At 43.0% G+C, this 72089-nt stretch overlaps 1 protein-coding gene across 1 annotated transcript; it reads right to left on the bottom strand.

Annotated features, from left to right (window-relative positions):
* Nucleotides 1-24841: 24841 nt before the first annotated feature.
* Slc10a2 (solute carrier family 10 member 2) lies at nucleotides 24842-52532 on the bottom strand. Its single transcript, XM_004663399.2, has 6 exons — nucleotides 51970-52532; nucleotides 40267-40385; nucleotides 35292-35380; nucleotides 32969-33144; nucleotides 31526-31683; nucleotides 24842-27290 (listed from the first exon to the last, which is right to left on the bottom strand). Exons 1-6 carry the CDS (start codon nucleotides 52344-52346, stop codon nucleotides 27163-27165), a joined length of 1047 nt encoding a protein of 348 aa, XP_004663456.1. The 5' UTR covers nucleotides 52347-52532; the 3' UTR covers nucleotides 24842-27162.
* Nucleotides 52533-72089: the final 19557 nt, after the last annotated feature.

Below are 72089 nucleotides of genomic sequence, written 5' to 3'. Positions count from 1 at the left end.
CTCTGGCTCCTGATTGGCTTCTCATTCTGTATTGTATGCCATAGTGATCTTTATAATCAAATCACCTGATTGAAAAAAAAATTAGGAATGCTGCTGTGACTATTATCTCAAGATAAAGTACAGATTTCCCTCTGCGTTATATCTTTTTTTGTTTGTTTGTTTGTTTTGTTTTTCGAGGTAGGGTCTCACTCTAGCCAAGGCTGACCTGGAATTCACTCTGTAGACTCAGGATGGCCTCGAACTCACAGTGACCCTCCTACGTCTGCCTTCTGAGTGCAGTGATTAAAGGTATGTGCCACCATGCCTGGTTAGATTGCTTTATTTTTGGTATAAACATTTTTTATTACTATTTATTGATATTTTATAAAATAGTTGTATTCTTACACCCTCCTTCCCCTGTCCCAATTCTTCTGTGCATCTTCAGTGGGGCTACTGGTATGCATTGTGGGGACCAAGAGGCCTCAGCCAGTATCAGTGGGTGTGAGGGTGGGGTAGGGGAGAAGGGGCATGGTGCCCCAGGCTGCTCCCCGCCGCCCTGACAACCTTTCTGCCCCTCTTCCTTGAAGTTCGCTGAGCTTTGTCGAGCAAGACAGAGATTGGGCTCAGTGTTGAATTCTCCGTAGCCTCTGGATCTCTGTTTTGATGAGGTTTGAGAGACCACCATGTCTGTTATAAGGAGCTGTCAAATATCAACTACCCCTTCACTTTTCTAAAGTATTTCCACCTAAAATAGTTCAACAAATGAAACAGAATAGCCCCAAATTCCCAAGATAGAACACCAAATTGTCCTAAATGGTGAAGGGCTGTGGATTTCAAGTTGCTTATAGACAAATAGTCTGTTTTTCTTTTTATTCCTGGCTTATTATAATCTTATTCTCTCTCTTTTTGTTTTTCTTTTTATTCCTGGCTTATTATAAGCTTATTCTCTCTCTTTTTTTCTTCTCCTTTCTCTGATGCAGCGTCTTCCAACATAGCACCAGCCCTTGTAATGATTCACATTAATTAATTAATTTGGCTGGTGGAAGTGCTGGATTATATGTGAATACTTTCTATTTTTGACAATTTCATACACACACACACATATTTTGATCACATTCACTCCCCCTTTGCCCCTTTTTCCTCCCACTGGACCCTTCCTTCCACCTCACCAGTCCTTCTTCCACCTCAGCCTGTTTGCTCGCTTCACTATCGTCCTTGCTCCCTGAACCTCATGTGTGCCCCAGTGTCCCGTCCAGGTCAAACGAGCCCAGTTCCCTCAACTCAATGCTTTCGCTCTTATTTCTGAACCTTTAAGAATTTTTTTTTTTTTTCCTGCTTAAATGCTCTCATCTGTTTTTAGCTTGCACCTGGATAGAACTTCTTTTTTTCCTATATCACTTGAGATATTTCCTTCAAATCACAAAGTCCTACTACATGGGAGGTGCTTGTTGACTTTTTTTTGTCTCCCTCACTGGACTGTAAATAAACTCCCTGATAGTAGAGTCTCTCTTTCTCTCTCTGCCTTTTATTTATGCCTGCCCCTGAGTATCTTACTTGGAACATGCAGAGCCAAACAGTGCTGTTTAGAGTGGATGTAGATTTTGGGGCTGTAGCTCACTGGTAGAGCCCTTGCTCTGGGTTCAAGCCCCAGAACTGAAGAAAAAGTGAATGTATCTATACACACACATATACTCAATAAAGTAAAAGTGAAACATCCCATTTCTTGCTATTTTGCTACTGTGTTACTAATGTTTTCTTTGTGATAAATTTCTGTGAGAAATCATTGTGTTGTGATTCATTATAATCCCTTGTGTGTGATCAAACTCCATAGAAACAGAACAAGTGATATATGTCTATGTGTGTATGTAAATTAGATATACATAAAAACATGTATGTATGATGAGTACTGGCTTTGTCATCATGGACCTTGAGAAGTCTCATCATCTGACATCATCAGAGGGAAGAACCAGAGAGCTGGTGGTGCAACCGAGTCCAAGTTCAAAGTCACAATCTGCAGTCCTGAGAACTGGGGGTCCGACTCGTGTAAGTTTCAGTCCAAGTTTAATGCCCAAGAATCAGACTGCTGATGTGTAAGGGTGAGAAGTCAGAGTTCTCAGCTCAACCAGGGAGTCTGTTCCTCCTTTTCCACCTTTTTGTTCCATTCACAGTCATCCCATTAGACTTGGATGAACGCAACCCACCTCATTGGTAGGAGCAGACCTTCTTGACCCAGTTTGCTGATTCCAATGCTAATCTTTCCCAAAATATCCTCACAGTCACACCCAGGCTTGGGGACACATCAGCTATCTGGGTATCTCTTAGTCAGCCAAATTTATACATAAGTGTTTTCACTTCTCATCATAAAGAGAGTGGACCCTCTCTCTCTCTCCCTCTCCCTCTCTCTCTCTCTCTCTCTCCCTCCCTCTCTCTCTCTCTCTCTCTCTCTCTTTTGATGAATGACTTATCAACTAATGTAGCCCCAGCAGGCCATTGTCAGTTTCCCCCCATTGCTGTTGGAAATGGGGTGACATTATGGGGAATTTTGCCTCTGTTTCCTATTTAGTTCTTCCTGACTCTGGGAAGAGATGCAGTATTTAGAGAGCTAGGAATGGTAGGCAATGAATGTGGGTGAAGGAGAGAAACAAAAGCACAAGCTGGCAGAGGGGGCTTTGTCTAATCCAAATCTACTATATATAAACATCTGCAGTCAGGCCATCTCACAGAGGCAGTGTAGCACAGCTGAGGAGAGACAGGTGTGCCCATGATGTGCCAATCAGCTCCACTGGGCTCCAGCTGAGCATGTGTGGAGGTGGGCGTGATGTGGGGGCACAGGCAGCCTGTTGAGGAGCGAGCAGGAACCATTACCCAGCGCACACACAGCACAGGTAGTCCACGAAGGCCCAACTGTTTTCATAGGTCTTCTCAAACACAATTAGGGGGTTCTGAAACAGGATTTGCAGCATTCATAACACCTTGACATCAGAAAACCATGAATAAATAAAATTACAAAATCAAAATGCAATTGAAAGGGAAATCTGTGTGATAATAATGCCTTTTTCAATAAATGCCGGCAGAAAGAAAACTGTGTGATAAACCGTATCATTTCAATTTTCTCCTCAGGGATTTTATAGCCATATGCTTTTATGTAGAAAAATATGATTAATAAAAAGCTCTGCCCCTGAGACGCCTGTTCTCAGTGGGACCAAGCACATAGGAGCTGCAGGGTGTCCAGCCTGGCTCATTGCATTTCCTGATGATATTTTGCCGGGCAGGGAAGGCTCTGCCCGCGCCTTCCTCAGGGGACTGCCATTGTGTAAGATTCCCTGCAGGAATCACTCCCTTGGGTTCAGGTATTTTCCTAAGAAGTTCAAGCTAAATTGCAAATGCATTAACAGGGACAAACAGCATGTTAATCCAATTACAAGTATACACACCTCAATGCATGTTTTCCTAAAATACATTTTATAGACTATTATTTCTGAGATATATCATGCAAGCAAAGGGAATGGATGACCCAATAAATTCAGGAAACTGAATTAAATAGAATCAAATTCTTCCCCCCTCTGCCTCCTCTTCTCTTGTTTTTTTCTTCTTTCTCCTCCATTTCTTTTGTGACTTTCCTTTTTTTATTCCTATTAATTTTTCTCAAATATTTAGTGAGTGTTGAATGAGTTTCAAGAAAGCAAACATAATAAAAGCATTCCCAAAATTTACTCGAACCAAGTTAAGTCTTCAGATTGTGGTCTGCCTTGGTGTAACGATTAGCTCATCACACTCGGAACTTGGAAACAGGGGCAGAAGAGAACTGGGCTTTGATGTTTGAGGGGACAGGTGGCTGCTTGGCTGAAAAGCTGTGGGGTGGAGTTACTTCTTACTTGGCTGCACAGTGCTGGCAATGAGACAGCCAGGAAGACAACTCTTCCTGTGTTGGGGTGCATGCACCATCTTGGGCATCTGGCTTTCTGTGGGCACTGGGCACTGGAGGCCAAAAGTCAACACTTGATCACTCTTCACTTTTTTTTTTTTTTTTTAACTGAGGCAGCTCTGTCCCTCTGAAGCCAGCACTCACCAATTCCATTAGTCCAGCAAGTAAGGTTGTCTCAAGGAACCGGTGAAACCACCGTGCTTGCTTCACATTCATGTGGTTGCTGGGGTTCCGAACTCTGGTCCTCACACCTGTGTGACAGTCACAGTCCACCCAGCCATCTGAGGAGATGACAAGCCTCTTGCTCTCGATCATAGCTTCTGAGGACTGCCAGGCCGAGGGGGCAGCTGGAAGGAAATAGGTGCAGGTTATCTCTGGATTTTAGCTTCAGATGTGTCTCAATATCCAGTCCAGGTGTGCAGCAGAAGCCTGGCCTGAGGTGGCTTGGTTGGGATGAGCTGACCTTTGCCCCAAACTAAACGGTCCTCTTGTGGAGGGAATTGTGCCCTAAGTATCTTAGGTATTTTTCAGGCCTAGAGTAGGCTCAATTATTTCTGCTGGGAGAGCTCTGCGTTGCTAACATTGCTCCCAGAGCAATGGACAGGATAAAGTACAGAGGATCAGCATGCCATACTAAAACTGCTATGTCAGGTCTCAGGAAGGACAGGCTCTAGCTTTCAGACACATGTAATAGATATAGAGAGTTTATGAAGCAGAGTCTTAGGTAGTCTAGGTTGGCCACGAATTCATGTAGTTGAGGTTGTCATAATGATCTTGCGTCTCAACACTTTGTTAATATTAGTGAAATATCACGCTGGGATTTATAATCCTCCAGGTCCTTCTGTATTCATATTCTGATGAAATACTTTCCTTGTGAGAGAGAAATGATTATTATTTCTGTTTTACATTTAAAAAATGATGATCACTCAGTGATCTTAGAGAATTTATTTAGAGAAATTATTTACTTAGAGAAATTATTTATAAAAGCAATAACTCAAGTCATGAATGCTGCTGTGGACTATAAGACACAGTCCATGTACTCAGTCCTTCCCTCGCTTAGGAGTCTCTCATAGGCTTCTTTTTCACTTATTCTCATTTATGTCATATGTGTCTTCTACAGACTGGATTTAATTAGATTTAAAATTAGTTTTATTTATCTGAAAGGAGAGAGAGAGAGAGAGAGAGAGAGAGAGGGAGAGAGAGGATGGGCATCCCAAAAGGCTTCTTGCTACCGCAAACAAAGTCCAGATGCACACACCATATTGTGCATCTGGCTTTATGTGGGGACTGGGGAGTAAAACCTGGGCCATCAGGCTTTGTAAGCAAATGCCTTTAACTACTGAGCCATCACTCTAGCCCACAAATTTAATACTTTTGAGGAATAAGGCAGTAATAAATACAATTTATTAACATGAATATTAGAGTTAATCCTAGTTGTAGGTAATTCTGTAATCAATAGCGGTCTACCCATTTAATAAATGGGGAATCTTATAGTAATTATGATAGTTTCTTTAAGATAACATACTTACTGAATAAAGTAATATAAAAATTAAAAAAATATTTTATTTACTTGAAAGAGAGAGAGAGAGAGAGAGAGAGAGAGAGAGAGAAATGCCAGGGTACCAGTTTATGTATCTGGCTTATGTGGGTACTGGGTAATTGAACCTGAGTCTTTAGGTTTTGCAGGCAAATGCCTTAACTGCTAAGCCATCTCTTCAATCCCTAAAGTAATATAATTTTTTTCTTGGTAACTGCAACATGGAAATCTTACTCCTTAGATGCCTGATCACAGAATATTTTGGCCTCCCACACAGAAGATGAACTCTGCGGTTGTGGCCTTTATGAAGGGTGAGGGGGTATAAAATAATTTAATAGTGGAAATGCACCAACACACCTGACCCCACTTCATCTAGACATTAGTGCAAAGAAACCACTTACAAATTCTTTCAGCGTGACACCAAATCAGAAACATGTATTTTTCTCTGAAAAAAAGCCGAGGGAAGCATCAAGCCCAGACATGTAGAGGTGTGATATCTACAACTTAAGCCAAGTTCGAAAAGAGTTAGCTCTTTAAATGGCCAAATTAAACAAGACACAATTGAGGCTAACTCATCCCTCTAGGCACTTATAAACCTCCTTGTGGGGACTTTTTGAAAATGAACTTAGCACCAGTTCTGTCTTATTTTGCTTGGCTATTTAATGGGCTAACCTTTTAGGAATTTGGCTCTGACTGGAGATATCACACTTCCATGTGTCTGACCTTCTCCTTTAATTTTTCATTTTTGAGTATACATAGAAGGGAAAAAAATCAGATATGGTGTTACATCATTAAGCTTAATAAGAATGAAAGACAAAAACAAACTATTACAAAGAACAGAATGTGCTGACACAACAATGTAATTAGACTGCCAGGGGAAACTTGTTTTCTTTCTGGTCTAGGAGTTGAGTTGGATAGCCGTAATGTGGGTCAACATGAAGATATTGGAGGGGCCCCAAGCCAGGCTCCCTTCACTCTTTTGCAGCGTACACATAATTAAATACACTCACAAGGACACAGCAATGCATGTAGGCACAATTCACACAGTGGAGAACAATGACCACTTCTGGGCAGCCTCCTAGGGTGGAGGCTCACAGGTTGCACACCCTTTCCCAAGGGACAGACAATTCCACAAATGTGCACGGTGGGGAGAGAGGAGGAAGCGGACAAGAGAGGTGACCTTCTAGATGTTTCTACCTGTCAGCACCTTCCCCTTGCTTTGAAGCTGTAAATGAATACATCTACTAGCCAAAGCACTTGGTGGGTTATTAAGAATAATCTTACGAAATTTGATTAACTCATAGTACTATATTGCATTTTGATGATGAAGGGTTCTCTAGTGAAATCCCTTATTCATCCAACTTTGGGCCACTATCACAAGTGACCTCTTGTTGACATGCACTTGTATAGAAAACGATACTTTATTTTTAGGCCAATAACTAAGTAATTATACTTTACCATCTCTTTCACAAGGTATTTTGTTGAAAGGGATATAAAGTTTAATAAGTTAAGATGTATGTTATATTTTTTGGACTTATGTTCATGCTATTCTTTCCTTCTAACATGTTGGCTTTTTAGCTCTTTTTAAGTAGGAAACAGACTCAACTGAATTCCATGAACTGATGTGAGGTTTGATCCCAAGGTTGACTGTGACAGAAAGCTAATAAAAGGCTGTTTCCTACTGTCGACATTAGGCATGACTCAGTGTGCTGGGCTCAGGAAAGGGCACCGTAAACGTATACATTCTAATCCTTACTTGGGTTTTTTTCTTGTCATCGTGCAGCTAAAGGTAATTCTCTTAAAATTTGTTGGCACCTTTTATTTGGCAGGTTCACGCTGAGGTAAATGTTGGCAAATGAACAAACAGCTTCTGTTCCAGCCCCTCCGTGGTCCCATTCCAGGTCAGTCCAGGATTCTGGCATTATTCAGGGAGTATCTGCTGCTTGCTCGCCACCAGTTCTGGCCCAGAAGGCCTTGGGGGCCAGCTTAGGGCTGTAACCACCCTGCTGGTCCATTTCCGTGCAACAACTCACTTGGAAATCTGCTTTCCTCTGCACAATTTCCTGGAGCTATCCACTGACTGAAATGCCTAGAGAAAAGATGCCATCTCATGATCTGACCATCCATGTTCTTTGTTTATTATGTGTAGTTTTTTTTTTTTTTTTTCTTACAATACGGGCCAAGCATCTGTTCTAGTTTTTATCCTCAGGACTTACCTATAAAAATCAAAGACTGCTTTGCAATGGCTCACCCTATTAGATGATTAACTTTTTTCTTTCTTCATAAGCCACATAATTATTAACTATAAGTAAGGTTATGTAATTGACAATCAAAATGATATACGTTTATTATCGTGGTGTTTTGAGTTATGCATACCTTGTGAAATAGCCCAACCAGTTGCTGATTTCGGAAGTTCTTTCTTTGTGTTTTCTTGAGGATCCCTGAACTCATTAAAATTTCTTTTTTAATATTTTGAGCTAGGTTCTTGCTCTAGTCCAGGCTGCCCTGGGATCCACTATGTAGTCTCAGGCTAGCCTTAAACTCACAGCAGTCCTCTTGGCCTCCTGAGAAAGAGCGGTAGGAGAGTGTGAGTGCTGGGATTAAAGACCTGACACCACCTCTGGCCCTTTAAAGCCTTTCCAATTCTTAATCAAGGGCAGTTCATTATCTCCATTGTTTGGAGCTGGATGCTGGGCGGGTTGTGTCTTCTTTCCTCCGTGTTCTGTCTCCTTGGCTCCTGTGTCTGCATGTGAAGAAGCCGACTCCCTCCAGTCTCTTCAGACTGACCATCATCACTTAATTTGTCCCCTCTTCAGAGAGGATGGGCAGGCAGGGTACCTGGCATAGTCCATGCCAGCTTGCTCCCCAGGATGGACCCGTTGATTAGGTTCACAGGCATAGAGTTGCAGTCCGTAACCTGTAGGACCAGCTTAAAGCCTGGCTCCACAGAGACTTGACTTGGTGCCGGGGTAGACTTTGAGAACGGCTTCACAGCAGCCAACCAGGTACTGTAGCCTGCATTTGTGGTGACTGGTGTGCAATCTGAGTCTACAGTGGTGGTCCTAAGCCTTAAGTATGCAAGGGTGGATACAGGGATGTTCTGCCACTGAGTCTATTGGCACGGACCTGGACCCTGGGTCTGTTGGAGTGTGGGATTTTGAGACCAAGCTGACACTGTGTAAGCCAGAAGCTTTTTCCTATAGGTGGTGACCCAGTGCTTCAGGTCCAGGGTGTTGAGCAGGGATGATGGCAAGCTGGAAGCCTGGGGCCATGGGTCCACTTGGTTCTGGGTTGGTCTCTACCCTGGTGCGGGTCTGGAGTTCGTCTTCACAGGGGCCAGCATGGGGGCAGAATCTCGGGGTGCTGGCTTGATGACAACAGCTCTGGGAGTGGCTTCGCCTTGAAGTTTGGAACTGCGGGGGCCAGCCTGTTATTGGAGACAGTCAGTAACCTAGGTCCTCCAGGGCCAGTCTCACTTGGACGCATGTGAACCTGGAGAAGCAGGCACCCAGCCGTATGAGTGCCGCTGGGGTGGACTTGACACTGGGATGGTGTGAACACTTTACACTGGGGATCCTGGGACTGCAGATTCTGCCTGTTACTGGGAGGGACTTACAAGCTCAACTGTGGAGGCTGGCCTGAAGCCTGGGGCTATAGTGCTGCTCTGGTACTGGGGCAGGGCCAGAATATCTCTGACTACTAGCCTAGGATCTGGGCCCCAAGGACCTGCCAAGCACCAGGTTTTAATTGCGGTGGGCCTAAAGGGCTCACTTCCCCATTCTCCCCAGGCCGAGGCAGAGGGCATGTCTCTCCTCGCAGTGCAGTCTGGCTTGACAGAGGACTCATGCGCATGCTTCCCTCTTCAACGCATCTTTTCCTATGTCTGTGTAGCTTTGGGGAGCTTCAATCTCTCCTCTGACTTTCCTGTTGTTCCTGCAAGGGGACAAAATTCTGCAACGTCTCACTCAACTGTGTGTTGAAGTCCCTTCACACAAGTTTTCTTCATTGTGTTAATGACTTTTATAACTTCTCCACTGTTTCTCTTTATAATGTAGACCAATTCAGAATGGCGTTTGATTGGGAAGATTCTTCATGTAGGACAGAGAAGTTCCAGAAAATGTCATGCATTCACCAGGTATTGACTAGACAGCAGCTGTGTACAAAGTGCGTAGTAAATACAAATGAACCAAGGTCATTTGTATGGTAGAGTGATCTAGATTTTGTTTGGGGTTGATTGGCATATCCTCTACTTGAGTGAGCATTGTTATTGAAACTATGTGTGTGTGTGTGGAAAATTTTCCTGGGAGAAACAAATATGTTGCTCGAATTTGAGAAAAATGGTTTTGGTTTAGTAGAGACAGAGCTGCAAGAACATTTTCTAAGGAGGAGTACAGTGGTAAAAAGCAGTGAAGTAGTTTTTAAGGGCCTAAATCAAGTTTGCTTTTATAGCACAGAGGCTTTGACCAAGCAGAGGTTCTGAAGATATTATTTTTAATGTCCTGAAAACCGTGAACCATTAGAGAATGATGTTGGGGAGCTTCTGTTGTTGATACCTTTGTTTGTTTGTTTGTTTTTTGAGGTAAGGTTTCACCCTAGCTCAGGATGACCTGGAATTTACTATGTAGTCTCAGTGTGGCCTAGAATTTACGGCGATGATCCTATCCCTGCCTCCCAAGTTCTGGGATTAAAGGCCTGTTCCACCACGCCCCGAAGTTGCTGGCATCTTTAATGATCATGGCTAAGAAGTCAATTGGACTGCATTAAATGGTTGAGCATGTGTTAATAATCTTTCTTAAGAGTAGACTACTTGTGATGGCTAAGCTTGTCAACTTGACTGGCTTAAGAATCACGATGGAAATGCACCTGTGGGTGTATATCCAGGGGTGTTTCTAGAAAGATTTAATTGGAGAGGGTGTGTATTGGAGAGTGTTTCCAGAAAGGATTGATTGAAGACTCCTTCCCTGCGAACGTAGGTGGTGCCGTCCCATGGGCTGAATATCAAGAAGAAAATGTACTGAGGACCAGCATCCACTCCTCTCTGTTTCTTGATGGAGTGTGCAGTGTGAGCAGCCACTCCATGCTCCTGCCTCCATGGCCTTCTTGCTATGACTGCCTGTTCCATTGATGTGTGGGGCCACAACAAACCATTCCTCTGGTACATTGGTTTTGCCAGGTATTTTGTCATAGAAATGAAAAATAAAATAGTAACTAGTACACCAGTTTTGGGGAGTGTCAATATTTCCTTCTTTAGTTTGCTCATCAGATTGTGTTGACAAAGGATCACAAACTAAAAACATGACTTATAGGATCCTAAAGAATGTCCAGGGATGTCCTCTCAGGGTTTACCTCAGTGCCTGGAGTACAGAGTTTAGCCATGAAGTAAGTGATGCTCAAATGAATGAGAGGCCGGAGTGAGTTACCCCCTTGCCTCCTTGGGCACTGATTACACAGCTTCACTGCTGATCATCATTGTTTTTTTTTTTTTTAATTTGAAATCTTACTCCTAAGCAATTCGTAGAAGAAACCCAGAACCTCTGCAATACAGAAGCACCTTGATCAATGCTGATCACGATATTAGAGTTTGCCTAATGGAAAACCCCACTTCTACTTCTTTAATTGTTTTAGTGTGTGCAAATTTCAGTCACCACGAGACTGGCACTTGGCTACTTAGGCCCCCTTTTGGTATGCCTGGAGGGAGAGAAAGAGGGGGGGGGGGGAGAGGGAGGGAGGGGGAGAGAGAGAGAAGAAGAGAGAAAGAGAAAGAATACAAAGAGCAAGTGAGTGTTCTGCTTGAGATAGCTGGAGGTGATTTTGACTGTCTTCACTTATGGGAGAGCTGCGGGGTTAAAGGCTTTGGTTGAGAAGGCACTGCATGATAAAATCTTCCCCCACAACAAGAACATTGCTCATAACCAAGGCTGGAGACCCATTAGAGGCTCCAAAGTGATAGTCTGCAGTAAAGACCTTTGAAGTATCATTTGTTTCTGGTTTGAAAAGTGAAGATACACATTAGAAATGTTTTGTTTCCTTTAGTTTTATTGCCTTCCCATGCCTTTTATGAGTTTGGATGAAAATCTTTGGAAAAATACAGCGTCAAGTGTCAATAAATTTTCTGAAGAGGGCTTAATAGCCCAGTTAAGATTTCTTAAATTAAAAAAATTGTCTCTTGCCACAGACATGGCTGTTCTTTTTGTGAATGATGGCAGAGGAGACCACTTGCACCACCATCCCACCACAGTCGTGTGTATAGCAGCAGATATCCACATCACAGATGCACAGCTGAGGATGGTGCAGGGTAAATAATGAAATTGCTCACACTATGACTGCTAGTAATTGGCTAATTTGTGGTTTAATTCTGACCTTTTCTAATTCTTGGGAACACTACAACATGTGCCTTAAGTAGACATTTATTGAGCTCCCAGTTCTCTCTCTCTCTCTCTCTCTCCCTCCCTCTCTCTCTCTCTCTCTCTCTCTCTCTCTCTCTCTCTCTCTCTCTCTCTATATATATATATATATATATATATATATATATATATATATATACACATACACACACACATACATATAATTTTTTTCTAGCTACAAGGCCTGGTGCTTTGGTATTCATCCCAGCTCTGAGAGGGCCTGCGTGCCCCTCAAGGTGATAAACACTGTTTAAACAGAAAATCAAGTTATAGCACCGTAACATGTGAAGACATAGCAGGAACTCACTCTAGGTAAGTGGAGGAAAGAGTTAAAGGGATAATAAGTTGTGATTTTAAATGAGGTAGATCCATGCATTGTCCCAAGTCAGTGGTATCTTGAAATATATAAAACATGAAATCATTGCACCAAACATGAAAACCTAGTTGAGGACAGAAGACATAACATTTGCAGGCAGGTTTCTACTCCATGAAGTTTCAGACTGATGGATTCAGAGCATGTCCAGTATAGGGGAAGAATAATTGTAAATTCTGCAGTCTTCTGCCTTATTGGAGAGTAGATTTTCTGGAGACGTAATAGTACATAATAAGCTAATGACCCACAGTGAATACCTGGCAGGAAACAGGTTTCAAGGCAAGGACTCGATCCACAATTCATCTTAACAGGATAGTGTGGGTTTGGTTCTCTCTGCAATCTTTCCTCTAAAGAAATAGCTAAACCATTACATTAGCTTTTTTCTTGTCTTGTAGTTTCATTCCCTGTATCATCCTGTGCACCCAATACTGGACAGCCTGTCCAGCAAATATTAGGAGTCTTCATTATGAAGTACCAAAGGTAAATGAATACTCGTGTAATTATCTACTGGGGAAATATTTCCTTAACAGCAGGGTATTTCTTGAGGCGTAAGTGAGTCATTTCTTTTATTATTTTTAGTACTTTACTAGCTGTCAGTTAGTCTTTGGAGGATTAAAAATAGAATCTTATCTTCAGCTATTCTTCTTATCTTTGAAACTTATCCAATAAGAACATTTTCAAATTTCCAGTTGCAGGAACAAGTATTCTTAATGAAGTTATATGGTTCTTTCTTTGAGATCAGATTTCTTTCTCTGATAATTGTCTTTCTTTTGACTTAACCATTACTGGATGCCTTTAAGAAGCAGGTTGTAGAGACTTCTTGTTATTCTTAAGTACATAGGAGACCTTCAAATAAAATGAATTCCTCGAGACATTTATCATATAAGAACAGGAACAAGTATTTATGTCTTCTCCCATGTTAAGTGACTGATAATATGTAGAGTTAGGCCAATTTTGGATCATTCCAGGAAGCAATTGTAAGATAGTAAAGTACTCTGTTCTAATTCTGATATCCTGCTCCCTCCCCCAGTCTCATAGCAGTGCTTGGAAGCATCTGGGAGCTCTGCCTCTAGCGGCCCTCTTGCCTATGTGATCCATGTTAATAAACTGGAAAAGGCTGTACAGTTTCTCTCCTTCCAGGAGGCTCTTACATATAGATTTTGTTCCACTTTAAAGTTGGTTCCATTTTTATCCTTTGAAGAACTGGACAAAGGTAAAATGAAGTATGTAGGCAGAGAAATACCAAGTCATTTAAATTATTGGAGTCAGCCAGGCGAAGACCTTAAGACATAGTTTCAGTCCACCAAGATTATGCAAATCTCACTGAGGCAAAAAGATCTATGTGCAAGAAATAATGAAGTGACATTGCCGATTAGGATGCCAGAATTTGTTACTACTATGTACTGAGTGTTCTAGGCATGTGAAGATGATGGGAGGCTAACAAGGGCACACGTCATTCTGGACGACTACTCAGGGAGGTGACAGGGCATATTTTGCGTGTGTGGGAAGAAAGAGGCATGCATTTTCGAGCTAGAACGCTTCAGTCTGACTTGATTAGGGGAAGCTGCCTGGGATAGTGGGACACTCTGGAAATACAGGGCAAAAGTTAGAGTCAGATAATGGTCAGATTTGAAGTCTGGGTTAAGACATATTGGGATGAGAGTGACTGGAGAACTGAGACTGTGGTACATTCTATGGCACAACGTTTGTCTCCTGACTGTCACATCCTTCATTCATTGAGAAAGTAGTCCTTGACTCCTAGTATTTGCTGGACAGGCTGTCCAGTGTTGGGTGCACAGGATGTTACAGGGAATGCAACTATGATACAAAACAAAAGATAATGTAATGGTTTAGCTATGAGAAAATGAGGGGCAGTACTGAAATATAGAGATGAGCATTTCAACCATAGGCTCTCCTAGGCTTTTATTCAGCAAATGTTGCTGAATACGTCTTATAATTGAGGCACCATTTTAAGTGTTAAGGTTATAGGCTTGAGCATAAATGTCCCTGACTTCATGGGAGTCACACATGTGTAGGGGGAATGCAAAAGCATGTGGAATATTACCATCCTACATGAAGAAACACAGACACATTTTAGTGAACTGACACGGCATGAATTATGAATATTCAGAATATGGGCGTAACCCCAAATAACATATTTTTAAGTAGAATATTTTTCCCTTAGGTTTATGATTCAGTAATCTCAGTGATGATAAACTAGCCATAAAAAGGAGATAAAATGGAGTGGGGAATGAACAGAATGTTAGGTGTACGACTGAAATACACTGCCATCATCATCAGATATAATACAGTTTCTTTACGAGACTATAAAATGCTCAAGTCCTTGAAAATGGCGGCTGTAGAAGGGGTGAGGCAGGGACAAGGCACTTAAGATGTGTTACCATAGGGGACAAAGCTGCTGAGTCAGTTTTAACGATGAGCCTTGGCCTTCTGTGGATTGTCAGAAAAGCGTGTCATAAACAAAGCAGAATGACCTTCAAGGAGTTGGGCAAGCCATGGAAAGACCTGGCTTTTGCAAATGCACCTTGCCTGTGGAAGAACAGAGCCATTCTTCATGGAAAACATGTTGCATATTACTATCAGGAGCCAGTGTGTACTAGCCCGACTCGTGAAGCACACAGGCCTTCCCCCACGTGCACGGCATGCGCTCACGCAGAGGTCCAATCACTGAAGTTGCACTTTGGTAGATCGCATCTGTTGGGTAGCAAATCCTTCCAAATTGAAAGCATTGAACAACTGCTGATGGACAGACTCGGTCAGGTGCTGTGTGAGCTATGCTTTGAGGAAAACAACTAGTTGGGAGGTTTAGGTATGAGGATCACTATGAGTTCAAGGCCAGCCTAGGACTTAGAGTGAGATTGAGGTCAGCCTGAGCTAGAGTGAGACCCTAGCTCAAAAAAAAAAAAAAAAAAATCCTGGAAAAAAGGAAGAAAAACAATGGTTGCCAGCTTTATCAAAGCAGCTGGGAGGGAGCACTCATTCTTGAGATTAGGTCTATTGGCATTTCCTCATAGGAGGAAGGGCATGGGAAAGTCTCCAGACACCTAGTTCTCAAGTGCCCCCGTGCCTGCCGAATGCAATGATGCATGAGGTCTGGTGGCCTCAGGGACAGATGAAGTATCTAGAGGGCAAAAGGTCAAGGGGCAGTGGGCATGCTGGAATGAGACTTCTTGGTGGTAAAGCTGCTTTGGGGTTTCCCTGCTCCTGTAAGTGACCCATCACCTTGCTCTGTGTGAACCACTGTAAACTCACTGGTTTGCCAAAATTGGATTTGGGGCAATCATGCTTTGATCTGTTGTCCATTCTCTGTCTGAGATGTGTTCATATTTCCCCAGAGAAATCATTTTCACAAAACAGCCTCATCACTTGACAGTCTTTGAAAGGATTTTCTGATAATTCAGTTATGTCCTCAGTGTGAACCCCAGGCACACGCTTGTTTATCCAGGAAACGTTTGAATAAACTGCAAAGTATAACCCCAACTGGGCTCTGATACATATGGGTGAAACCTCTAGTTTGTGTTATATAATAACGTAGCATAGGGCTGATGATCATTTGAAAGACAGGGATAAGATTTTTTTTTTTTTTTTTTTGCTAAGCAGCATGAAAAAATAAAGATATTTCTATCTCTAAAGACCTGTGATACTTTGAAATGTCCACTTTTCTGGGATTATTCATCTGTCTGTATTTACAATGCTTGGAGACAGAGAGGAAAAGTAATAAAGCTGCAGGAAGTACCACACGATTGTACCGATAATAGACCTATGGGGGCTTAAGCGGGTAGAGAGTCATCCGTGTGTTAGTTTTCCCAGGAGCGGTCATGAACATCTGTTCACCACAGAGAAGGCACCGGTGATAAACAAATGTGGCATTTCCGCCCAAGGGTAGCTTGTGAGCCAATGAGTTTCTTGGACTAAATGATAGGAGCATGAGTGAGTGAGGTTTATTTATAGGGGTATGGGTAGCCCCCAAATAGCTGCTGCATCCCTGAGAAATTCTACCCTAGCATGGGGGATGACTACCCCAATGGTACCTAGATGAGAGTCTTCCCTTCAGCTAACCTTCCACTTCTATAGACTCCAGCCCCTCGCAAGGCCATATGCAGGTGGTTAGGATTAGGTTAGGTGCAGCTGGGAGGGAAGGACAGGAGAGAGTATCTAGAATTTCAGGGGAAGGTCTAATGACTCTCCTTCCATCCCCTCCCCATGAGGAATGTCAGTAGGCCCTACTAGAGATGTCTAATGATGAAGATATAAACACATTCCCAAGGACCTAGTCTGGGTACACGGAGTACATCAGGTGGGCTTGTTCTGGTCAATTAGGTTAGTGATATCACTTCAATAACCTGCCCCATGCACATTACTCAGTGTGCTTAGAAAACTCTGAATAATAATTCCTGAGATGGAAACTCAGGATACTAAGTGAATATTTGAAAGCTTTAGAAGTTACTACTAAACATTAGAATCACATAATTTTTATTTTTGTGTTCTGTCTTTCTACTTAATTACTCTATGGTAGGACTTCATTTTCATTATATCAAATAAATTGTGAACTTATCTCTCCATGAAATTTGTATGGTTTGGGGAAGAGCTAATCAACATTATTTTGTGCTATATATAAAGTGAAATATTTCCACCACAGAGCTTGGCAGTAACTACTCAGCAATACAAATTAATTCCTCTCCTCTATATCTGCACCTTCTGTGTTAATTACTTTTATATGTAAGTCTGTGGGGAAGGTTGTTTTGCCTTGAAAATGAACAACACTTCATAATCTGATTCAAGACCAATATACTCAGTTTCACAAGTCCATGTTAAGCTTCTTTTGTGATAATGAGAGAGATGGCAAATTAAATGTCATAGTCGTTGCCTTCCTGGAATTTCCCAACCTGTTTCCCTTTGGGGAAAATGCTTTATGGAGATTCTTAACGGTGCTATACCCTCCTCCACTCATTAAGTTTTCTCTTGTTCACTCACTGATTCCTCAGGCATTTGTGAAGGTATCTTTGTTATTTATTTATTTTTTTTATTTTGTGGGTATGACATGTGTGTGTTCTCATGTATGTGAGTGTGGGTGTGTGTTTTCACAGCATGCATGTGAAAGTCGGAGGACAGCACCTCATGTTGGGCCTCGCCTCTTGCTTTGCTGGAGGCAGGGCATCTGACTGTTGGCTGCTGGCTTTCATATGCTGCGCTGGTGGCCCGCACGCCTCTGGGTTTCTGCTGCTCTGCTGCCGTCTTGCCGTAGGAGGGGCGGAAGGGCAGACGTGAGACACCGCGCAAGGCTCTGTGGTTGTGGCCCTTGAACTCAGGTACTCATGCAAGCACTGAAGCGCTTTACCCACCAAACCAGCTCCCCTGACCAGCGAGAGGTCGCGAACTTAATATGGTCATAAGGGGCCATCAGATTTTTCAGTAGACAATGCTTCCGATTGTGAGGGACGATGGCTGTGTGCAGCAGCAGCAGCTGAGGTGCACAGTACTAATTTTGCTCACTAACCGCTGGTGTCACCCTTCCCGCCTAGTCGCTAAGGCAGCAGCAGGCAGCATTTTATCTTAAAAGCCAGACGAAGGTGGAGAAGGAGCCACACGGCGTCTCTTACCTGTAAGCAATACAAAAAGTCACTGAGGCTCTACTAGCACCCTCAGGGGACTTCTATTTCTGCGGCCTTGTCTGGGATTGGTGTCCCGTGGCCACCTGGCTGTGAGTAAAAGTGAGAACATTAATTTTTGTTGTTGTTGTTGAGGTGGGAATGAGAGAAGGAAACTGGGTTTTAATGTTGGCTTAATCAGACAACAGTGCTTGCCATAGCTAGGAAACCTTCACCTCACCTCACTGGTGCCAAGGGGAGAAGGACGTTGCCCTAGACAGGAGCTGCGGAACCCAGCAACAGCCTTGTTTCCCTGCACCCGTCTGTGCTCGTCAGGACCTGTGTGTGGCTCCAGGGCACCCACGCTCCACTGAAGGCGGTCCTTAGGGCTGTTCTTAGTGTTCCTTTTCACCCCTTTGATTTTTATTTAATTTTCACGTATCAAGTGAGACCCTACCTTGAAAAACCAAAAAAAAAAAAAAAAAAAGAAATAATAATTTTCACATATCATTTAGTAGAAAATTATTGAAAAAGCAACCCACAAACTCACTTCCTTAAAAATATTCTTGCATTTCCATTCTGTTTGATCCTTATTTACATATCAAGATGCAATGATAATTCATAGAGATTTATGTTCTCACTTAACATTTTTTATGACCCTTTCTCCTTCCTGCCATTCTCTTCTTTTCTGACTCCTTTAAATGACCACAACTCTTATATACTTCAGCAGTTTGCCATGATCCTTCCTGCCACAAGACATCAAAAGCCATTATGTCCACAGTGGCAAAAGGGCACAGTCATATTTTTATTTGTAAAGCTGTTCTTTTCAAACTCCTGGTTTGAGTGGCATGCAACTCACAATGTCTTAAGAACCCATGCTTGTTGTGGGGTCGGTCGTTCAATTGAAAATACTGCTGGTTCAAACTGCAAGCCATTTTTGTATTTAGAATCTTAAATTACGTGTGTGTGTGTGTGCGTGCGTGCGTGTGTGTGTGTGTGTGTGTGTGTGTGTGTTGTGCGTACCTGTGTCCACATGTATCCCTTGCACATGTGTGTTGAGGCCAGAGCACATCAGATGTCGTCCTTCATCTCTCTTCCCCTCTCATTCCTTCACACTGTTTCCTTGAGACAGAGTCTTTTGCTAAACCCAGAGTGGCTGGCTAGCAAATTGCAATCAATCCCTGGTCTCTGCTTCCTACAGGACTGGTGTTACCATCACGCATGACCAAAACCAGTTGTTTACATGGGGCTGGAGAACCAAAGCAGGCCCCTTCATGCTTGTGTAGCAAGTGCTCTTACCTATGGAGCCATCGACCCAGCTCCCCAAATTAATACTTTTTTTTGTTTTTTGTTTTGAAGTAGGGTCTTACTCTAGTAGTCTCGTGGTGGCCTTGAATTCACAGCAATCCACCTACCTCTGCTTCCCAAGCACTGGGATTAAAGACATATGCTACCACACCCAGCTAAATTACTACTTCTAATCTGAAATGATTATACTACCTCTCAACGTTACATACACAAATATACAAAATATTGATTTGTATGCATTTTATCTACAGAAATGATAATGGTTATCCCTTGGAACTAGCTTTCCTTCCTATGTTTATAAAACTGGCTAAGCTTTTATGAATAATACCTAACAAGTCAGTAAGAAGGCTAGACCTAGAGGGAGGGGTGAAGGGAAGAAGAGATAGAGAAACAAATATCAGCGTTGGGTTTAAAAAATATTTATTTATTTGTTTGAAGGGGTGGGAGGGGAATGGGCATGGAAGGGCCTCCAGCTGCTGCAAACAAACTCCAGATGCATGCTCTCTTGTGGAATCTTCTGGCTTATGTTGGTACTGGGGAATCAAACCTGGGTCCTTAGACGTACAGGCAAGTGCCTTAAGTGCTCATCTGTCTCTCCAGACTGATGATGTTTTCAAACACCCTCGAGAGGATGTCTGAGACCTGTATTACAACTGGCGAAATAAGCAAGGGTGATGTTTTCCTGTGAACCGGATACCAGCACAAAGGGGAAGGAGATCAACACAGAGAAAAATCAACTCCTACCAAAGCAGAGAGCCAGAGCCTCAGAGGCCCCCAACACCTCAGCACTGAAGCAGACCAAAAATGAACCCAACATGGCTCAGGGAAATTTTGTGGAAGAGGGGGCGGAAAGAATGTCAGAGTCACATGTTGGGTCATGATTTGCAGAGACATTTATCATACCAATAACTGGGGGCTAACTCCACAATGCACGACCCATTTTCATTAACAAGGAGGGTCTAATGGGAAGGGGTAGATCACAGATGAGCCTAAATAATGGTACCAAACTGCCTGTATTTACTGAAAAGAAAACTAATAAATTAAATTAAAAAAAATATATCTTATACACTTTAGTTGGTACTTACCAGTTGTCTCCATAAGACTTAATGCAAACACCACTGCTGATAAAAGTTGAAAATATCATTTTGTAAATTCTGAAAATTTTCAATTAGATTTTTATCATATTTTGAAATAAATCCAAAGTATCTGTGTAGCTTATGAACACTATAACCATTGTCTACTTAAAAAAGTATGGAAAGATTTACTTTCATGATTGGGAAATTAACAAAGTTTTTCTTTCTACTTGTATCCAAATTTTAGCTAATTTACCACTACAGTTACAGGATTTTATTTTAGGAGTTTTATTTAGGAGGGGGACCAGGAATAAACAAAAACAAATTGTATTTGAAAATGCCAGAATGAATGGCACCTAAATATCTGTATGCTAAGTAAATGAATACATATATCTTTACTGGTTTTTCGAGGTAGGGTCTCACTCTGGTCCAGGCTGACCTGGAATTCACTATGTCGTCTCAGGCTGGCCATGAACTCACAGTGATCCTCCTACCTCTGTCTCCCAAGGGCTGGGATTAAAGACATGCACCATCACGCCAGGCTTAAAAGAATTTTTTTTTTTTTTTTTAATGAGGGTTGAGTGAACAGAGATCTTGAGTTCACAGAGAAAGTAACACGAAATCAGATCTCTATCTTGCCCACCAAGACTTAGGGAACATTGTGGAAGAGGGGTCAGCAAGATGGTAAGAGCCTCAGGGCGGATGGGAGCAGCCTGAGACACCATGTCTCCCCATCCCTGCAGAGACTGACTGAGGCCTCTTGGTCCCCACAATGAAGACCAATCCCCCCAAAGAAGACCCTCAGCAGAATTGGGTCAGGGTAAAGGGGTCTATGTGTGCAACCTTTTTATAAAAAAATGAATTAAAAATTAAAAAGAATCTTTTGAAAGTTGGAAATATTTTATTAGAATGTTTTAGGGCTTAAGAGAAGGAAAGAAGACAGAGCTCCTGTAGAATGGGGGTGGAGGGGGAGTAGGTTCACAGAAGGCAACCTACTTGGTGACCCTGATCCAGGGTTTTAAAAACTATTTTTATTTATTTATTTATTTGAGGGAAAAAGAGATAAGGGGAGAGGGAGAGGGAGACAGAGAGACAGATATGGAGAGAGAGAGAGAGAGAGAGAGGCAGATAGAGAGTCCTGAAGCCATTGAAAATGAACTCCAGATGCATGCACCACCTTGTGCATCTAGCTTACATTGGTACTAAGAAATTGAACCTGGGTCCTTTGGCTTCGCAGACAAATACCTTAACCACTAAGCAATCTCTCCAGCCCTGATCCAGGTCTTTTTTCTTATTTTTATTTTTATAGGAGGGGAAACTCCTTGAGGCAGGAAGAGATAAGGAAAAGACAGATTAGCCCTTACAGGCTCTAGGACATTGATTGTCTTTGGCCACTAAAGCAACCCCACCCCAAAAAAGCAAGAAAGAAACCCAGAATTTTATTTTAATGTCAGGCACACCCCCAAAACTACAACATTCATATATGCATGGATAGATATTCTCCAGCTAAGCATTGTTGTCAACCTATGGATGTAGAGCCAGACTTCTTTTTTTTTTTTTAATTTTTTTGTCTATTTTTTATTTATTTATTTGAGAGTGACAGACACAGAGAGAAAGACAGGTCGAGGGAGAGAGAGAATGGGCGCGCCAGGGCTTCCAGCCACTGCAAACGAACTCCAGACACATGCGCCCCCTTGTGCATCTGGCTAACGTGGGACCTGGGGAACCGAGCCTCGAACCGGGGTCCTTAGGCTTCACAGGCAAGCACTTAACCACTAAGCCATCTCTCCAGCCCAGAGCCAGACTTCTTGAACTCATGTTTTGCCACCTGTCAGCTGAGTGACCTTAGGAAGATGACTATCCTGCCTGGGTCTAAGTCCCCTCACTTGTGAAAGAGATAATGTCATATTGAGTTATTGTGGGGACCAAATGAGTTTTAATATGTAAATAACGAAGACACTCAGGGACGCTATAAACGTTATGTAGAACTTTTCTGTCACTGTTAGATGGAGACAGGGGTTCATGTTAGCCCAGGCTGGTCTCAGACTTGATATATGGCAGAGGATTCCCTTGAACTATCCTCTTGCCTCTACTTCCTAGTGCTTGGATTAGGCCTTTGCCACCATGCCTGGGTTATGCAGTGCTGGAAACTCAACCTAGGACATGTGCCTGTCAGGTAAGCGCTCAGCCAACCACATCCCCAGCACTTCTACTTTAAAATACATTTAATTGCTAGTAAACTTTTTAATTTTCTTATTTATTGGAGAGGGAGAGAGAGTGAGTGCACAGGGTCGCCTCAAGGCCTCTTACCTGTGCAAATGAATTCCAGATCCAAGCACCACTTTGTGCATCTGGAATTTGTGCTTTATGTGGGTACTGGGCAGTCAGACCCTAGCTGGAAGGCTTTGAAAGTAAGCACCTTTAACCTCTGGGCCATCTCCCGAGCCTGCTAGTAAACTTTAGTTACATAAGGACTTAGATAGCACAGGAACTTTGGGCATATACCACCCCTTAAGTTTGAACTCTCCCCTTGTGATGTACAAAAAGAATGTCTTAAGGATTTATCATGAGGACAAGTTATTGTGTAATTTTGCTTTTGAGACAGAATCTCATTATGTAGCCCAGGCTGGCCTGGAACTCTCCATCTTCCTGCCTCAGCTTCCCAAAGTGCCGGAATTAGAGATATCTGCCATCATACCTGGTATTTTTCAAATAATTTTTTAAAATGTAAGTTCTGATGACTTGATAGCACCCCTTTTTCACTTTCCTTAAAACAAAAACTTGGACATACTGACCCTTCAAACTATTTCTGTCACTGAAGCCATTCTGCATTTCAGTTTCTGGGAAGCTGGCTGTTGAAGGACTTACTAGACTTATCACATCACACTTAGAGTCCTCTGCTCTTAACTTACAAGATACAAATTTAGTTTAGTGTTGTCTGAAGGGGCTGGGAAAATAAAACTACTGAGTTCCTATGGTGTGTTGACTGATAGAGCTTTCACTTAACTGCATCATGGCAAAATTTGTATAGAGCAAGAATCACCAATTCTGCAGTATAGTTCTGTACATTTTAAATGTATATTCTTTGTATAAAATAGTTGGATTCATTGTAACATCTTTATCATGTGTCTCATGTACTTTGATCATATTTCTTCCCCACAATTGCCTTATCTTATCCTCCCTCACCCCTTATGTTGACCCCTTCCTTTTTCCAAATAATATTTCTTTTTCTTTCATGTCTTGTTTTTTTAAAAAAAATCTAGATCCTGCATATGAGAGAAATATGCAAGCTTTATCTTTCTGGGCTGGAGAGATGGCTTAGTGGTTAAGGTGCTTGCCTACAAAGCCAAAGGACGTAAGTTTGATTCTCCAGGATCCACGTAAACCAGATACATAAGGTGGTGCACGCATCTGGAATTCGTTTGCAGTAGCTGGAGGCTCTGGCACTCCCTTTCTCTCTCTCTCATAAGTAAATAAAAATATATAAAAATAATTTTTAAAAGATTTATATATTTTAGTCTGGCTTATTTTGCTTAACATGATGATCTCCAGGTCTGTCCATTTTCCTGTGAATGATGTGATATCATGCTTATCTATGGCATGGGTTTTGGCATTATATATGGATACTGCATGAGTTCTGACAAATGCCCAGTATTCTGACTATCCCAAGTCATCAGGTAGCATGTCTTCATGACCCTAACCTGCTCCTTCATGTGTCTTCTACGAAGATGGTTGATCTGACTGGATTTTTTTGTTACTATTATTTTCTTTCAGGTGATGTAGCTTTAAAAAACCCAGGGATGATGTCTCTTGTGAGTGTGCGTATGTATGTCTTTGAGGAGTTGAATAAGATTGCCTCCCTACATTTCTTCCACTGGCATTGATGATTGATGGGAGGTTTTAGTAGTGAACTAATTGAGCTCTCTCTCCTTACTTTCTCCTTCCTTCCTACACACACGCACACACACACATGCACACACGAACCCATGTATCGTCTTTCAACATTTCTTTTTTTTAAAGTTTTTTTTGTTGTTGTTCATTTTCATTTATTTATTTGAGATTGACAGAGAGAGAAAGAGGCAGAGAGAGAGAAAGAGGCAGATAGAGATAGATAGATAGATAGATAGATAGATAGAGAGAGAGAGAGAGAGAGAGAGAGAGAATGGGTGTACCAGGCTTCCAGCCATTGCAAACGAACTCCAGACATGTGTACCCCTTTATGCATCTGGCTAACGTGGGTCCTGGAGAATCAAGCCTTGAGCCAGTGTCCTTAGGCTTCACAGGCAAGCGCTTAACCACTAAGCCATCTCTCCACAACATTTCTTATTTCATGGTAGGCAGTAGCTTTATTTATAATTACATGAAGTACTTGTATTATTATTTCAAATTAGCTATCATTGTCAAATCACTTTCAGAACCTTTGATTAGTGTTTCTCCAGCATGATTTTCTTGGGAAAAACCTCAATTTGTATCAGTGGGAGGCTCAATTATAAGAGTATTTAATTAAGAGTTTCTCTTAGGTACTTTTTGAGGAACAATTTAAGATCTCTAAAACTCTCCCTTATTTATATCTCTAGAATTGAATGGTGAGGACATTGTGACAATATTCACAAAGACTCAACTAGACCAGACATTAAAAAAAATTATTTTCATTTATTTAAGTCTTTAAAATAAAATATTCATTTAATATGATACTCGCAGAGGCAATAAAATACATAATTTAATCAGCTATTCAAACTCATTTAAAAATAAGAGCTGTCATTTTATAAAGCTGAGCTATTTTTCTTCTGTCTAGCATATTAGGGAAAAAATATACAGCTCATAAGGTACCACATCATGTAAGAAAGCCAGGTTGTCTCACTCACGTATCCTAATCAACAGGGAGGAAAACCCTGCTGCTGAAGCTGCTGGCATCCGGGCCCTTGACTTCTGGTGAGTTGAAAATTTAATATGAATTCACAGGGTGTCTTTAGTGCACCTGTCTGTTTTCTCTTTTATGAGGAAAGTGTAGGAGGAACTTCATAGCTAGACTGTCTTTTGCATCCTTGGATGATGTTCTCTGACATTCCCCAAGAAGAAAATTCATCTTCTTTACTCCTAGTATCCCCTAAGAAATTTCCAGCTCATTTTAGTGTACTTGTCTAATAAAGAAGAAAAAAAAAGATATGGGGATTGTATTCAATATCTGTGAAGTTCTTATAAAAGACATAAATGCTATTGTTTTAAGAGTAGAAGCCCTCATCTTCTGCTGGAATTGCTGAGTTCTTACAATCTTTCCACAACCAGCAGGATCTAAAGCAGACCACCCAAATGCAAATGGTCTTTGGAGCAAAGCATTTGAAGGGGGTCTATGAGCCTGTGGGAGTGTCCACATGGACTGTGGAACAAAACCTCTAAAGACTGGTTTAAAAATATCCAAGCATCTGCTCCAAAGTGTTTGCATAAACGTGAGCCCTGCTGGCATCCACAAAGCTGGCTACCTTCTATCCAATCCCACTTGCTTCCTGGGTCACACCTACCTACGGAATTCACGTAGGAGTGTCCTTTCTACTTCTGTCCCTGGGAACTTCTCTTTTCCTTCTAGTGCTGTTTCATACTCACTACCGGGCCACTCTCCCCCTTGGCTCTTCTTCTAGCTCCTCCTGCTGCATACAAATATGACCCGATTTCAGCGTTTCCACTAGCTTGCTGCCATCTGTGCTCTTCAGTACGTTCTCTTCTTTCTTGCATTGTACCCATGCACCCACGAGGTTATCTCTCCCAACTCTACTCTCTCTGTACCTCCCTTTGCTACCTGCTGCGGACAATTCTCGTGAGCAGAACCGTCATGGTAACCATTCTGGACCAGCCTCTCTTGGGCAACCCTTGAGGAAGTTTCCCTTCAGAGCTTGAAGAGCGGGTAGACAAGTACAATCCAGTTTGAATTACTTTTGTTTTCCTTGAAAGACAAAGGGAGCACTAGTGGAATCTGGAGTTGGTGAACAGTTGTACCATATCCGGGATGAATTAAAAGACTGACTATAATGTGATGAGTAGATTCTAGTTGGTAACTCTCTATTTCTGTTTTTGGATTGTCACTGGAAGAAGCCTTTTTTTTTTTTTTTTTTTTTAATAGGAAGATAGAGATTTGCTCACATTATGCTATGAACATACAAATAAATAAATTGCAAAGTTTTCAAAATAATGATTAAAATGTCAGAATAATACATTCATGTCAATCTTTTTACAATCATAAATACTGGAAGAAACTCTCATTTTACAATAATAATCTGCTACATCTACTTTAACATACAAAAGTGCTCATCTCTAGGTTATGAGGTTTTTGCAACAGAATTCAGCTTAGATATGTGATATGTGGTTTTTCACCTCTATCCAGTTATGTCTACAGAGAGACTTCTGGGTAATATTTCAATGAAAAAAATATATTATATTTTATACAAACACACTTGGCCCTCCAGGAAAGCATTCCACATCAGTGGATATAAACAACTGTAGACCAAAAATATCAGGAAAAGTCATATCTGTTCTGAACATATTATAAACTTTGCTTTTTGTCAATATTCCCTAAACAATACAGTGTAATGATTATTTACATAGCATTTATATTCCACTAGGTATTATAATATTGTTGAGAGGATTTGAAATATTTAGGAGGTTAATGCAAATATTATGGCATCCTGTGAAAGTGACTTGAGCATCTGCTGATTTTGAGGCTAAAGGGCATTCTGGGACTCCCCCATGGGTACTGACGGACTGTGTGTGTGTGTGTGTGTGTGTGTGTGTATGCACACACATATATACATATATCTCAAACAGTACTTGTCACAAAATACATATACTCAATTTAAATTTACCACTTCATTTTTTCCTGCCGAATATCCCACCAAAGCAAATAATGATAGTTGTAGTTTCCAGATGGTTATTTGACAGTTTTCTTCTTTGTACACTTGGTGTCTACTTTTCATCTGGTTGAAATCCTCTATTTATCTCATCAAATGATGGCTTTGTTTCCGTTTCATTGCCCTTTGCCTCTGGAAAGTCTGCGTTATTTTTCCCGTGGCATTTCTTATATGTGACATACACTGGAAGGCAATACACAGGAGGGTAAGACAATTTCTTAATGACTACCCACAAAATTACTTTGGATAGCGATGATGTCGTTTGACTCAGAAAGCAGTTTTCATTTCCTGTATACTGCGAGGGCCACAGTCGCTCTTTGTTCTGAGATCACCCACAGTGGAGGGGAGCCTGTGCCTTGGGGAGACCTAGCTTGGAACTTCAGAGGATAATTGGCTCAGCACAGCTAAGTGGCTTCTGCAGAATTTTGGCCTGGGTGTAATGCGCACAAGAGGTGATGGCGCTATGCCTGTGCCATCCCGGTAACCATACTAGCATCCAACAAATAAACTTCCTGCTAGGATATAACGGTGAGACCTTGGTCTGGTCATGCTTTGTGGAAACACTTGAGCCAGAATAACATGCCTGGTCTCCTTTTATCTTTACTCATTCTTTATGTTCACCCAGCCTTTCCTGAGGCTATGTAGTGACCAGAGTGCCTTTCTCCTGTATTATTGCTGGCCTCTGGTGACAACTATTTCTCAACTTTTCATTAAGGTCAGCTCACCAGGACAGACTCTTCTGTAAGGGCAGACATGCAGCTTACGCATGCATATGTGTGCACATCTCTTCACATGTGGGGAGTAGTGAAGTGGGAGACAGTTTTAATAAGCCCATTTGGTTGTAGATTGAAGCCATATTTTCCAATTAAGCTTTATCTGGAGGAAGAGTGTGATTTTTGTTATCTAAATATCTGGGTGTTTTTGCTGTCTCAACATCTTCCAAAGCCAACAAGGGAACATGAGGGATGATTTAACATACCCATCTGTTCCCAATACTTCCATATAAAACTGTGGCATTAATGTTATGTACCACACAGGACAACTGTGAGTCTTCAGTGAGATACAACTCAGCGCTTAGTGTCAGCCATCATGGTTAGATACCAATGGTTAGATGCCAAGAAATACAATGTCTGCAATGTTTTGTAAGCCCAGCTCCCCTTTGTATTGGTCCCTCATCTCTAGTGATGTATTATATTTGAAACCCACTGAACTCTATCATTAAATTCAGTTGGGTTTGTGGTTTGTTTAGAGATCCAGTCTGGTACAAACTGCTTTGAGCTGGACTTGTGCCACTTGGGCCAATGGTATTATTTTGCTAAATTTTAGTGTACCTGGGTTGTCCCTTTGAGTCTTTCATCCTTTCTTTATTTTCTTTTAGTCATTCATCTTCTTATTCTAAAAAAAAAATACTTACAATTTTTTCCTACCACTAAAATATACTAATAGGTATTTCTTACTATATTGTTAATTTTTTTGTTCATTTTTATTTATTTATTTGAGAGTGACAGAGAGAGAAAGAGGCAGATAGAGAGAGAAAGAGAGAGAGAGAATGGGCGCACCAGAGCCTCCAGCCACTGCAAATGAACTCCAGACACGTGTGCCCCCTTGTGCATCTGGCTAACATGGGTCCTAGAGAATTGAGCCTTGAACTGGGGTCCGTAGGCTTCACAGGCAAGTGCTTAACCACTAAGCCATCTCTCCAGCCCATTTCTTACTATTTTTTTTAAAGGTAGGGTCTCACTCTAGCCCAGGCTGATCTGGAATTCACTCTGTAATATCAGGCTGGCCTCGAACTCGTGGAGATCCTCCTACTTCTGCCTCCCAAGTGTTGGGATTAAAGGTGTGCACCACCACTCCTGGCTAGTCATTTCTTACTCTTAATAAAGATACCTTGTAAGGGTCTGTGGAGATGGCTCATCAGCTAAAGTGGTGGCTTGCAAAGCCTGATGGCCCGAGTTCAAGCTCTCAGTAGTCATGTACAGCCAAGTGCAAAAAGTGGCACATGTATCTGTATTTGCAGTGCACGAGACACTAGCTCACCCATTATCCCTCTTATGTAAATAAATAAGTTATTTTTAATTTTTTTTGGTTTTTCAAGGTAGGGTCTCACTCTTGCTCAGGCTGACCTGGAATTCACTATGTAGTCTCACGGTGGCCTCAAACTCATGGCAATCCTCCTACCTCTGCCTCCTGAGTGCTGGGATTAAGGCGTGCACCACTATGCCCAGAAAATAAGTGATTATTTAAAGAAGATGCCTTGTATGTTGTCACAGCTATGAAAGAAGCTGTGGGAAAGCATCTGGTTAGCCTAGTGCACCTTTTCCCCCATCCTTTACTGGGTCTTCTGATACTCCGTTTCTTCTGGGTTAATCGTTTAACTACTACATTTACTTGGCAGCTCTATCAACCTTGTCCACCATTTCTGGCTTTTCTAGTAGACCTTACTAATTATTTGTCATAATCTTGCAGTGTGCCAAATTTAGTAGACCTATATACAAACAAAACAAAACAAAACAAAACAAGATGAACATACAAGAGAATGAGGTGATTAGGCCATAGACCTGTGTCTCCTGGCCCCTGCTAAGTCAGAGCCACATGAGACTTCTACCCTAGAGAGGAAGTATGCTGTGGGAATGACACCAAGACATTAGTGCAAAGAGTGTTGGCAGGCAAGATATTGGAATTGGGAAAGAAAAAACAATGAAAAATACAATAAAGCTGCAAATTAACCATTTTAAAAATTCATTTTCAAATTAATTTTATCTTCACTTTAAATTCCTATTAAGTTTAGCTTTAAATGATGCTTTAAAAAGTAGTTTAGGGCTGGAGAGATGGTTTAGCGGTTAAGCACTTGCCTGTGAAGCCCAAGGACCCCAGTTCCAGGCTCGATTCCCCATTACCCATGTAAGCCAGATGCACAAGGTGGTGCATGCATCTGGAGTTCGTTTGCAGTGGCTGGAGGTCCTGTTGTGCCCATTCTCTCTCTCCCTCTCTGCCTCTTCCTCTCTCAGTTGCTTTCAAATAAATAAATAAAAATAAAAAATTCAAAAGATATTTTATTTAGTCATTTCAAAAAAAAAACCCCTTAAAAACAGAGGTCTATCCATCTCTGTTTTCCCCTCCAAAGCTCAGGGACCATTGTTGGAAGGGGTGGCAGAAAGAACGTAAGAGTCAAAGGAAGGGGGTGCCGGTTACAATATTGTCTTTCCGACACAAAGGGGCCGTGATATTCATGACCTCACAGTGGCTGCCACTACCTACACAAGATCTGCATAATAGGAGGGAAAAATGTTGGCATCAAAATAGAAGCGAGGCCAGTTGGAAGAAGAATGGAGTCAATGGAGGGGAGATTTGTGAGGAGGGAAAGGAAGGGTGATGGGAGGAAATTAAGATCACGTTATGCTGTCTGCACTTATGCAAGTTGTCAAATAAGTTGAAAAAAATGGGGGTCAAGGACCACTGGGCCTTGGAAAGTACTATGTAGGGGGAAATTTCATCTCGGTGAAGGTCAGTGTGTGAGGGACTGATCAGAGTGAGGTGGAGTTTGTGATGGAGTGTGAAGAACTAGGCTAATAATCGTGGACACTTTAAACCAAGAACACCTTTGCTGAAGCTTCTTCACTTACATGGATATTTAAAGCAGGCGGGCTCAAGCGTACACACACCTGACTTACCGCTTCACCTGCTAAGTATCCTTTGTGGATCACTTTTATTGAAAACATACTGCGCTCCCAGAGCACCTTGAGATGGCATTTTGGAAAAAGATATCACTAGGGCCTGGGTTGTTTGGAAGCATTTAGACAGATATACACAATAAAATGGTCCCCACAGGTTAATATACCTCTCTCCTTACTGAGGAAAAGAAAGAGGAGGCAACTTATGCCTGTTACTTTTCACTTAAAAAATATCATCCCTGAGCCGGGCGTGGTGGCGCACACCTCTAATCCCAGCACTCGGGAGGCAGAGGTAGAAGGATCACTGTGAGTTCAAGGCCACCCTGAGAATACAGAGTGAATTCCAGGTCAGCCTGGGCTAGACTGAGACCTTGAAAAATAAAACAAACAAACAGACAAACAAACAAACAAACAAACAAATCATCCCTGAAGCTTTTCATAGATTACAGTCTTTTCCAGAGCAGCTGGAAGCCATGATGCTACTATGTGTGGCTTTTCCTTCCCATGGTTTTGTCTTTCTTTCATTGTTTCCTTCCCCCCTTCCTTCCTTCCTTCCTTCCTTCCTTCCTTCCTTCCTTCCTTCCTTCCTTCCTTCCTTTCTTCCTTCCTTCTTCCCTCCCACCCTCCCTTTCTCTCTCTCTCTTTCTTTCTTGTATATTTCACTATCGGCAACAGGGAAATTTAATAGAAACCTATTTTAGCAAAAGAATTCCATAGTGAAAATTGGCAAGCGTCATTCCTTACATCCTAATAGTATAGCTGCAAAGATGATCTGGAAGATGCTGTAGATGAGGGGGAAGGTAAACACGAGGTTGAGCTCCTCGGGGCTGAAGGAGAGCTGCACGATGGTGGAGCACAGCTGAGTGTTCTGCATCCCTGTTTCCAAGGCAACGGTCCGGCACCTGCAAGGATCGTTAAAAGAGTGTCTGCCTTAGTTGTTGTTTGGTTTATTATGGTGTCACATTAGAGGCAGACGTGAGAACAAGTGCATCAGATGTGTAATTTTGTCTCTTCCCTCCTTTCCTTCCCCCTTGTTTGACATACTGTGCATGTAGTACATTTGGAGTGTGTCCTTGCATAGCATGTACACACGCATGTGCAGATGCACGTGCCCTGTGCGCCTATGTGTGGAGCCAGGGGACAGCATCAGATGTCCTCTCTCTTTTCCACCACCTCCTCGAGACCAGATCTCTCACTGGACCTGGAGATGCCATTTTATCAGCCGGAGTAGCTGATCCACGTCCCCGGCCGTTCTCTGGTTTCCACTCCTGACAGGGCTAAGTTACAGGCATGCGTGGCTATGCCCTGCTTTTAAAAATATCTTAATTTATTTTCAAGGAGGGCGAGAGAGAAAGAGAGAATATGAGTGAGAGAGAAAATAGGCATGCCAGGGTCTGTTGCCAACCATGGTGAATGAACTCCAAATGCAAGTGTCACTTTGTGCATCTGGCTTCACATGGGTACTGGGAAACTGAACCCAGGCCAGCAGGCTTTGCTAGCAAGCACCTTTACCTGTGGAGCCATCTCTCCAGCCCTGTGTTCTATATTTTTATGTAGGTGTTGGGGAGCAGACTCTGGATATCTCAGGCCCTCGTGCTTGGACAGGGATGGCTTTTGCCTGTTGAGTCTTTCCCTAAGCCTCACCCCTCTATTTGGCTCAAGGCCTCATAATGTTCCAGGTTAGCCTCTGACTTTTAATTCTCTTGCCTCAGCCTCCTGAGTGCTGAGATTGCATGTGTTGTAAGGGGAGGGATTTGAATTGGCATCAGTATTTCCAGCTGCTGTGGGTTGAGCAGAGGTGTCTACTTGGATCCACGTGTTGGTCTTGTGTGGAAACAAGGGTTACCGCCGATAAGCTGAGATCATGAGAGTGTGCCACAATTCAACATGGCTAGTGTTCCTACAAAAGGGGGTGGGGTGATTCAACGAGCCATGGGTAGAAGATGACCATGTTTAAACTGTGGAGAGAGACCTCCAGTGACTCTCCCTCTCAGCTCTTCCCAGGGAACCAGGTCTGTCCCTATGCCACTTTCTCTCTGACTTCTAGCATCTGAAATTGTGACCCAATACCTCTGTGTCCTTCAGGGCCGCTCAGCTTGTGGTGCTTTGTTCCAGTAGTCCTAGCAAACCAGTGAAGCAGCCAGTAAGGAATAAAAGTTTTCTGACCAGTTGATGCAGACGTCATACCTGTACCAGGGCTGACCAGCTATCCTAGCCAGGAAAAACCCCAGGAGGTAACCGGCGATAGGAAACAGCGTTCCGATAACCCACAGTTTGGGTTCGATGGTCCAGGCACTTTGGTACAGGATCCCTCCAACCACCGCGATGAGCACAATGAGGATTGCTCCCGCTATCGACCCAATCTGGAAACAAAGACGCAGGTGAACCCGGCCCGCCTGATTCCGAGCAAGTGCAGTCGGGGAGGAGGACTAAAATCTGCCTGTTCACGGGGCTCTGCTGGAAGCGCTGATGCCGGAAACCACTATGGACATATCTCAAGAAATCAGAGCTAGCTACCGTTTCCATAATGGCTGTGCTAGTTTGCACTCCCACGAGCAGTGAATAAGAGTTCCTCCTTCCTGCGTCCCTGCTGTACACCCCTCCTGCGTGCACACCCCAAGGCCTTCACATTCCAGCACACAGGACCTCGTACATCCACGTTGACTGCTGCTGTATTTACAATAGCAAAGACTCGGAGTCAGCGCATGTGGTCATTGACAGATAACAAAAAAATGTGGCAGAAGCACACAGAGGAATTCTAATCGGTAGTATGGAAGAATCAAGTGATAACACCTGCAGGAAAGTGGATGGACCTGGAAATAATTATATTAAGCTCAGAAAGATCAGAATCTCATGCTCTCCGTGCTGTGCAGATCCTAGCTCGTGACAGCTGTAAGCGTGTGCATAAAGGGGCGCAAGTGCGGGTGAGACCTGTAGAGGTGGGATGGTAACTTAGAGTGAGAGTAAGCGGTGTACGGGAAGGATGAAGGGACACACAGGGCATGTAGGGAGAAGGGGAGGGTGTCTGGGGGAGAGGTGCGGGTGCAGGGGGTTTGGGGAGCAGAGGAAGGAATGAGAATTAACCTAAAAGAAGTCCTCCTTTCCCCTCTAATTCCCTCCTCAGTATGTTTTTCTTCCTTTTGTTAATGTCGCAAGCATCCTTTTATCTGGACTTCATCCACCTCATCTCTTTATATTGACTTTTGAGTACAGTTCTGTGTTTATACTTAAAGCAAATTGTTTTGAAAATGTCAGAATGAATGACTTCTAAATCTCTGTTAGCCAATGTTGCAGTCAGGGTCACACTGCTGGCAGAAATCACCCCATCAAGAGGAGCTTATGGGACAAAAGGGTTTATTTTGGCTTACAGACTAGAAGGGAAGCTTCGTGATGGCAGGGGAAAACAATGGCATGAGCAGAGGGTGAGCACCACCCCCTGGCCAACATAAAGTGGACATAGCAACAGGACAGTGTGCCAAACACTGGCCAGGGGACATTGGCTATAACAACCATAAGCCTGCCCCCAACAATAAACTGCCTCCAAGAGGCATTAATTCCCAAATCTCCATCAGCTGGGAACCTAGCATTCAGAACACCTAAGTTTATGGGGGACACCTGAATCAAACCACCCCAGCCAACTAAGAAAAATGAATAGAAAAGACAGCACATACTGTGTTTATTCTTGATCGGCCTAAAGAGGGTGTTCTAGCTTGGGAATAATGTTATCCAAAGCAAAGAATCCCCGCCATAGCAGGTGCCTGGAAGGACTGGCTTCAACACACTGACCTCATGTTCTGTCTTTGCTGGCAAATCTGAGCCTTTAGGAATTTAATTTCTTCATTTGTAATTGAGGATAAAATTTTGCCTAGTCACCGTGTATGGTTGTTGCAATAAGACAATTGATAGAAAATGGTTTAAAAGGAACATATAATTTTTAAAATTATTTTGTCCTATTTTACATTTTTAAATATTTGAAGGTGAGAACATTTTTTTTTGCCCAGAGAAACAAGGACTACCAAGTAGTTCATTTTTGTTCCTGAGCAGCAAATGTATCATCTGTGTGCATGTCCACATCAGTAGCTAGAACATTGCTGACATAGTTCATAAGGCGGAATGAATAGTTACTGCCCATACTTAATATCTACCACTTTCCAGGTGCTGAAATGGCCACTTGGTTGTTGGCCTGAGGATGATAAGCTCTGCTTTCTATGACAGCTGCCTACATGTTTTTCTAGCACAAACTCTAGACAAGATAACAGAACCACAGAAAGCCATCTTACTTAGTATTCTGAAGGGTGGATAGAATCTAACCCGTACGTGGCTCAGGAATAGGATTCTACAAGATGGACTGCATGACACGCAAGTGCAGGCCACCCACAAGGGAGTTACACAAAGAGAGAAACGCCGTTGAGTGGATGGAGAGGCACACCGTCCCATGCTTTCTGAGGACTGTCCCGCTGTCTGTCCCACTGTGGTGTCTAGCTGTTCAGCTGTGGTGTGGCACACTTACTTTAAGAATGATCTTGGCTTTTGCCGGCCACTTGTGATTGACGAACATTCCAACGGAAACAGGGACAACGAGGGCAACAAGAGAAGTACCTAGAAATGATGAAACAACATATAACACAAGAAAAATGAAAAGTAAGTAGCTTGGATAAAGCTTGGGTCGTATTTCAGTCTTTGTTCTTGAATACACAAAACAGGATCCAGGATCTCCCTGGCCCTCATGTACACCCCTGCACACACATTGCTTCTTTACCCATTCCAGTTAATAATTTAGTATTATAGGTAAAGAATTGATAATATTGGTGATGTAAACTCCTTGTCTATATCTGCTGATGATTTTTTTAGAGGTCCTTATACTGACAATAGATGTTAGTTTCTATATGTCAAAATCTTGGCTTTTTTAGTTACTTAGATCCTTATTTTCTAAAAAAATTCATAAAGTTTATGTGTGTGCATGTCTATGAATGTTCTTTCAGTGTATATAAATAATCTTTTTCATCTGTCACTTCACAATAGTCCAGATGAAAGAAACAGCTAAAAATATTAAAATAAAATATCAAAAACTTGGTCATGAGCTCCAGGAAATTTGAAGGCCAGTGAGTTCTAGTTAAAACTTAGCTCAGTTATTCAAATTTATGATGGCAAGGTGAGAGAATAGGATGAAAAAGCATGCCTTAAATTTTCTGTGAGATAATATATTTGACGACCTTTCATGTAATTATAATTCTCTGTAGCAGCATGCTCACCCAGTCGAATAAAGAATCATACTTCAACTTCACCATGGTAGATTTACTACTGCTCTTGTGACGTATGGTTTGTTTTTCCATGTTATTTAATACTCATCTGTCCATACTGCTTTTGTTTAACTGAACACCAATAGCTTCTACCTTCTCAAGGCCTATTTCCTTTTCAAATATCCTTTATAGAATAGTGTGAGGAAGTCAATTCAAATAATAAAATTCTAACAGGAGAAGTTAACCTAGAATTAGGACAGATTTGACTCTGGGATTGGAAAACAGACTATAGATTGCAAGCTGGAAAATGTTAATTTAAGATGAATATAATAGAAAAATACCACATTTTTTGGGGTAAGATTTTACCCTTAGAAACAATGTGTTAACAGTTACTTTTGCTCCAAAATTATATAACATAAGAATTAACTAACGACCAAGGGAAAGAAAGGAAGAAGAGAGAGAGAGAGAGAGAGACAGAGAGGGAGGGAGGGAGGGAGAAGGAATATGGATAATGAAGCCCTCTTGCTCAGGGGAAAATGCCTTGGTATATTCCCTTATCCTATCACATCATTTTGGAAGGAGACTTCCTTCCTTAGATCTCTGGAAGACTACACCCTAAATTTGTAGGTCTGAGTTAAAATTATCTTGATATAATTTGTTGGCCTTTCTGGCTCAAGATCCTCATGTTCTTGAGGTGCCCGGACATAACTAGGTAAGTATGAGCAGCTGTATCCGTGACAGAAGGTTTTCCTCCCTGGACCAAGTGAGGGCAGATGTTTAGTGACCTGAAGTTGATGAGAAAGGGAAGTCTTGGGAGTTCTCCATGCCCACATGAGGGCCTTCTGACCGTTATCCCTGGATTCTCCATTCCTCACTGGCAGGGGAGTGAATTCCCTTCTCTTCCAAGTCTCTGTCTTACTTGCTTCTCATTTCCCCTGCTGTCTGTGGAAGACGTTTGTCTATGTGGACTAAAGAAGCTGGTTATAGTTACCTCGTGGGGAACTTGACTTGGTCTTTATGAAGTGTCCACTGATAGGGGCGATGGGGAGAAGGAAAGACGAGAGAAGAGCCAGAATGAGAGAGGGCTAATAGTGGAAGCGGGAGCTGGGGCTTGCTTGGGCTTCTGCATGTGGGCACTGGGTAGGATGGTGCCTACTTTCCTGTGCTGTTGTGAGCACTCAGTGATTATGTGGACATAAAGATGTAAGTACAAGACACTCTCAGCATGAGACGCATGTGTAGGTTCAGCCACCTGCCACGGAGTATAGTTTTAGTGGCTCCGACTGTGCAGGGCACTCTTCCCAGCCACATGGCCCACATGCCAGCTTTTGTGGGGCCAGCAGAATTTCTTCAGTGGCAGGGAGCTTGCTGTGCACTGTGTGGGAGCTGTCCTGAGCCCTGGGCCTGCCTGTGGAGCTGGGTGGAGAGCCAGCCAGAAGCTATTCCCAGCTCCCCAGTAACCTTGAGCAAATTAAACAATTACCCCAAACCTCAACAACCTCATTTATCAGTGATGACAACATCTCAGGAGGCCATCAACTCATTATTTTCTTCATTAGAGAGAAAAAAAAAAGCTACAAGGAAACTGGAAAGTCGCTGGGGAGATAGGCCAGTCAGTGAAGCGCTTGCCTCACAAGCATTACGACCTGAGTTCAATTCCCAAAACCCACATCAGAAAAGTGCAGGGGCCTGGGGATTGCCCAGTGGGTGGAGCACTAGCTGGACCAGTATGAGGACCGGCGTTCACATCCGTAGCATCCACGCAAGTGCCTGAAATGGTGGTAGTTGCCTGTCGTCCTGGAGTCAACACCTGAGAGGCGTTGGCTACCTAGACTAGCCGAATCAGGAAGCTCTAGGTTCAGTGAGAGATTCTGTCTGAATAAATACGGTGGAGAGATATTGAGGAAGACACCTGACTCTGGCCTCTCCATGCACACAGGTACCCTTGCATGAGCATCTGCACACACACACACACACACACACACACACACACACACGTGCTCACCCACCCATATATAGACATGCACAATGCATGTGTGCACCACACATGCAAAAAAAAAAAAATCTTGCATGGAAGCACATGTTTACAGTCTCTGTGTTGGGGAGGTAGGAAAGGCCAGGCTTGGGGCTGGTTGGCTAGCCAGTGTAGCCTACTTGGTAAATTCCAAGCCAGTGAGAGAATATGTCTCAAAAAAAGAAAGAAAGACAGACAGACAGACAGACAGACAGACAGACAGACAGAAAGAAAGAAAGAAAGAAAGAAAGAAAGAAAGAAAGAAAAGAAGTGAAAGGTAAGTAAAAAAGACACCCGAGGTTGTCCTTTGGCTTCCACATGGGCACATCCGTGAACCCACTCATACACGTTACACAAGCTAGAAAATGTAAGGTCAAAGGTCAGATTGGTGACTGGGCTGGGCAAGTGTTGCCGTGTACAAACAGAGCTAATCTTTGGCTCCCAACTCCTTTCTCTTCCGATTTCCTTCATTTCTGTTCTCTTTTTACTCTTGACCTCTTCTGCTGATATTTTCTTCTACTGAGGCGCTAATTCCTTTGTCACTTTCTCCTCATTTCAAAATCTAGTCACTTTAAAAGATATGGTATAAGTCATCCACATAGTAGTTAGAATTAATCAATGTTCTCATTGCCATTTTCCAGAAGGGAGTGATTATCAAAAGGAGATTATTTTAAAGCTTAACTTTTTTTTTTTTTTTTTTCTTCTGGCAATGAGGAATGAGCAATCAGAACTCCTCAGTAAGCAGGTAGGTTCTTGAAAGGCCCACACTATTCTACACTAGGATAGACCACGGTGTTAGGTGTTTCGACAGGGATACAGGTCTGTGGACAGGGAGGGTCCTCCAGACCCTGTTTACAAGAGATTCTAGTTGAGAGAGAGTATTCTCAGGGAGGATCTTATATAGAAACATACTTTCCTGAAGTCAAGGAGGACCACAGTTGTCCCCTCAAATCTAGTGATTGTCAGCACTCTGTGCAGTGCAGAGACGAGACTCTCCACAGAGCAGTGCAGACCAGCCCCACCATCGCTCGCTAAGTGCTCCGACTCCCTCGCCTACGGCACGGAGCCCATTCGCTCACAGAAACGACACTGTGAGCAGAAGGGAGGTTGAGTCCGCTCCTCCATCCCAACAGGAACTCCCTACAAGCATCCCATGGAGTCTCTTGTGGACCTCGGCTGCATGCTTTCACTGGCGGAGACCCACGCCTTTCTGAGGCAGTTAAGGGAAGACGTTTCCAGGTCCAGCAGAGAGACTCTTGTGCAGTGCACCCGGGGCCTCTCACTTCTGTTGCGGTGTGTCTGGTAGGCCTGCTTTAGGCGTACTTTTTCTCTTCCTTCCTTTGACTCCATCCTTGAGTTATATACCAAGCACTTCGTCCTCCATTATTCTCTGATTTTTTTAAAAAATATTTTATTTATTTATTTGTGAAAGAGATAAAGATTCAGTCAGAGAGAGAGAGTGAGAATGGGCGCACCAGGGCCCCCAGCCATTGCAAATGAACTCCAGATGCACGCACCACCTTGTGCATCTGGTTTACGTGAGTTCTGGGGAATCGAACCTGGGACCTTAGGTTTTGCAGGCACATACCTTAACCACTTAGCCATCTCTCCAGCCCCATCTTATGATTTTCTAACAAACAAGCAATCTTTCCTTTGATACTGGGGTTGGACATTCAGGAGCAGACATGAGTAGAGCAGGTATAACTAGCCATTTGACTTTCACGACATGCAAATACACGCTGTACCATTGTCTTCTGTATCAAGATGTGGTTCACAGTCAAGCATGAGAAAGACGCTTCATTTGGGAGATTCCCACTGGGTATAACCACCGCTCTATCTTGAAGTCATTACCTGGACTTTTTGTGTGTTTTCTTTTATCTCATTGTCTGATGAACTAGGCATGCTTTGGAAGTCAGGGAACAGGGGTGAGGTCTCACATACAGCCATGTAATCCTCCTCAGGACATATTGCCGGAGTGGGGAGGAACCCTTAAATTGGCTCCTTGCTATGAAGACTTGAGCTAAGGGAAACTCAAATTGTTCTCATGAGAACAAGGTTTGGAATTTGCATTTTGTCTATCCTCACCTAAACGCCAAAGTGATTTTTCTAATGAAATTGTATTTGGGAAAAATCTGCCTCTTGTTTGGGAGGTAACTGACACTTGGCCGTGAGCCTGACTTGAGACCCTAGCACAAGAGTCTATGAAACAGTCTTGCAGAGGCGCGACCTACCTATGTTGTCATAGGGGATCACGATGGTCCCAGAGTCGACCCACATCTTGGTGTAGATGTACAGGCAAAGGGGCATCATGCCGAGGGCAAGCAGTGTGGAGCACGTGGTCATGCTGACGCTGGAACAAAACAAGCAGCTTGATGTGCACCCGCGATCTCTAGGGAACAGTTGTTTTCATTCCCAGTTCATCACTATCAAGTCCCACAAAAGCCTCACTCCATTAGTAATGTCATCCTGTGTGATGGCAGAAATCTGTGTGCATGAGAGTTTGTGACTTTGGAAAGAATCATGCATGTTTGCTGTCTGCCCACTTAATCTGCGCTGTCCATCCCTCAACATTGGTCTTGTGTCCTCAGTGACGTTTATGACGTGAGCACACCTCCTGTTATCTGACTTTTTCTCCAACCCTAACACGACCACCCCATCAGCATCTTGGAGTAGAGTAGCTTAGCTCAGTAGTGGCAAGAAAGCAAGAAAAGAGATAGAAAATATAGCTGAGTCTATGGAAATGGTGACAGAACTAAGAATACTCTCTAGCAGAAAGAAGGCTGGGGTGTGTCCAGGACTCTCGCTGTGAAGTCCAGCCCCTCCCCTTAGCTGCAAGTGATCTTGGGAGACGCTAGGGTGTACAGGAAGTGGATGGCTAACTAAAAGTGTTCCTCCTTGAAGTGGATTGGGTGATGTGGTGGGACTTTGTGTTTGGGGGTCACCCATGCTTCTGTAAGTAACCCCTTACTCATACTGTGTATGTAGCCGTGATAAGCTCATTGGTTCACCAAACTGGACTCTATCTGGTGTGATTAGATGTTTGTTCACATCTCCCAGGAAACATGAATACAACACCTTTAAGCCAACCATCAGAGAAGAGCAAACATGACCATTTACCATGGGTGCCTGGGGGAGTAGGCTGACTTTAGCTTTGGTCATGAGGAATCTCTGTTAAATGATGCCATTGTTAGCACTGTGACAGAAAATACAAAAGAATTTGAACTCCAGATGCTTGCACCACCCAGTGGCATGTGCGACCTTGTGCCTGCCTCACCTTTGTGCTTCTGGCTAAGGGGGGTCTGAAGAGTAGAACCTGGCTCTTTAGGCTTGGCAGCCAAGTGCCTTAACAGCTAAGCCATCTCTCCAGCCCACGAAAGGAGCTTTTGGGAAATGAGTCTTCCTGGTCCTCTTCAAAGTGTCCTAGACACGGGGGCCGTTCTCAGCCCGTGAAGCACAGCAGCTTGATGCCTGAATTCTGAAGCCACTCACTGGTTTGGAAGAAGGTGATGCCCCTTAGTGTGTGGCTGTGGGGAATGTATTTGACTCATCCTTGCCAGTCCCTCTAAGTACAAAGAGCCAGGTAATCACCGGTACCTCCTAGGCTGTGGAGAACGAAATAACCTGTCTCTGGAACAGTACCTGACCCTCACTGAGAGACAGTTGCTATTTTTGTTTATGTAGAAATGAGTGCATTCATTTTCTCCTTCACTACTGTGTGGCATCAGACAAGTTTGAACAAGTTTTCTGAAAGATTGTCTCTGAGGCAGCTGTAGCATGGAGCTGATTAGAGTGATAATTTCTTAAGGCTGTTATATGCTTACTTGGAGGAAAATACTGCATGCTTACACTGCATGCCTGCCCTCTAAACAACAGCACCAGCAGCAGCCACTGTGTACTGTGATGAGGAAGGTAGATGAAAATAAAGATTTTATCTCAGTGCATCTAATTAAAAATTTCCAAGCATGGGATAAAAATGGGTGGGGGAAATATATCAAGAGTCTAACTTCTCTCTGATAATCTTTTCTCTTACGTGAATTAATGTGCTTGAAATGAGTTTAAAAGATTCAGATAAAAAATGTTTGTATTAGCTGGGCATGATGGCGCATGCCTTTAGTTCCCGCTCTCAGGAGGCAAAGGTAGAAGGATTGTCATAAGTTTGAGGCCACCCTGAGACTACATAGTGAATTCCTGGTTATTCTGAGCTACAGTAAGACTCTACCTCAAAATAGTTTATATTAATACAGTTAAAATATTATAACAATAACCAATAAGAGGGGAATTAAAGACAAAATATCCCATGTCTTCTCTCATTTGGAGAGGTTTAATATATATAAAATATGTAATCTATATACATATATACACACACATATATATATTATATATATATGTATATATATATATGTAGAGAGAGAGAGAGAGAGGAAAGCACAGAGGAATGGGGGGGTTGGAAACAATATGGGTAGCAAAGAAGGGTAAATTGCAATGATATACATGTATTGAAGTGTCTTAATGATACCCATTGTTTTGTATACTAACTAAAACAAAATTAATAAAAAGGGTTTCTGAGAAATTCCCTCCACTATGGCTATAGATTAACTTCATATAGCTAGAAAGTAGGGTGTGAAGGTAACATCCCAGCCAGAAAAATAAAGTTCAGTTGCTGTTAATAGTGCTTTGCCCTACTTGCAATGGTAAAGACAGTTTTCCCTTTCCTCCCTTTATTTGTTATTCTCTGTCTTAAATTGTCCTCATAGTTAAGTCAATATATTTCTATGAATCGAATATCTTCCTGAGTGTGAGGATGGATGTGCAGGGGACCAAAAGTCCTTATCTGGGCCACAGTGAGGAGTAGCCTGAGAGTATATTTTCAACTCTAGGAACACATTTTAGCAAGACGTTAGGAACTTTCTTTTGTTAAAAAACAATTCTTGAGCTGGGCGTGGTGGCGCATGTCTTTAATCCCAGCACTCAGGATGCAGAGGTAGGAGGATCGCTGTGAGTTCGAGGCCACCCTGAGATTACCTACTGAATTCCAGGTCAGCCTGGGCTAGAGTGAGACCCTACCTTGAAAAACCAAACAACAACAACAAAATTCTTTGTGAAAGCTTCGATTCTGATTGCGTGTGTGTGTGTGTGTGTGTGTGTGTGTGTGTGTGTATGCAGACAGGTGTGTGTAATGGAAGTTGGCAGACAACCTGGGTGATGTTACTCAGAGACAACAGACAGTGTCACTCTAGGACCCTGAGCTATGCACAATAAGGTTGATTGGCCACTGAGTTCTAGAGGTTCTCCTCCCCAAGTCTCTGTCTCACCAACACGGTGTTACAAGTTTGTGTGCTACCACATCCCACTTTGTTATGTGTATCCTAGGGATTGAACTCAGCTTCTAACGTGTGTAACGTAGGCATCTTACCAGCCCTTCAATTCTGAATTACTGTGCAGACACTTTATGAAGCCATATCATGGTTTTGTTTGGTGTGGGAAAACTCCTAAGGATCACATGGACAGACAAGGTCAGAGTAAAGGAGAAATGTTTTCTATTTATTTTGTTATTTTGTCAAAAAGTTTTATTTGTTGGAAAAAAGCTACTATCAAGTGACTAGGTGGCCGGAGGTGGATGTTATATGAATGAATAATATGAACAAAATCATGACACTGAAAATGTTGAAATGATTCACAGATAATGTTAATGAACAGTGGAGAGGAATAAGTTCACAAAACCCCTTATTTTACATGGAAAAATGTGAAGTTCTACAAAGGGTAGAGATGTCAAAAATAGAAATATTACTGAGAGTTTATATTGGAATGAGAGAAAACGCTAATGTACCAGAAAATAAAAAAAATATTTTTGGCTTTAATTCTTGGCAGCTAATTCCATTAGCTTCCAGGGAAAACTTTTATGTGCGTGTGGAAGTAAAAGAAATTAATAGATGAGAACTCTGTGCATGTTGAGGAATTCAGTGAAATTAGTGACTCAAAATGCAGACGCCTACAATCATATTAAAAGTGAAATACCACATTTGGCATGATCAAAAGCACAGTGTCTAGAGGCTGGGGAGATGGCTCACTGGGTATGAAACTTGCCATGCAAACATGGGGGCTTGAGAGGGCCCAATTTGCTCCCAAGTTCTATCCCCAGCACCCACCTAAACAGCTAGGTCTCGTGCACATCTGTAACACCAGTCCAGTGGGAAGCAGAGACCAGAGAATTACCAAGGCTTGTTGGTCAGTCAGACTGACTTTAAAGCTCTGGGCTCAGTGAGAGACCCTAAGTCACAGAAACAACCCGGAAGAGTGACAGAGAAGGACTCCCAATGTCCTCCTCCTGACGCCGATGTGTCCTCCTCATGAGGATGAGCATGGCACAGACTTGTGTACATGCATGTGTACATACTACACGTAAATCACACAGGACCACGCCACACATACTACATACGTGGAAAAGAAAGCAGACGGTCTAGGTCAGCTTGATTTGGTAGGGGCTGCTATGTGACAGAAATATAGAAATCTGAGAGGAAATTTGTGGATATTACCCATCCATATCCCAAATCTGATACCCATATGCACTGACTCAGTGATGTTATAAAGGTGGCGAACTTTAACCTTTATCATCTACCAATGCAGACAATGTTAGCACTGACCTGAGATTTTTTTTCTTTTTTAAGGAGTAAGATATACCAATGTACTATGAGTACAGTGCTAGGCAAATGATATGACCTGTAAAACATTAGCTGATAAAATCAAATCAATGATAGATGAGAGAAATAAAGCTTGGTTATTGTCAGGGCAGATAAAAGGCAGAGTCAGGTGCTGGGAAGATGGCTCAACAGTTAAACGTACTTGTTTGCAGATCTACTAGCCTGGGTTCAATTCCCCAGTACCACAAGAGGTACAAAGTGGAGCATGCATCTGGAGTTTGCTTGCAGTTGACAAGAGGTATGGTTGTGCCCGTGCTCACCCTCCCTCTCTCTTAAATAAATAAATAAATAAATAAATACTTTTTAAAGGGAAGAGTCATATGAGATTAGTATGCCAAACTGAAGTGGAAGGATTGCTCTGAGTTTGTACTAAGCCCGAGGGACATGGATCATAACCTTCTACAATATCATGGAAACTAACTTGGAAAATGAAATGTGTAACTACATTTGCTCAAAGACAAAAAAAAAAAATGTGGAAGGAAAAGCCACAGAACAGGAAATGCAGAGACTGTAGAAAACAGATAGTAGTGAAGAAACTGGGGGTATAAAGGAAAGGAGGCATGAGAATGGAGCCTCCAGAGAGGCCAGGGGAAGGGGAAAGAAAAAGCCACTGCAGAAGCAGAGACCAATGCTAAGACTGGAGACCTGCCTGTGGAGATGAGCGGACACAGGGATGCAGGAAGTCTCAGTGTAGAGATGGAGACCTGCCTGTGGGATGAGCAGACACAAGGACGCAGGAAGTCTCGGTGTAGAGACGGAGACCTGCCTGTGGGATGAGCAGACACAGGGATGCAGGAAGTGTCAGTGTAGAGATGGAGACCTGCCTGTGGGATGAGCAGACACAAGGACGCAGGAAGTCTTGGTGTAGAGACGGAGACCTGCCTGTGGGATGAGCGGATACAGGGACGCAGGAAGTGTCAGTGTAGAGATGGAGACCTGCCTGTGGGATGAGCAGACACAAGGACGCAGGAAGTCTTGGTGTAGAGACGGAGACCTGCCTGTGGGATGAGCGGATACAGGGACGCAGGAAGTCTCAGTGTAGAGATGGAGACCTGCCTGTGGGATGAGCGGACACAGGGATGCAGGAAGTGTCAGTGTAGAGATGGAGACCTGCCTGTGGGATGAGCGGATACAGGGACGCAGGAAGTCTCAGTGTAGAGATGGAGACCTGCCTGTGGGATGAGCGGACACAGGGACGCAGGAAGTGTCAGTGTAGAGATGGAGACCTGCCTGTGGGATGAGCAGACACAGGGATGCAGGAAGTGTCAGTGTAGAGATGGAGACCTGCCTGTGGGATGAGCGGACACAGGGACGCAGGAAGTGTCAGTGTAGAGATGGAGACCTGCCTGTGGGATGAGCAGACACAGGGATGCAGGAAGTGTCAGTGTAGAGATGGAGACCTGCCTGTGGGATGAGCGGACACAGGGATGCAGGAAGTGTCGGTGTAGAGATGGAGACCTGCCTGTGGGATGAGCAGACACAGGGACGCAGGAAGTGTCAGAGTAGAGATGGAGACCTGCCTGTGGGATGAGCAGACACAGGGATGCAGGAAGTGTCAGTGTAGAGATGGAGACCTGCCTGTGGGATGAGCGGACACAGGGACGCAGGAAGTGTCGGTGTAGAGATGGAGTCCTGCCTGTGGAATGAGCGGACACAGGGATGCAGGAAGTCTCGGTGTAGAGATGGAGACCTGCCTGTGGGATGAGGGGACACAGGGACGCAGGAAGTTCCATGGGCTTTGGCCACTATCATATTCACCTGACTGGTCACACACATTTGTCCCGGGTACATTTTGGTCATGTGATATCCACGACATGGCTATTACTTGGCTTAATGTTTGTTTATGTATCAGATTCACAAATGACGCTGTGCCATGCTGGGGTCATCACAGGAATAGCTGAAATATCACATGGATTTCACGAGGACAAATAACTGTTGTTTTTTTTCATATGCATTTATTTTAAAGTCAATGTAATGGTTTCTACCTGAGAAGAGACGATGGGAGGGGCAGGGGAAGTCGCGTCTTCTCTGAGGAACCACTTCCAGGAAAGTTAACACCAGGGAGAATTGTTTGTTTTGATACCATTGTGTGATGTTTCTCAAACAATGAAGGAAGATACTGGAATAAGTGCTCACATCAACCCTGACAGTTTTGCAGTTCAAGTAGAGACGGGGGAAGGTAAAAGTGAAAGAACTGGGAATGTAAATAGGAATGGGATTGTATCTGTGAATTATCATGAGAGTTATCAAATACTGTAGAACACTAAAATTTTGCAGGTCTCTTATCCAATAGCTTGGAATTTACAGTAAGTTGATGTAAAAAATATTTGAAGGGTTGGAAAGATGACTCAGTGTTTAAAGACACCTGCTTGCAAAGCCTATTCATTCTGGTTTAATACCCAAGCCACTCATGTAAGCCAGAACACAAAAAGTGGCAAAAGCATCTGTCATTCATTTGTAGCAGCAAGAGGCCCTGGCATGCCCACTCCCCACAAACACATAGATCAATAACTTTTAAAGGGTTATGTTCATGGTTCAGTGGTTAAAGGTGCTTGCTTACAAAGTCTGCTGTAAAACTAGATATGAAACGTGGCACAAACCTCTGGCATTGGTTTGCGATGGCAAGAGACCCTGACACCTGCCCCCCCCCATGCATAAAAATTAGTAAATAAGCATACATGTTTTAAAAAGTATTTGAACATTGTCTCCCTAATGTGTATGGTGTAATGTCATCTCACATGGAGAGTGACGAACCTCTTCTGTGACTGCGGCCCGTGGACCATTCACTGGGCTGGCACACTGTGGCCCCTCTCGGGTACCACCGCTCACAGAAAGATTCTCGCCTAGGATGAATAAGCAGTGTGGTGGTTTGATTCAGGTGTCCCCCATAAACCTAGGTGTTCTGAATGCTAGGTTCCCAGCTGATGGAGATTTGGGAATTAATGCCTCCTGGAGGGAGTGTATTGTTGGGGGCGGGCTTATGGGCTTTATAGCCAGTTTCCCCATGCCAGTGTTTGGCACACCCTCCTGTTGCTGTGGTCCATCTTATGTTGGCCAGGGGGTGATGTCCACCCTCTGCTCATGCCATCGTTTCCCCCTGCCATCGTGGAGCTTCCCCTCGAGCCTGTAAGCTAAAATAAACCTCTTTTTCCCAGAAGCTACTCTTGGTTGGGTGATTTCTAACAGCAATGCGAACTGGACTGCAACAGTAAAGCGGTACCGAGGAGTGGGGTTGCTGATAGACACCTGACTGTGTGGCTTTGGCCTTTTGAAGCTGATTTTCAAGAGGAATGTGGAAGGAGTTGAAACGTTGGCCTATGAGATGCCTTGCAGTGCTGTAAGTACAGCTTGATGGTCTATCCTGGTCAGAGCTGAAAGACCTGAAGGCAGTAAGAACTATGGACTGTGAGGTTTGGCTTATGAGGGTGAGAAAGAGCTGTGCCTGGACTGGGCTAGCAGTTTGTGTGAGAAGCTTGCTCTTGTGCCCGTGTCCTGAGAAGTTGTGCAGGGTTGCTTTGCGTAGAAATGAACTGGTGTGTGCAGAGGGATATGGCACAGAAAGAAAAATCTTTGGGTGAACTATTGCCCGTTCAGCTGCAACTGAGAGATTACAACCTTTGAGACTGGGCTAGCTGACCTGCGCTGGGGCAACAAGAAGAATGTCAACTCTTTTGAAGGGGTCTGAGTGCTCAAGGAGTGTCCTGTTCTTCAAAGTCTGCTTTAATCCCCCCTGGATTAACAAATTGGCACCCTACCTGGTATTGTGGAGTATAAGAAATGCTGGAAAGAGGGTCATTGAGTTTGCAACACGGTCTTGTGTTTTGGAAATGGCCATGGGCAGTGTGAAGCAGGTTTGCTGGTTGCCTGCATAGAGACCCCATGGGGCCATGAAGATGAACCGTGGCTTGCAGTGGAGACCCAGTGGAGATGCCGGGACCATGAGATGGCTGCCGAGGAGCTGCCGGCCCCGATGAAGTTTCCCAGGACTGTGAGTAGCCTAGCTGGAGGGGCGGAATTGGAATGCCAGAGACTTGTTGCTGGTTAGAATTATCGGACTTGAAGATTTGTCACTGGCTGGAGTTGCTGGACTTGAAGCTATAGAGTTTGATGTTTGCCCTAGTTATTTTAAATCTTGTATTGGTTGAATGTTTATTTGCTATGCCCAATGCCATCTTTTGCAGTGTGAATATTTATTCTGTGCCATTCTGGGTTTTTTTTTGAGGTTATGTTTTGGTATTATGGCTCAGTTAAAAGATCTTGAATTATGGGGATAAATGAACATCATTGAGACTGATAAAAACTATGGGGACTTTTAAAGTAAGACTGAAAGCATTGTATTTTACATCATGTATGGATATCAGTTTATGGGGGCCAGGGGCGGAATGTGGTGGTTTGATTCAGGTGTCCCCCATAAACTTAGGTGTTCTGAATGCTAGGTTCCCAGCTGATGGAGATTTGGGAATTAATGCCTCCTGGAGGTAGTGTATTGTTGGGGGTGGGCTTATGGGCTTTATAGCCAGTTTCCCCATCCCAGTGTTTGGCACACCCTCCTGTTGCTGTGGTCCATCTTATGTTGGCCAGGGGGTGATGTCCACCCTCTGCTCATGCCATCGTTTTCCCCTGCCATCGTGGAGCTTCCCCTCGAGCCTGTAAGCTAAAATAAACCTCTTTTTCCCAGAAGCTACTCTTGGTTGGGTGATTTCTAACAGCAATGCGAACTGGACTGCAACAAGCAGCAACTGCTGCACCTCATGCATCGCCTTCTTTTGGGGTGCAGGCAGCCCGGGTTGTTCCCTTTCTGTGCAGGACTCGGGCCCCCCCTTTTCCTTTCTCTTTCTGATCACCTGTGTGCTAGAAGACCGCACAAGAGAGCCCCCGAATCAGGCAAGCTTAGCGGCGCATGCATGAGAATGTCAGTAAAGCTAAGTAGAATCTGTGTGCAGGGTGCAGACCTCTCTGAGTCTTGTCAAGTTCCAGGTGGTTGAGGTTGCCAGACAGGCGACTATCAGACTGGGTAGATGCTGCTCTTAGGTGTTGTTTGCAAGGTCAGTGTGGACCCAAGGAACACGCATCTTGCATGATTATTATTCTAGGATTTAGCCAATGCTCTCTTTCCTATTCTGAGATCATTCTGACTAACTGAAGTTTCATGAACATGGGCTAGATGAAGGTTTTCCTATAAGGTTTTAAATTCTACTTTTAAAAAATATAATTTACATTATTTCATCAGCTTGAGTGGACAATATACCATCTTTGGTTCAAGAGAAACATAGTTTCCTTAAGGCCAGCCAAGTGCAGTTCAGGGCTCTTTGACTGACTTTGCCTTGACCATCTGCGGGAGAACCCATTACCATTGCGGAACAAGCCAGGATCATGTACAATTGATCTATGCTCAGCAGCTGTAACCAATGTGGCATTACATTAAGGTGCAGGCTGTACTGTTATGATAGGGCTATATTGCTTAAAAGTTGCAAATATGCAAAAAGCTGTTTAGTGGAGGACAGATCTGCAGGGCCACCCCCCTCAGTTTTAGTGGGCATGAGCTTTGAAAGTTCTCTCCTCTGTGTTGATCAAACGAAATTGAAGTCTAAAGAGACCTGATTGCTATCTTGTGGTTCACAGATTAACCAAGGTTCAACAGCATACTTCCATCCTGTGTCCTCACACAGGGCCTTTCTTTCAGGAAAAGAAATTCCACTGCCACGTAGCACCTGCATGCGACTCTGCCAAAGCGGGCAGTGCATATACTCTGCAGACTGGAGAAATCAGTATCCTCTTGGGATGAGAGGGCATGTTCCTACACGCTCACCAGACACTTAAACTGTGCAGTGGTTATAATTGTGGCTTTTCTCCTATGCATATAGTAGCTGGATATTATCAGTTGAGTGCCTACAGTCCAGTATTTCATGAGCACACATGGCATTGACACCTAGATGTTCAGCAGAAATGCTTTCTTTCCACAGGGAATGCGGGACGTCAGGGAAGGGAAATACACTTTGTCTACTCAATATTCAGCATTAACATTTGATCTCTAGTCCCAGTGATGCTTCTTATTCCTATTAGATTTTTCCTCCACCTCTTGGTGCTGTATCAGATAGGCACAGGATGGATGGAGCACGCTTTATGATTTCGTCCATCCTGTGGGAAGCAGAGAAACTACTTCCTATTTATTTTGTAGTAAGTTTAACATAATTAAAAGAAAACACTGTTGGTTCCCTGAACCCTTTTATTACCAGTAGACACAAAACAAATATTTGAATTCTCTACAGTTTATACCAAGAATGAGTTTGCCCAAAGAATAGGCTGTTTGGTGGAGTTGGCTGTTGTCTCATCATAGACTCTAACATTTGATGAGCTGATGTGTGTACTTAGAGATCCTGGATGTTATCAAGAATTTTTGTTGTTGTTTTAGTTTTTGTTTTTGGAGGTAGGGTCTCACTCTTGCTCAGGCTGACCTGGAATTCACTATGTAGTCTCAGGGTGGCTTTGCACTCAAGGTGATCCTCCTACCTTTGCCTCCTGAGTGCTGGGATTAAAGGCATGCACCACCGTGCCCGACTTGAAAGATTTTTTTTTTTTTTAATTCCTCAACAACACTTTTTCAGTTACATCTTACTGCTTGGAAAATATCTTTTACGAAAAACTTTGACTCCTTTCCCAGAGATAATCTGTAATTATGTAACTCCTTGTGATCTGAATTAGACTTAAAAACACAAGCACCATATGCCCGATCAGAAGGGTAAAGCCCACATGCTTTCTCTCATATGTGAAGTCTAGATTCAATTTGTGCACACATATGAACATATGTATATACATTACCTGAAAGTAGAAAGGGAACTATGTGATAAGAAGAGAGCTACAGGGAACAGGGAACAAGAGAGGCTGACAACATAAAAACATGGCATGAAAGTAGGAGTGAGTATTTGGGGGAGGGGAAGGGGAGAGTGTAGTGAGAGGGAAAGTGAGAAAAAAGTGTCTGATATATATGTATAAAAATGTCAAAATGAAACCAACTGCTTTGTATGCTAACTAAGAATTCATAATAAAAATTAAAATGTAAACAAGACATTTTATATATATATTGTATATATATTGTAAAGGAGCAGAAACGAACTAAAAGCTGAAGATTCTAGCAGCTGTCCTCTCCTGATTTAACTGGGCATTCAGACGCCTCAGGCTGCTGGGAATATTGGCCGCTGATGAGCACAGCAGTCGCCTCGCCGAGGCTGCTCTTACCTGAGGTCCATATCACCATCCACCCAGTAGGCCAGGATGTTGGAAGCGGTTCCTCCAGGGCAGCATCCCATGATGAGCACCACCACAGCCTGCAGCGGGAGGATGCCAAAGGCCACCGACAGGAGGAAGCCTGTGAGAGGCATGATGCCAAACTGGCAGAGGAAACCCACGAGGATGCCCCATGGCCGCTTGATATGCCCGAGGAACTTTCCCATCTCCACGTTGCACCCCATCGAGAACATCACCATGGCCAGCAGGATGGTCAGAATAGTGCTGAGTACCAAACTGAGGATGGCATTGAAGTTGCTCTCGGGCACCACGCAAGATGCCCCTTCACAGACGGTGGCATTGGGGGAACACGCCAAGGAGTCGTCCATCGCTGATTTTCGGCTCAGTCCACAAAAGCCCAGGCTGGCTCTCCGGCCAGCTTACTTGAACACGCCAAACTTTTAAACCCTTTCTCCACATGCGGCACTTGGTGTCACTTTCAAAAGCCACCTTAGAGAAGCAATAAAAAGAAAAACCATAAATGCTAGTATGTCGGTTTCGAGAGGTGACATTACAACACAGCGCAAACAGTGAATCATAAAAGTTCAGCAAAACTACTGGCCCAGACAGAAAGTTACAATTAATCATTTATTACCGCGATAACGAACCATGCTACATAGCTATGTTAATGTTTAATGTCTGGAAAGCTTATTGAAGAAAATCAACTAGTGATCACGAAAATCAGGTTTGAATAACACAGAACATTCTAGGGGCCAAGGCTTAGAAACACGTATTGTTTCCTTAGGCTCATTTATCCATAGAGAGAGGAGCTCTGAAAACACCAGTGTGCTCCATGACAAGTTATGTCATAAATTTGACATCAGATTGAACTGAACCTAGATCTCACTAGTTTTCCCATCCTCTGGTGAACTGTAGTGTTCATAAAGTATATATGTACATTCCAGAAACTTCTAGGGCCTGGATGCACACTTACAGGGGAGTAAAACTTGGTAAAATGAAATATTGTTGTGTGTGTTTGTAACACCGGGAAAGGAGTGTGATTGTGGAGCCACCCTCGATTACTTGCACATGCAATTATACACGTGTTGCCATAGCAACAGAGTGCTTTATAGATAAAGACAATACAGTTATTTCAAGGATGAACCCCGAGGGTTAGGTCAAAGTGACAGGATGTCTTTATGCTTAGAGTCAGGAATTAAAATTAGATTGTCTGTGTGTGTGTGTGTGTGTGTGTGTGTGTGTGTGTGTGTGTTTGTATATGTGTGTGGGGGTGTGTGTGTTTTGCAGGGAGGAATCCTAAGGGAGTTTTATTGTTGGATGTGTCAAATGGTGGGCAGAAAGATATACTTCATATAAGGCAAGACACAGAATGAGGAAGAGGAGCAATGGTTTTGTCCTTTGGTATTTAAAACCCAACTGAGGCAGGGAGTAACATGAATATGTCGGTCACGATTTACAACTTATAGGCCAAATAATGATTCCGTGTGCAATGTAATCATTTTCAGCGAATTAGCATGCTCGTTCCACAGATATGGACCAGAGGGTTGAGTCAGTAAAGTGTTTTATATCACAAAGTGACCCCCGTGGGCCCCCCCCCCCCCACTGGTGATTGGAAACACTCCATCAGTTTGCAGGCTCTGGGCAGATGAGTGAGTTTAGCCTGGTGGAAGTTTGGAGTTCAACAGGCTGGGTGTGTTGGTGGATCTTGGGAGACTGAAGCAGGAGGATCTTGAGTTCAAAGGCAGCCTGGACTATACAGCAAGACCCTGTCTGAATCCTTCTCCTGCAAAACCAACAAACCGACTACAGAAAACCTTACAGCTTCCTTAGAAAGCTGGGTGGGCAAGCCTGCTCTCCCTCCTCCTACCCCAGGCTTGTCGAAGCGAGGGTTCAGATTCTGCCAGTCTGGGCTGGGCTCTGTCCCCTAGCAGGCTCAGGGTGGTCCGTGGTGATGACGCTGGTGACACGAAGGGCCTCAACGGAGAGCGCCCAGGGCCTGGACCGAGTCGTCCCATGCTGGCGAAGTCTGAACTTGGTGGGGGTGCACAAGTCACCAGCTGCTTGGGGGTGTGGGGCTGTCGTCCCTGTCATCCACGAGCCACGTCCTTAACTGGTGGCAGCGAGTCACACGTCTTGCAGCTCCGTCACAGGTGTGTGTCCCCTTCAGCTCTCGGGGTGCACGGGCCCGTGCTTTCTTGCACAAGTGGAAGATGATTATCTCTGCTAAAGCCCCCCCCCCCCACCTCCACTGTCTTCTGGGATCTGAATCCGTTGGCTGTCTGCCAGTTCCTGGGAGGGACTTCTGTCTCTCTCACCACCGCCCTGCCCCACCCTGAGGGCTCAATGATTGCAACTCCCATTCCTGGCTGTGCGATCACCTGGCCCTGCCCAGCTGAATTCTCTCCGAGCTTCTCCTGGAGCCCGCGGGCCCCAGAGCAGGCGGGGAGAGAGCGCCCCCCTGCGCCGAACCTTGCACCCGCAGCACCAGCGCTCGTTCAGGGACCTTTATCCTCAAAGATCCGCTGAAAGGCCGGAGGGAGGTGACCTTGGACTTGACCTCGTGTAGCCTCTTCACTTCCCCAGATCTTATTCTGCAAAGGAAACAAACGTTGAGCCCTAGGATGGAAAGTTTGGGATTTGGAAATTGGGAAGGATGCAGAGTAAGTCCAAAATATTGGACTCAAGACAGGTGTCAGCAGAACTCCTTTGAGCCCCAGAGGGCTTGGCCCGAGCAAGCTGATCAGGTGGAATCTATTTTTAGTCACTTTCCCCCCTTTCACATACGTGCACTTATTTGACCTAGGGGTGTAAGAAAGGTCAGGTCTCTTTATGATACAGGATCTTTGTCATTTCCATGTCTTTTTTTTTTGTATTATTATTTAAAAATTTTTTTGGTTTATTTTTATTTATTTATTTGAGAGCGACAGACAGGGAACGAGGGAGACAGACAGACAGAGAGAGAGAGAGAGAGGGAGAGAGGGTGGGAGAAAATGGGCGCGCCAGGGCTTCCAGCCACTGTAGACGAATTCCAGATGCATGCGCCCCCTTGTGCATCTGGCTAACGTGGGACCTGGGGAATCGAGCCTCGAACCGGGGTCCTTAGGCTTCACAGGCAAGCGCTTAACCACTAAGCCATCTCTCCAGCCCATTTCCATGTCTTTTTGATGGCTACACGATTGTCAAACATTTTTGTTATTTTTATTTATTTATTTAGTTATTTCTATTCATTGTTTGCGGTGGTTACGTTTCCTGGAGATATTTTCTTTCAAGTATATCATGTACTTTAGTCATCTTCTCCCCCTCGTCTTTCTCCCTCCTTCTCTCGTAGCCACACTGCCTTCCTCCAGCCTTGTTTCTATGTCCTCATACATAAGTTATTTTGTGTATCTAGATATGATCCAGTATCTCCGTATCAGAGACAGCATGCGATGTTTGTCTTTCTGAGTCTGGCTTATTTAATGTGATAGGATGATCTCCATTGCATTTATTTTCCAGCAAATATAATTTCGTTCCTTTTTTTTTTTTTGGCTGAATAAAACTCCATTGTGTAAATATGCCACCGTTTCTTTATCCACCCGTCTGTTAACACATACCTAGGTTGATTTCATCACTTGGCTGTTGGGTCAAGCCTGCAGTAAACACAGATGTGCAGTGATCTCTGTGCTATGTTTACGCAGAGTCCTTTAGCTGTCTACCCAGAAGTGGAATGGCTGGGTCATATGGTGGTTCTATTTCTAGTTTTCTGAGGAACCTTCAAACTGATTTTGTTTTTGTCCACAGTGCTGCAAGCAGGGAAGAGAAAGTGAAGAGAGCAGAATGCAGTTCAGAACAAAGCTGTTCTCAAATTTCAGATGACTTGCTAAGGAGGTTTTAGGCTCCCAGGGGCAGAATGCTTTGCATATAGACAACTTGCAAATGAGCAGTCTGTTTGACTAGACAGAGTGCTACAGTTCTTGTTTTTTTTTTTTTTTAAATGTGCCAACGCATTTCTAATTTTCACATTGTTTTTACATAAATTTGCACATTAGGCTCGAGAGGCCTTATATTCAAGTATTGGAGTGATTCACAATTAATTAGTATCCTTAACTTTAGTGACATTCAAACTCGGGCATTGCAAATATCTAAATATATAAAAATCGTCATCCATTTACAGACAGAAGGGAGGAGCAGATGTACACCTGAGGGGGAGGGTGGGGGGTTGAGGCCTGGTTTTCCATTATGATTCGGTTACTTTCTTTGTCCTCACACACAAAGCTCAAACCCAAGCCGTCCTCAAGAAGCAGCATGTGCCAGCCACAGCCTCCTGAGTAGAGACACGGGGTTGTGGTTCACCTTGGCACCCTGGACTTCTCCTTGGCTCTAGTGTCAATTTGGAGGGGCCAGTGGTTATCAGCATGCCAGCATGTCTGCCCTGAAGCTCACATGTACAAGACGAGCTTTCTGTTCTTTGCTGTGTCATCAAGGACAGCTCTGTTGAGATGCACAGCCATCTGGGTTTGAGTGATTCTGCTGAACACCTTCTGTGACTGAAATTACTTTCCTTTCCCCCATTCCTTCTGTCACACTGATCTTCCCATAGAGGCTTCCACTAGCCCTCTTTGAAACACAACATGTCCTGGGGAGAATGGCAGGTGAAGGACTATCTAAGAGTAAAAGGGGTGTGTGTGTGTGGGGGGGGGGGAGAGAGTGGAGAAGTGGGAGAGGCAGGGAAAACGGAGGAATGTGAATTTACTAAAGGACCAGGCTCCAGGCTTAGAGTCAGAAGTAGCTCTTGGTCATCTTCTCCTTTGGAAAACCCTGTGCAAAATGTTTAGCTTTAACAAATGATTATGGATACTTACTGAAAGTATCAAGGGTGTAGTAGCCTCGGCAGAAAAGAGTCACCGGTAAATGTATACAAATTCCCATGAGCCTAAAAATTCCAGTGCAAAGTACTGACCTAAAGCCATGTGTAAATTGTGTTTTCTGAAGACTTGAGCTAGATCTTGTTCATAGCCACTCCACTGATAATAGCTCTTCAATGGGAAGATTTTAAGACTCCATCCAGGTGGGATGGCTTTCATGTCTTTTCACACTGAGGACTTCTTTACACCATTGAGAATATTTGTTTATTTATTTATCTATTTGAGAACAAGAAGGGTAGAGAAAAAATGGGTGTATCAGGGCCTCCTGCTGTTTCAAACTCCAGACCCATGCGCCACGCTGTGCATCTGGCTTTATGTTGGTACTGGCGAATCAAACCCAGGCCGTCAAGCTTTGCAAGCAAGTGCCCTTAACCACGGAGCAGTCTGTCCAGCCCTCTTTACATCATTTTGGATGAATGCTGAAATACCCCACGTATAATGTCATATGAAAGTAAAACAATCCAGGTACACAGAACACTCACAGAAGTAGGTGAAGCTGAGCTGTGGCATCAGAAGTCAGGAGAGTGGGGACTGAGACGTGTCGCAAGGTAAAGTACCATCCTTCAGGGTCCATCATCAAAATAAAACTTGGCTGGTAAGGACATGCTGGGGGAAACTATGACCAGGTTTAGGCAAGCAAGAGGAAGCAGTGGGCCTGAGAAGCCTGGGAAAATCAAGACCAGGGTGAAGTGGAAGAGAAGTAGGGAAAATAGATCAGAGGTGGGGTGGGATAATTTTGCCTTTAGCACTTTGACAAGAATTGTCATGCTTAATTATTTTGTCTTGGGCATTTTGTTATCAGTTGAGGATTTCATAAAAGTCTAACCTTAACTTTCAAGCAAATCTTCTTGTGTACATTTTGATTCATTAGCAACATAGTTATGTGTTGCTTATTGATTTATTTTTGAGAGAGGGGTCTGTTTTTCAAAGCTGGCCTTGAGCTCATTCTATAGCCCATGCTGGCTTCAAAGTCGTGACTCTCTTTACCTCCCTCTCCCACGTGCTGGGGTCATAGGCACTCAGCACATCCGGCGGCAATACAAGTCTAAACATAAAAACCCAAAGCACGTGTTTTAGTGATACCTCCTGTTGTCTTAAGCAAACCTGAAATAATCTTCCTTTACTGGTGGTTTTGCTTTTATATTTAGAGCCCGAGTGAACAGTAAGTAAACTTCTGGAGAGCCATGTGGTCATTTCCTCCTGCGCTGTCATGGGGTTGATTCTACAGTGGCGCCTGTTGAAAATGACTTGTGGTACCTCCGCGTTGACGGAGCATGGCCAGCTGTCAAGTCCAGCCAGGGGACTTGCTGTGGCCAAGTACATGTCAGCGAGGGCGATGAGTATGTCACGTCTGAGCAGAAGCTTGAAGCCACTGTGAGAGTAAAGCACATTCCCCGGCTCCTGTCCACCTGCCATGGGACATGGCAGTGTCCGTGGGTGGAGAGGCAGTAAGGAACATTTATTTTCATTAGCGGTGGCGACACTTCTCCATGCTACTTCCTCTGCCAAATCCCTTCCTCTGGACCGACAGCCCAACAAAACCGTTGGGACTTTGATGCCTCAGGAAACCTTATTCCCACGTGGCTTAACACTGGTTAAGAAGGCCAGTTTCACAAACACCTTTATCGTGCGCACCATCTGGTCCAGTTAGCAGGAACTTCCAAGCCAGTGGGAATCATCCTCCTTCCTCGCGTCTGAAGCTGTACACCTGGCGCACCTAACACAACTCTTGTCCGTGAGTACATCTGCAAGACCCCTACTGAACGTGCCCAGCGCCTCCTCATATCACAGCAGTACTGCCCATCCCAGCCACCAGCAGGCACCATCCGAGGTTAACGTACTTACACCACGGACTCCTCTCTAGGAAGCGATTATGACAAACAAATTGAGCAACAAGGCAGCTACCTATAATTTGAGAGCCTCCCTCAAAGGCCACTGTTAAAGGTTTCGCCTCCAGGTTGGCTATTGTTAGGTGGTGGAACCTTTAAGAGGTGGGCTCAAGGGAGACTCTGTAGTTCACTGGAGGTGTGCTCTTTAGTGGGCTACTAGGACCCTAGTCCATTCCTTTTCTTGTTTCCCAGCCATGATGTGAGTGGCTTTCCTCTACCACGTGCTCCCCACCATGCAGGGCTGTGCCCCCAAAGCACTGAGGCCAATTGACTTTGGACTGAAACCTCTACAGGAAAATAGATCTTCTGTCTTTGTAAGATGGGTTATGTCAAGTATTTGTTTGTTATAATAGCAGAAAGCTGACCCACACACAACTAAAACTCCAATAATTAGGCAGTTCCAATCTCCACTCAAATGCTACAAAGTGTTCCTATCATGCAGAATAAAATCTAACCTTCGTCCTGGCATCATCAAAGGCCTGGACAGAGCAGCCCTGTCCATCTGATGACCCACACTCTTGCTTCAACTGCTGTGATGTCCTTGCTGATCCAAAACGCCACGAAAGTTCATCTCCCTCAGGGTTCTGTGCCTCTGCCACCATGGCTTACCCTGTCCGTGAGTCCTTCCTTCCTACTTGTGGGTATCCAATTTACACCTTTATCTACTTTCTATCTATCTATCTATCTATCTATCTATCTATCTATCTATCTATCTATCCATCCATCCATCTATCTATGTATCTATGTATCTATCTATCTATCTATCTATCTATCTATCTATCTATCTATCTATCTATCTTCTATCTATCTATCTATCTATCTTCTATCTATCTATCTATCTATCTATCTATCTATCTATCTATCATCTATGTATCTATCTATGTATCTATGTATCTATCTATCTATCTATCTATCTATGTATCTATCTATGTATCTATGTATCTATGTATCTATGTATCTATCTATCTATCTATCTATCTATCTATCTATCTATCTATCTATGTATGTATGTATCTATCTATCTATCTATCTATCTATCTATCTATGTATCTATCTATCTATCTATCTATCTATCTATCTATCTATGTATCTATCTATCTATCTATGTATCTATCTACCTATCTATCTATCTACTATCTATGTATCTATGTATCTATCCATCTATCTATCTATCTATCTATCTATCTATCTATCTATCTATCTATGTATCTATCTATCTATCTATCTATCTATCTATCTATCTATCTATATCTATCTATGTATCTATGTATCTATCTATCTATCTATCTATCTATCTATGTATCTATCTATCTATCTATCTATCTATCTATCTATGTATCTATCTATCTATCTATCTATCTATCTATCTATCTATCTATCTATATCTATCTATGTATCTATCTATCTATCTATCTATCTACTATCTATCTATGTTTTTTCTTTCATCTTTCTTTCTCTCTCTCTCTCTTTCTTTCTTCAGTTTTTCATCTGTATTAGTTTTGTAGGGCATATATTAACAAAGTACCAAAACAAAGGGGGGGGGCTTCGACAACAGAAATGTATTATTGCCTATCAGGTTTGGCATCTGAAAGTCCCAAGATCAAAGTGTCTGTTCTTGTGAGGACTTGAGGAGGCGCCTACTACAGGCCTCACAGGTGGCTTACTGGCTCTGCATTCCCTGGCAACAGGCACATTGTTCCGAGTTCTGCCTTCCCTTGCACGTAGCTTTCTCCCTGTGTCTCAGTTTTCTTTTTCTATAGGGACACAAAGGAACTGCATTCAGGTCCAGCCTAATGATCTCATCCCTGCTTGGTCGCCTTGCAGTGACCCGCTTTCCTGGTAAGGTATTTGAAATTCAGAGTTAGGAAGGCAATAGGTCAATCCTGAGGGACACAGCTAATCTTGGGGTGTCACCTCATGTGTTGCTGCAGAGGAAGGGAACTCCATTATCTTTTGCTGTGTTCAGCACTGGATGAGCACTGGGTGAGACACACAAGCCAAGTGGAGGCCGTCATTGTCCTCCTGATGCATAGATGTGGTCTTCCTTCAGCCTCATTGTGTGAATCATCTCCAGTCCCCCCCCCCCACTTTCCCCAGCCTATCAGAGTGTCTGGGAGGTTAGGACTTTTATTAAGTTGTGAGAGGATCCCATTCTGCATCTATCCCTAGTCCCTCTTTGGCCGTAGCCCTATTGCCAATCTCGACCTCACAAACTCTTGAAAAGTTCCTTGTTGATTCCTTTCCTCTCCTTTGCAGCTTTCCATTGTCGCTCTTATCCCATGAGGAACAAGTTCCTCAAGCCTTGCCTATGGTCTTCACATGCTGATGTCATGAGCTCTTGGATCTCTAAAGGGATTATGGGCCTTGTCTGTTGCATATGTGCATCTTAAGGCTAATGTACATGAGAAAACAAAGCTCATGGAAATAGTATCCTTCATCTCACCCATGCCTTCTGCATTCCTTTTCTAGGGCTGCTGTGGCAAAATGCCATAGATGGATGAACAAACAGAATTTTCTATTTTTTTAAATTAAAACAATTAAATTAGCATGCAAAGTAGTGGGCCCTTTATAATGTCCTCATACATATATGTTATTTTTACTTTGTTCTTAGTTATCCATCTCTCTCTACAGGATTTTTTAAAAAATAGTTTTAGGGGTCTGAAGTCTAAGACCAAAAGGCCAGCTGGGTTTCTCCTAAGATCTTTATTTTTGTATTACAGATAGTTATGTCCTTACTGAGTATATGGTCTTGGCTCAGTGAGTATTCACCCCTGCAATATCATCCCTTTCTTATGAGGACAGCAGTCACACTGGGAACCCCACCAGTGGCCTCATTTTAGCTTAATTTTCTCTTTGCTGATGCTACTTTTGAAACAGTCATGTTCTGAGGTACTTGCAGTTCCCTCAATGGCATCAGCATGGGAATTTTAGGGAAACAATTCAGCCCATAGCACCATCTAAGAATGAAGTGCTGGACTCTGGATTCTCTTAGTGTGGCTTTCCAAGGGCTGGGGTGGGTGCTTAAGCAGACAAAGCCGTGGCCACCCAAGCTGAGTGGTGGTTGCCTTCTGACTCAATTTCTCACCTTGTTTCCCCATGAATGCAGGTCTTCGTCACCTCAATATCATGCTCTACTTTCCATTGAAATGTCCAGCTTAAGGAAAAAGTAAAACAGCAGGCATCTCCTTGATTTCTTCAGTGCGGGAGCAAGTATTTCAACAGAAACTTTAAAAAGTACATTTATTATTTATTTAAGATACATAGAGAGAGACAGAGACAAACAGAGAGTATGGGTATGCCAGGGCCTCTTGCCACTGCAAATGAACTTCAGATGAATACTTTGTGCATCTGGCTTTACATGGGTACTGGGGAATCAAACCTGGGCTGTGAGGTATTGAGACTTCTCCCTAGCCCTCAAAACGAACTTTATTACACAATAAGAAAGAAGAAAACAAACTTGACAAAGCCTAAGATAGCTTAACAATAGACAGGTTGTGTAGACTTTTGAGAACTTAAGAGGAGCAATTGCACTGGGAAGAGATACTGAGGTGGAGGGTGGTCAAGGATGGGTTGTCAAAATACTGGATGATATGTTACTGAATTTCGAGTTCTCATTCAAAGTTTTTGATCATAGAAGTGGAGTGGAGAAGAAATGGATATGAGACACTAAAGTTAGGGACACAGACCTATTTATCTTGTTGAAGCAGAAAGATTCAAAGAAGGACTTAAATTTCAAGTGTAATTTGATAAGCCCTTCCTCCTACTTGATAAAGCGAGAGAAAGCAAACAGGGTGAGAGGAGAAGTGAGTTGTAGTTTTCTGTACACGATGAATACCAGGTCCATTTGTTATAATGCTCCAGTAAGCAACGGTTTATCATTTAAATATATTTTTATAATTCACAGACAATAAATATTTATGATAAATGACTCAAGTAATGCAAACAGGTTCATTGAAGGGGAAAAGCACATGTCTAAATGCTAGCACCCAGAAATAACTCCTCTTAATGTTAAGGGTTCATCAATTCAGATGTAGGCTCTGCAGATAAGCAGAGGGCAGAGTTATCTGTGTGCACACAAAGAGATAAGCTAAGCCAAAAGAGCACTTTGACCATATCATTTTTAATATTAAATTATTAACATTATTTTATATAAGTTTAACACAGAATACAAAATGAAATAACTCGTAGAACTTCAGATAAGTAATATGAGGATGTTATGAAAAAATATAAAATGTCAGCTGGGCGAGGTGGCACACACCTTTAATCCCAGCACTCAGGAGGCTGAGGTAGAAGGATTGCTGTGAGTTTGAGGCCACCTTGAGACTACAGAGTGAATTCCAGGTCAGCCTGAACTAGAGTGAGACTCTAACTCGGAAAACCAAAATTATATTTTTAAAATATTTTATTTTCATTTATTTGAAAGAGGAAGAGAGAGAGAGAAAGAATCATATAGAATGGGCATGCCAGGGCCTCTAGCCACTGGAAATGAACTCCAGGTGCATCTGCCACCTTGTGCATCTGGCTTAACTGGGTCCTGGGGAATTGAACCTGGGTCCTATGACTTTTCAGGCAAATGCCTTAACCACTAAGCCATCTCTAGCCCTAGAGCCAGGTTTCATACAATATTGACTTGCGAGTACTAAACATGCAGAAATTCGTGCTCTCACATGTCTCTCAGCCTCTCTGTCCTCCGCTTTCCAACCTGTGTTCCTGCACTCAAATGTAGTGTACCAGTGAGCCTGGAACTGTGTTGAGTGTTTGAGATACCTCCGTGAGTGAAATAAGGTGTAGCTCTTGTAGAATGTCTAGTGCTGAGAGAAAAAAGGAACAAAGTAGCCCCAAAGTTAATGATAATGAAGCAGTTGACAAATAGAAAAAAAGACCAATGGAAGATCACAGTGATGAGGAGTACAGGAGATGGGGGGAGGGAGAGGTGAAGGCTGCATGCTTTCAGTAGTTGCTGTGAAAGCGAGATCAGGGCAGAGGTGAGGGAGTTAGTCCTGTGTTCAGGGTCACTGTTCTTGGCACTGGGGAAGCTCTGTCACCTGGGCTGTCTCCATAGCTCTGCATAGCTCTCTGCTTGCAGACAGCTCAGCCAACTGTCAAACCTGTCTTCCCTAGCAATGGTGACTTCTTGTTCATCCTTTGGAAGGGACTTGGTGACTCCTGCATATTTCAGGAAGTTTTGAGTCTTGTAAGTTTTCTTGACTTCCTGAGTCTTACAAGCCTCCCTCCTCCCCCTAGAAGAGGTCATTTCTGAGGTCAGTGTCCTCTAAGTTGCCTTCTCAAATCTCCAACTCAGCACTACTGAATTGGGGAAAAGCTTTGAGCACATGAGCTTTTGGTGAACATTTCAGATCCAAACCAGAATAATACATGAAGCAAAAGCAGAACAAAGGAAAGATATCTAGAATCATGGTTGGTAATTTTTATCATCTCTCTCAATAACGGATAAATCATTTAGCAAAACATGAAGTATGTGTTTGGAAGGTTTGGACATCATTATCAGCTACACTCACCTAGTTGGAAGTTTTAGAAAGTTCACACCACAGAGTAACAGAACACACATATTTTTTTTTCTATGCACATGGAAATTCACCAAGACAAGTCACATAATAGGACATAAAATGCATCTCAAGAAAATTCAGATGGTCAACTCTCAGGAGGGGCCAGCTCCAGGGAGATTAACGGAAGAGGGGAACCCTGCTGTACAAAGGTGTGTCTGGAGTAGACATTTGCAGACACCAGTTGCTTTGTGAGGCAGAGGAGGGCTGATCCTTTTATTATAGTCACAGGGTGCTTTTCTACTCACTATTCACAAATGAATAGTTATGAATAAATATTCAAAGGACACATAGAACTCTCTCTACGAATAGTTATAAAAACATTCTAAATACTCCGTGGGCCAAGAAATTATACTTGAGTTTAATTTCTCTGCCTCTTGAGATGGATACCATGTCTTGGTTTTATGATTTATCATCTCTTTTAATATATGCATCTTTATTCTGAATTGCTTTGGTTGTATTTCATAGGTTTAATGTCTTGTGTCTTTTAAAACAACAGTTAAAATATTTTTCCATTGATAACTGACTTTCTTCTTTGAACCAAGATTTATTTAGATGTATATGGAAGTTGTGCTGGAGAGATGGCTTAGTGGTTAAGACACTTGCCTGCAAAGTCAAAGGACCCAGGTTTGATTCCCCAGGACCCACATAAGCCAGATAAACATGGTGGCTCATGCATCTGGAGTTTGTTTGCAGTAGCTGAAGGCCCTGGTATGTTCATTCTATCTGCCTCATTCTCTTTCTCACTCAAAAAATAGAACAAATAAAAACTTTTAAAAAAAGAAGTATATAGCAATTGCCAAATGTAGACATTACTTACTTTTCTTTAAAAAGCCATTTCTGGGCTGGAGAGATGGCTTAGCGGTTAAGCACTTGCCTGTGAAGCCTAAGGACCCCGGTTCGAGGCTCGGTTCCCCAGGTCCCACGTTAGCCAGATGCACAAGGGGGCGCACGCGTCTGGAGTTCGTTTGCAGAGGCTGGAAGCCCTGGAGCGCCCATTCTCTCTCTCTCTCTCTCTCTCTTTCTCTCTCTCTCTCTCTCTCTCTATCTGTCTTTCTCTCTGTGTCTGTCACTCTCAAATAAAGAAATTAAAAATTAAAAAAAAATAAAAAGCCATTGCTTTATTTATGGCTATAAAGCAACCTGTCAATTTGTTTAATAATAGTCCTCTGAAAATTGTTGAGAATTGTCTAATGGATCAACATTTGTTTCCTTTTAGTCTGTTTGTAATTTTGAGTATAGATTGTTTTAAACCTAATTTTTAATCCTATTTTAAATTCTTCTACATTTTCACTATTTTTTTTGTCACTAGTTAATTACTGAACAAGGTAGGCTAAAATTCTTAGCCTAATTATGAATATACTTGTATCTTTCTGTGTGTGGTATGTCCATGTGTATATGTGTGTTCCTATGTTTTTGGGTGCATATGTGTGGGCAAACATAAATATATATGTATGTGAGTTAAGAGGCCAGATATTGATGTCAGAGTCTTGATTAACCATATTTTCTCCTTTCCAGCCTATTTTAGTGGCACCTCTGTCTCTCAGCATTTTACAGGCTTACCTATACTTTTTAATTTATCTTGCTTGGGGCTTATAGTGTTTGTTAGTCACAACTAGATGTGTTGTTCACTATCTTCTCTCATTTTAGCAAGATGTCAGCCATTACCTTTGCAAATATTACTTCTATACCATTTTTAACTATCACTTCTATTTGTGACACAAATTGCTCATACTGTATCTCCATTCACTGTGCCTTTTGTGCTATTTACTCTCATATCTTCTATATTTTTGTCCTTGTGTTAGAATCTATTTTTCTCATGTGTAAGTTCACCAGTTCTCTTTTCACTTAGCTAGGTTTAATCCACTGAGAAATAGTTCTATTTTTTTCTCTAGTCTGTGGCCATCCCATACTCAGTATACCTGACCTCACCTAATTATAGTCATTGCACCTTTTATTTCTGTAAGTTTTACTGTTTTTGCATTGCGCAATTCTCTGATGAAACTGTCAGTTTTGCTTGGGGCTCCTATGAACAACGTGAAACTCATTTATAATGCAGACTCTCCAGTATTAGACCAACCAGATACCGGTTTCTATTATCTCCCTGTTTCCTTCTGTACTTCCTTCACATTGCCTTCTCTAGACAGGGCTACTTCCTGATTACCAGGTACCAGACTTTAATCACTGTCTTCCATACCTACAGTGCTTTTAACTATACACACACCCATCTTCCTCTGTTCTAGAGCCTTCCAGAACCAACTGTTTTCAACATTAATTTCATTTTTATTTGATATCCACAAGCAGGTCTTCTCAAGGTTTATACATTTATTTTTAAGACTGTGGGAATGCAGACAGCTCCTTTAGTGCCAGAAGGTGCTACAGGAGCGACTGGGGGAATATGACCAACATCTGTCCAAGCAACTCATGGTCTAAGCTACTCAGCAGAAAACAACCTGACGTGATGCTCATTCAAGTACAATAGTGGCGCACAGTCATGGTGGGAAACCAACTGCTCTTGATTTGACTGATCTACTTAGTGGAATGGAACCCATACCTGGTGCTGGGAAGCAAGTCAGAACCATATCCAAAAATGAGCCCTCGCTGCATTATCAAGCTCCCAAATTCTCTCTAAAATAACAATGGTTATCCCATTTATCTGTTGCTGACTTCACTCTTTGTTGGAGAATTTGCTTCTCTTTTTCAGATGGACCCAGATCCTGAGGAGAAAAGCAGTCCACCACACCACAGCAGGGCCCCAGTTGAAACCAAGAGGAATTGGGGAAATGAGCAAGGGAGTTGTTTTCTTGCTGAACCTGGTACCAGCACAAGGGTGAAGAAGATAGACACAGAGAACAATCAGCTCCTACCAAACCAGAGATCCAGACACACAGAGGCTCCCAAGACCTCGTCACTGAAGTAAACCTAAAATGAACCCATCATAGCTCAGGGAAATTTGCAGAAGAGGAGTTGGAAAGATTGTCAGAGCCACATGCTGGGTCAGTGAGAGACGTTGCTTCTTACCTCTAACTGATGGCTACCCCTACAATGCACGACCCATATTCCCCATTGAGGAGGGTCCCTGTGTAGGGGAGGACAGGGAGAAGGTTAATGATGGCACCAACACGACTGTATACACACTGTGTACATAACTAAAAAAAAAAATTAAAAAAAATTGTGGGAATGTTGTTTAAAATGTCAATTTTTAAAATTCACTTTGGGATTTTAATTTTGGTAAATTCTCAAATATTTCCCTTCATTTTTCATGTTTTTTGTCCTTTTTACAGGTTGATATCTATACTGTAAAATGTAATTTCTATAAATGAATTAGCCAATTCAGAGTTTATATTTCTTATGCATGAAATATATAAATTACATAAATATAATGGGATGGCAAGTTATCCTAGAAAGTTCCAGATTCAACCTGACACGAGTTTGTTGTGGCTACATTTTGTTGTTTATTCTGACCATTACATTGGCTTTCTTGCCTGTCGGATGGGGTAGGGTCCCTTAATATTATAGGCAATGTTTTCTAGATTGTACTTTAGCCCATCCCTGTTATTTGATCGACAGGAAACTGTGACTGTATGTATTTAAGAATATTCCACTTTTTCTTTTCTTTTTTTCAAAATTTTATTTTAGCCTTTTGGCATGCGTGTAGCATGTGTGGTGTGGTACGTGGGTAGTGTCTGCACATGCATGTGTGTGCTTGCCTAAGGTACCCTGTGGGCTCCCCTGTGGCAGCCAGAGGAGAATGTTGGGTATCTACTTCCAATGCTCACTGGCCTGGCTTTCTAGGAGCTGCTCTTTGTAGGTCCCAGCACTTCTCCAGCCTCAACTCCCCTAAGCACTAGGGTTCTAGGCATATGGGGCCATACCTAGCTGTGTATGTGGGTTCTGAAAATTCAAACTCTGGCAGTCTCAGACTTCCTCGGGCCCTCATACTTGCACAGGAGGTGTACTTAATGGCTGAGCCATCTCTCCAGCCAACCATTTTTTTTGTCTCTTCTGAATACTTTCCTCTCATCCTCAACAATGAGCTCTTCCAGGAAGGCTAATGTCAACCAGTCAGTTGACAGGAGAGAGGGATTGGAGATGGAAATGTCTATCTTGCCTGAAGTAGATATTTCTAACTTGCCCTTAAAATGTATGGGTGTGTACCAATTACCAAAGGAAAACTTAGGGCTTAGAGACTATGTAGGAAAACTTAATCCTTTAAAGAATGCAGAGGGTAAGATATTTCATTCAATGCTATGAAGAGCCAACAGTTTTGTTCTTTTTTTTGTACATCAGATGTGCTACGGAGCGTCACCACCATCACCTCCTCTGGAATTTGGGACATGGTAATTAAACCTAATTACAGAGTAACCCAAGCTGAGGACACTTTGTGGGGAAGCCTCATTTAAAAACATGCTTAAGTTCTGGTACATGTGTAATCTCAAAAATCAACAGGTGTCAGTTCCCACAGAGAAGTAGGAGGTACCACAGTCTAGCCACACAGGGGCCTGGTCATCCCATGACAAATCTTTCCACTGACAGATAGTCTTCGATGCCCTCTTGTGCATGACTTCTCCCCAGTAGCCACTCCATTTTAAGGAACATTATTCTCAAACACTGGATGGCCTGACAAGTTACTTTAGCCTTAGTAATGTTTAAATCTTTACCTATAATTCATTCCATGTGTTTCACTGAGAGTTAGCTCAACATTTGATAAATATTGAGGAGAACACTTTGAATCCTTGTTAACTGTGTGGCAGGATAATGTTAAGGCATTATTATTTGGCTGTAAGAATTCATCTTTATTCCAAGTGGTTAGATTCCATAACACAGGAAGTGGTGAGGGGATTGCATGGTTAATGGAGAACCAGGGTGAGAATTCCCAGTAAGTGTCTTAACTTACGGTTTTTGCTGAAGCAGAACAGTTGAGTGTATCAATTTTCTACAGGCTGAAACCTTAAGCCAGCCCTCAGGATGGTGACAGTGATGCATGAATACAGTGTCACATTATTATTAATTGCAATAGCGGAAGTATTTCTGGTGGCCTTCATCCATGCAGCTCCTCTGATGTGCCTGGAACCTTAGGGATCCTCAAAATTCTGCTTGATGTGGAACAAAGGGAAGTAGATGATCTTGAAGTCTGATTTCTTTCTGAGGTTATGGCCAATGACAGGGAAGCCTGTGTGCCAAGTCGGTCTTACTTTCGTGGAATGAAGCGTTGAGGACGGTCTCTCTCTGCACTTGTCTTTCTTCGTCTACTTGCTGAATGAACACTTCTTTGATGTTTGAACATGCCTGGTTAGAATAATATTTTCTGTGGTATGATGATTGAACTTCATTGTCAGTTTGACTGGATTTGGAATCACTCCTGGGTGTGTCTGTGAGGACATTTCTTTTTTATTCTTTTCACAATTTTTATTAACATTTTCCATGATTATAAAAAATATCCCATGGTAATATCCTCCACCCCCCCTGCACTTTCCCCTTTGAAATTCCACTCTCCATCATATTACCTCCCCATCTCAATCATTGTACTTACATATATACAATACCAACCGATTAAGTACCCTCCTCCCTTCCTTTCTCTTCCCTTTATGTCTCCTTTTTAACTTACTGGCCTCTGCTACTAACTATTTTCCTTCTCACGCACAAGCCCAATCGTCTGTAGCTAGGATCCACACATGAGGGAGAACGTACTGTGAGGACATTTCTAGAGAGGTTCAGCTGAGGCGGGAGGACCCACCCTGAATGTGGATGCCACCATGGCCATGGGACGGGGGTCCCAGACCCAACAGAAAGGAAGAAAGGAAAGCCAACTGGATGCCAGCATCCACATTGGCCTCTGACTACTGGCGCGATGTGACGAGACCCCTCCCTTCTGTCACCACAGGCGGAGCTGCTCTCTGAGCCCTGCGTTTCCCTCTGTGACGGGATGTCCTTTCAAACTGCGAGCCAGAGTCGTCTTCTTTCCCCAAATTGCTTTTGACAGGTATTTTGTCACAGCACTGAGACAAGCAACACGTACGGTTACTCAGTGACATTTCTCAGTACCCAGTTTATAGTCTTCTGAGTCTTGGTTTTTCAGTTTTGCTTGGAAACAACCCTCTTTTTTTTTTTTTTCGCAAAAAATCTGTCTTCCTTGACATGTTTATTTCACTAATTTAATCTTCAGAGGATAATCCTTATCTTGGGTTTTTGGTGGGGAGTATCTAATTTTATACATTATTCTTGCAAATTTATGTATACATAAAGCATTTACACACATTTGATACCAAGTGTCACCAATAATATTTTTTTTTCCTTGCAAATTTATGTCCCTTCCTCAAATGAAGAGAAGAACATCATTCTTTTCTGAGGGTTTACTACTTAACTATCTCATGTAAATTTAGCGCTTATCTCGTCTGCCTGGTTCATTTTCACTCAGCCGAATGGACTCAGGGCCCAATCACGTTAGAATGTATGACCAGATTTTCTTCCATCTGAAGGCCGATGCCCAGGGGTTGTTCTAGTGGCTTCCATCTTGGGGCTATTGTGAATACTGAATGTGGGAATGCAAGTGTCTCCCAGAGACTTTGTCTACATTTCTTCTTTGTCATATGTATAGCACAGGAGTGTTGAGTCACCTAGAGGTCAGTGCATTTTCGTCGTTTAAGGAACTTCAAGACTTTTCTTATTTAACCATGTTGATACCCATGTTTTCATTTCCCTTTCTTCCAACTTTGGCTTCCTGGCCTATGTCCCTAAACCTCTCCACAATCTGCTGGGGACAAGCTCCCCATTATCTGCTTCTACACGAATGTGACTGGGCACAAGCCAAACCTCCTGCCCTGCTCGCTGCATCAGACTAAAGAGAACACTCCGTTCACTTGTTCTTCACTTAGCGTCTTTAGACAGGGGAAAATGCTGAGTGCCTCTAGAAACTATTTTTCAGTTTTAAAATTTTATATATATATATATATGCATATATATATATTATAAAAATATATAATTATATATATAAAAGACAGAGATAGAGAGAAAGAGGCAGTTAGAGAGAATGGGCATGGCAGGACCTCTGGCCACTGCAAACATATTCCAGATGCATGTGCCACTGTATGCTTACATAGGCATTGGGGAATTGAACCTGGGTCCTTAGGCTTCTCAGTCAAGGCCTTAACCGTTAAGCCATCTCTCCAGCCCTACTTCCCATTTTTGTTTCAATATTTAAGAGAAGCTTCCAGGAAAACAAACGCAGTTCAAACCCTTAGAACCAGAGTGTTGAATGCTGGTTGTCAGGGTCTGTGGAAAGGAAATGAGGGTCACCGTTCCAGACACACAGAGGGCACTTTTATAAGACAGAAAACGTTCTGGAGACTTGTTGCACAAAAATGTGGGTACGGTTGCCATGACTAAACTATACATGCCAATGATGATGATACACTTTCTATTATGCCTCTTAATTACACGCTGAAAAAGTGAAGTGATTTGTCACATGGCTTTGTTCCAGCTCTAGATTAAGACAAAGGCACTTGCTGCACTGTTCCCCTGATCCCCCCATCTGTTGCTAGCCTCATTCTTTCTATGAGTACTCTATTCATGGTCCTCAACTCACCTAGTCATGATTTTCTGGGCACCCAAATTGTCTAAGACTAGGAAGGAAAACCGGCAGAAGGTTAAAGAGAGTGAAACACTTCTTCTGTGGCCAAAGAAGTGGGGAAAGTTATTTTCAAAGTTGTTCTTATCCTTGGTCCCATTTTGCTCTTCCTTGTGGACATGTCAGT

This window comes from Jaculus jaculus, chromosome 3 (genome assembly GCF_020740685.1).
Source record: "Jaculus jaculus isolate mJacJac1 chromosome 3, mJacJac1.mat.Y.cur, whole genome shotgun sequence".
Lineage (NCBI taxonomy): Eukaryota > Metazoa > Chordata > Mammalia > Rodentia > Dipodidae > Jaculus > Jaculus jaculus.
This window is presented reverse-complemented; position numbering and strand designations above follow the sequence as displayed.

Excerpts from the sequence above, each read along its gene's own strand:
- Slc10a2 (XM_004663399.2), bottom strand. The coding sequence starts at position 52,346 with ATGGACGACTCCTTGGCGTGTTCCCCCAATGCCACCGTCTGTGAAGGG. Across the intron at positions 40,386-51,969 it reads GATGGTGATATGGACCTCAG|CGTCAGCATGACCACGTGCT; the intron begins GTAAGAGCAGCC and ends GTTTTGTTCCAG. Across the intron at positions 35,381-40,266 it reads GATCCCCTATGACAACATAG|GTACTTCTCTTGTTGCCCTC; the intron begins GTAGGTCGCGCC and ends CATCATTTCTAG.